The sequence below is a fragment of the Hyperolius riggenbachi genome, chromosome 2, assembly GCF_040937935.1.
Source record: "Hyperolius riggenbachi isolate aHypRig1 chromosome 2, aHypRig1.pri, whole genome shotgun sequence".
Taxonomy (NCBI): domain Eukaryota; kingdom Metazoa; phylum Chordata; class Amphibia; order Anura; family Hyperoliidae; genus Hyperolius; species Hyperolius riggenbachi.
Genome location: NC_090647.1, coordinates 100676422 through 100747533, shown reverse-complemented (window position 1 = coordinate 100747533; position 71112 = coordinate 100676422). Strand labels below are relative to the sequence as shown.

At 43.5% G+C, this 71112-nt stretch overlaps 2 protein-coding genes across 3 annotated transcripts in view; both read left to right on the top strand.

Annotated features, from left to right (window-relative positions):
- VPS36 (vacuolar protein sorting 36 homolog) overlaps positions 1-5719 on the top strand; it is an 83362-nt gene extending 77643 nt beyond the window's left edge. The window contains exons 13-14 of the mRNA XM_068267114.1: positions 386-462; positions 4565-5719. Of these exons, the coding sequence (XP_068123215.1) occupies positions 386-462; positions 4565-4658 (171 nt within the window). The 3' untranslated portion in view covers positions 4659-5719. The remainder of the gene's footprint in view (positions 1-385; positions 463-4564) is intronic.
- An 8908-nt stretch (positions 5720-14627) lies between these two features.
- LOC137543989 (thrombospondin type-1 domain-containing protein 1-like) lies at positions 14628-61800 on the top strand. Of its 2 annotated transcripts, none has more exons than XM_068265045.1 (6): positions 14628-14806; positions 29926-29982; positions 36499-36638; positions 38892-39860; positions 46601-46759; positions 60348-61800. In XM_068265045.1, the coding sequence occupies exons 3-6, from the start codon at positions 36527-36529 to the stop codon at positions 61667-61669; spliced, it is 2562 nt and encodes an 853-aa protein (XP_068121146.1). In that variant the 5' UTR covers positions 14628-14806; positions 29926-29982; positions 36499-36526; the 3' UTR covers positions 61670-61800. The 2 variants fall into 2 exon arrangements, with proteins under 2 accessions (XP_068121146.1, XP_068121147.1); XM_068265046.1 differs by lacking the exon at positions 14628-14806 and adding an exon at positions 27911-27938.
- The last annotated feature ends 9312 nt before the right edge of the window (positions 61801-71112 follow it).

Here is a 71112-nt window from a genome sequence, read left to right as displayed (position 1 = left end):
ACACATTCCGCCTCCTCTCTGTTGCCCGGTGGTGTTAGTGAAGGTGTGAGGAGAAGCACAGCAATTCCTATACAATCTTCCTCACACATTCCGCCTCCTTTGTGCTGCCGGGTGGTGTTAGTGGAGGTGTGAGGAGAAGCAGGCTGAACAAGCCAGCCTACATTCTTTTCCCAGGAGATCCCGGCCTTGTGTGAGATACAAGCCCTGTGTGCTCTGGGACCGCCTCAGGCCTTCTGTGCCTCCAATGTGACATGTCTGGAATAGCTGCACTGAAAGCCTTCTGGGAGGCATCCGTCTAAGATTTCCTTGCCTATATTGTTTGTTAAAATGACTAATTGGTGCACTTTTTCCTCAGATAGTTACTTTGTTTATTTTTTTTAACAAGGTGTCTGAAAAGGGATCATTAACGTCTGAAGAATTTGCCAAGATTGTGGGAATGTCTGTTCTGCTGGCCAAAGAAAGGTACCTGAGTCTGGTTACATTGTAACATAGGTCCTGTTTGCTATTATTATTATTGTTATTATTATTTAGTATTCATATAGTGCCGGCTAGGGATGATAAATGAGATGCAAATCATTTCTCATTGCATTCAAATTTTATGTAAATGAAATGCAGCTTGAACTTGGACCAATAAAATTGACAGGAAGTTATTCTGATTGAGCTGCATATCATTTACATGAAATTTGAATGGAAGAAGAAATTATTTGCATCCCCATTGATTATCCCTAGCGCCGACATCTTCCGCAGTGCTGTACAGAGTATTTAGTTTTCTAATTTAACTGTCCCTCAGAGGGGCGCACAATCTAATGTCTACTATAGTCTTGTGTCCATAATCTAGGGCCAATTAACTTATTTAAATTGTCTTCTATTCAAAATGTTGGAAGTGCTGTGCTGAGATAAATGTAGTATAGCTAGAGGTGCCTGTGGCACTGTAAGAATCCATACACTGATTTACATTTTAAACCCATCTAGAAATGTGTTGACTCTATCTAAAATCTGTTAGATATTCAGGACCACGCAATCTAAAATATATTATCCATTACACATTGACCAGGAAACACCCTAATCTCCAGAGACTTGTATGGGTACCTGCAGGTGTGAGTGGGCAGGACTGGTGCATGACGTACATTACAATATCTTAAAGAGGAACTCCAGTGAAAATAATGTAATAAAAAGTGCTTAATTTTTTACAATAATAATGTATAAATGATTTAGTCTGTGTTTGCTTATTGTAAAATATTTCCTCTCCCTGACTTACATTTAGACATTTATCACATGGTGACATTTTTACTGCTGGCAGGTGATGTCACTGGAAAGAGATGCTGCTTGGTTTTTTTGACAGTTGGAAACAGCGGTTATTTTCCACAATGCAACAAGGCTCCCACAGTGTGATGTCAGGACCTCAGAGCTGTGAGGCGCTAACATCACACTGTGGGAGGGGTTTCACCACAAAATCAGCCATACAGAACCCCCTGATGATCCGTTTGAGAAAAGGAATAGATTTCTGATGGGAAAGGGGGTATAAGCTACTGATTGGGATGAAGTTCAATTCTTGGTTACAGTTTCTCTTTAAGGCTAGGGTCACACTTGAATTGCATGCGTTTTAAAAAAAACATATGCAAAAATGCACATAATGAGTCATGATGATGCACAAAAAATGCATTGGCACGCTCAACAAGTTCATTCTTTCTGTAAACTGCATGCAGAATGCATGCGTTCATGCAATGCTTTCCAATGGTGAAAAAAAGCATGCGTTTTTGACTAAATAAGTAAAAAATTATTTTAACATTTTTTTTTACTATTAATATGAATATTCGTTAAAAAACGGTCATGCATTGGAAACGCATAAAGACACACAAAAAATGCAAATGCAGGAAAAATGCCCATGGCAGAAAACTGATAGGTTTCTGCATGGAAAAGTGTGACCTTAGCCTTCTACTACATGGGGCAGGTGATTCTTCATCTTATATTGGGTGTTGCAAGTTGATATGAAAGTAAGCAATAGATAAGATGAGAGCAGGGTTAGATTGTTTAACATATCTAAATAGTGTATGGCCTGCTTTAGCTCTTAAAGGGAACCAGAAACAAAGCACCCTCATGTATTTTACCATATAGATCAGTGGGAGCATTAGAGAAAACATATACCATGCTTTCTGTTTCATTCTGCACTGCACAGCTTGTTTTTTTAGCAGCCCTGATAAAATTCCCGAATGAGCATTCAGTCTGGCTTTGCTCAGGAATATTTATAGCTCAGTCTGTGTTCTCTCATGTCTTTTCAAGTCCAAGCCTGCCCCCTGCTGGCTCTGCTCAGGAATCATTATAGCTGAGTCATTATAGCAAAGCCAGACTGAATGCTCAGTCGGGGATTTTATCAGGTCTGATAAGAAACAAGCTGTGCAGTGCAGAATGACACAGAAAGCATGGTATGTGTTTTCTCTAATGTTCCCACTTATATATATGGTAAAATACATGAGGGTGCTTCGTCTCTGGTTCACTTTAATCAGAGTTTTGTGCAAGATGCAAAATGCCCTAATCAGCAGATGCCAACTACTGTATCCCAGAATAATCTGTTTATAAGAAAATGTATGGCGAGTATGCCAGTTACAAAGTCTTTTCACTGGTTGAAAAATGTAAATTGGCCTTTAAAAGAGAACCAGTCTTAACCATCTAAAAATAAATCAATGAACAGCATACAAATGCATATGAAACAGCAATCTAATACATTTTAGATAATGCCTTTGTTCCATTTCCCCCTAATATTTGGTGACTGGGATATCCAGTTCTGGGCCTCTAAAGTGTACTTCATTTAGACTCTCTTACATTCCAACCTGTTTAAAGTCCCAGGGGTATTCAGTAATGTCTTGTTTGTTCATAACACATCCATTTGTGCTGAGCACCCCTATAGTTCATGTAAGTTCCTTGTATTTATACAGTCCAGTCTTCAAGGGAAGCAAATAATGCAGAAGCACAAATGTAAGCAGAATGTCCAGACAAAACTCCCCGCCTGTAGATCTGGCAGGTGCACTGAGAATATCTGTTTAATCAGATATTAGCTGTGGGTTTTCTCTGAATCTAGTACCTAAAGTCTTATCTATCTGAGTATCTCCCCATTAGCAGAGCTACCGTAGTACAAGTTATTGAAGTGACTTGTGTGAGAGTACTTTTTTGGATTGAAGCCCTTGTTCAGACTTGTTTTTTGCATCAGAAATAAAATTCACAAGACCTCCCTTTGATATTGGAATAGATTATATTTTGTAAGGCATGTTGTTTTGTGAATTGCACATAAACCATTAATGCAGGTGGTGGGGAACCTAGGCTTAGGAGCCAGATGTGGCTCTTTTGATGGTTACATCTGTCTCACATACAAATCAGTAGGGGTTGATTCACTAAGCTACACTGCTCAAGCAGCGCAGCTTAGTGTGGCAGCGCAAGTAACATTTTCAAAGTAGTGCACGCTACTGGTGTAACAAGCACTACTAACTTACTTGCGCTACCCCAAAACGAACATCTGCTCCAATTGCCTCACTCTGGATCCTGTCAGGTCCGATGACTTCGTAGAGCGAGATCCCCGCACTTTGATTGGCCCAATAAGCTGCCTATCACTTAACAGGTAGCCTATTGGGCCAAAGGGCAGGGATCCCGTCCTACAAAGTGAATCAACCCTCAAGTCAGCTAGCTGATTGCACAAGCTGTTAGTCAGTATTTCTCCTGTCTGGCTCTCTGGGAAATTGCTGATGTTGCTGAAACCCAAGAGAAGCTGAAGACGTGTCTGACACTTCCGCTGCCCGGCGGATGGACTGTATACACATCACCATGGCAACAGGTATGTGAGCCCTACTGTCCCAGTTTGAAACATATTCTATGGCTCTCATGGAATTACATTTTAAAATGTGGCTTGTATGGCTCTCTCAGACAAAAAGGTTCCTGACCCCTGCGTTAATGCTTATTTTGTTTGTTTGTTTTCTTTCTTTTTTTTTCGCCTTTTATTTGGTTGTTGTTTCCGCTGTTGAGTTGACTTCCTGTGTCAGATGCAGCTTGGCTGGCCAGAGCAGTAGTCTATAACCCCACTCATACATCATCATACACAGGTGGCAGTCAAGTAGAGATGGGGAGGCTGTACTAGTTAGCTACCCTTTCACTTTAAATAGATCTTCTCTGTGTTGCTCTTGAGAGAGAGATGATCTTTTTGTGACCAGCACTGCAGCTCAACAGTTTCATTGTCTACTCCTGTCTAGTACACCTTCCCACACGAAAGGTGACAGTAAGCGTTGTGGAACCCTGCAAAATAGTGCAGGTACCTGCTTGCTGTGCTGGGCGCAAAGCAGTAATCACTGAGAAGTAGAGGGAAGAGGTGGGTGGGATCAGATGATGGCTCTGTGTGTTTGTGTACAGTTCACGTGACTTAATGTTTCAAAGAGAATTTTTCTGGAACAGCTGCCTCAAATATGAAAATTGTGTGAGGAGTAGTATAGTTATTTTTTCAACTCTGCTAAAATATAATATCTGGGAGGTGAACTAGGGCTTTATTATACAATTCTAACTGTACTATTGCTGTTGTTTCTAGACTTTTGCTTGCAGAAAATATGGGACATCTGTGCCGGGATGACTCCGTGGAAGGATTGCGCTTTTATCCCAATCGGTTTTTGACTCAGACTTAGAAACTGTTTGGAAATCTGTCGAGAGGAAGCTGAGAACTCATGTCAAATATGTCCTTTGCAGTGGACTTTACAAGGTCATTTCCCTAACTGATCATGAAAAGGACAGTTAATAAAAAACAATATTGGTATTTGTTACTTCCCCTGCTTTCCTGCTGCTGCGGAATATGAAGTGAAGTGGAGAGACTGGCTGAATATGAAGTAAAGCAAAGAGACTGACTCCCTGTGGCTGAACAATTGCTGAAAGAAAGATGATGAAGAAATAAGGACTGATGTAGAACATGCTAGAATTTATAGGACAACTGACACAAGAGGGATATGGAGGCTGCCATATGAATTTCCTTTTAAGCAATACCGGTTGCCTGGCTGTCCTGCTGATCCACTGCCTCTAATACTTTTAGCTATAGACCCTGAACAAGCATGCAGAAGATCAGGTGTTTCTGACATTATGTCAGATCTGACAAGATTAGTTGCATGCTTGTTTCTGGTGTTATTTAGACACCACTGCAGCTAGCAGTGCAGCCAAGCAACTGGTCTTGTTTAAAAGGATATAAACATGGCAGCCTCCATGCCCCTCTCACTTCAGTTGTCCTTCAAAGGAAGTCTGTCATTAAGCAGGGCACCAGAGATACGTCTCTGAAGTAAGCTGCCATTTTCTGAAGGGGCACTACATGCTTGTAACGGGGCCATGATGTTGAGCTTGACATCTTCTGTTATAGATGGACAACTCTAAGAAACTAGGATGTAGTTGCAGAATCGGAGGATGGCAGCTTCTATCTCAGGTTTCCCACGCAGATATTTCTGTCTTTTACAAACTAAATTTTAGTGTAAAGCTTGCATTCCCTGTCCTCGATATGGTGAACACATATACCAGTTTTCATCAAACTGTATTTGGTGAGGGTAGTGATTCATAAACGAGATCTCTGATGTATTCACTCCAAGGGGAAAACTATAATCAAGGGCAAAATGGTGCCCATTGGTGTGGGTGTATTAGAATGATTGTTAGCAAATGTAAGAAATCAGTGTTATAACTGATATCTGCAAATAAACATCTTTGTATCAAACACCAATGAGCTTCAGCAGTTTTTGTTTGAGGAGGTCCTCGAATAAGGGCTTGGATCATCTTGTCCTTGCTAAGCTTATTAGCTGCCTTATTGTTTTTAAAGCAGACCTAAACTGTTGCACAGGACAGAAGGTAAACACAGAGAAATCCACCCTATGTGTATTTAGAGTAAACAGTCTGTTTAATTCTCCCTTATCTGCAAATAATAAGTGTAATTTGAGCTGTCTGAACTGTGCCAATTATGTGCTAATATAGGAACACAGGAGGTTAACTCTTTCTGTGGTCCCATGAAACCAGGAAGTAGACACAGATTTATTAGAAGAGCTCTGTAAGCTGTAACAAAAATCTTTTTCTTTAAAGGTTATGTTGTTGTTTATCTTTTAGCACAGAGCGGAAGTTCAAGGTTTAAGTCCACTTCAAGTTCCACTACAGACTCTGTTTTTGCCAGAACCAGTCGGTGGTGATCAGCTAAGCCAACACTTTGCTGGAACTCAGTGAAAGTTTGAATTGGTTCGGTCAAGCTGCATGTAATGTAGGGAGCGAGGTCCAGATCATGCCTGAAGCTCCATCTATGACTGAATTCAATGAAAGAAAGTCACATGATGGCAGAGGGAGGTACAGAACATAACTGAATCTCTATCTGTTTACATTGTTCACATTGCGTTCGGCTCGTGTGTCCATCTGCATTGGGCTCTTTTTGAGGTGTATTTTTTTTTTCGATTCCCGGCGCTTGGGTGGGGGATTTGTTTTTTTTCTTAGCGGTTTTCTAAGCGTTTTTCCGAGCGGTTTTGTAATTCACTCCCTGATGCAGGTCAGGAAGTGAACTCTTTGACACGGAAAATAATAAATACAATGTATTTATTCTTAAAAACGCGAATGCAATCACTACCTAAAGCGATTTTGTGAGCGTTTTGCGTTGCTCCTATACCTTTCACTGAGGCGGAACCGCCTCAAGAATGGTACACGCTTTACTGAATGGACAGCGCACTACCCGTGCTGATATGAACCTTCTCATAGACATTCATTGTCCACGCGGTCGGGAGGCGTTTTTAAAAGCTGCACGCGGGCGAAAAAATGCTGAAAACGCCTGTAGTGTGAACAGGCCCTCAGTGGATATTAAGGAAAAAAGTCACATGGCGATAGAGGAAGGACAAGACCAGATCATGCCTGAAGGTTCATCAAAGCGTGAAATTAGGAGGAAGTCACAAGGTGACGGAGGGAGGTCCAGATCATGCCTGAAGCACTATTGCCCTGGTGGGGGAACAAGAAATTCAGCTACTGCAAGATAATTAGCAAATATTTATGAAGAATGTTCTCACATTATTCCTTCTGCTTTGAAATGTAAAATATGACTTTGCCTGAGGCAAGGCAATTAAGGTATCAGTTTATGAAAATTATAATTTTTAATCCAACCTAGGAAGCCCTGACCTCTAACTAAGTGGACCTGAACCATTGCACAGAACAGAAGGAAAACAGAGAACTGCACCCTGTGTGTATTTAGAGAGTTTATCCTGTTTCATTTCCCTTCATTTGTGTCTAAACACAAGTTGTAATTTGATCTCTACCCTGTGTCACCTGACTGCCACAGCAGAGATAGCAGGTAAGCTCATTTAAAAGCACAAAATGTTAACAATATGTCTGCTTCCATGAATCAGAAAGTAGAAACAGTGCAGATTAATTGCAGGATTTATATCAAAGAACAAAAAAATGTTTTTTGTTTAAAGGGAACCTGTACTGAGTAAAATTATTTAAAATAAACACATGAGGTAACTGCAAATGAACATTACATTACAACCTTGCCATCAGTTCCTCTCAGAAGCTCACCATTTTCTTCTGACAATGATACCTTCCAGTTCTGACAACATTTTGTCAGAACTGAAATATATCAGTTGCTGTCAGTTATTTATCAGTTGCTGTCAGTTACAGCTGAGAGGACAACTGATGTGCCAAGTAATGTCCATGTTTCCCTATGGCTTAAGTGGGCGATGTTACTGTTTAACAGTGTGCTGACCAGGAAGCTGTTATGGGGTAATGGCCATTTTTAAAATGGAGGACGGAGAAATCCCTTGTTCACAGTGGACAAACAGGACGCGGGAAAGGAGAAAGAGATTGAGGAGTAGATTACACGGGAGGTAAGTAAAACTTGTGTATGTTTATTTTGACTTTTAATTTTCAGTTCAGGTTTTCTTTAACCACTTGAGGACCTAGGGCTTTCTACCCCTTAAGGACCGGCCACTTTTTTTCCATTCAGACCACTGCAGCTTTCACGGTTTATTGCTCGCTCATACAACCTACCACCTAAATGAATTTTGGCTCCTTTTCTTGTCACTAATAAAGCTTTCTTTTGGGGCTATTTGATTGCTCCTGCGATTTTTACTTTTTATTATATTCATCAAAAAAGACATGAATTTTGGCAAAAAAATGATTTTTTTAACTTTCTGTGCTGACAGTTTTCAAATAAAGTAAAATTTATGTATACATGCAGCGGGAAAAATGTGGACAAACATGTTTTTGATAAAAAAAAAAACCCATTCAGTGTATATTTATTGGTTTGGGTAAAAGTTATAGCGTTTACAAACTATGGTGCAAAAAAGTGAATTTTCGCATTTTCAAGCATCTATGACTTTTCTGACCCCCTGTCATGTTTCATGAGGGGCTAGAATTCCAGGATAGTATAAATACCCCCCAAATGACCCCATTTTGGAAAGAAGACATCCCAAAGTATTGACTGAGAGGCATAGTGAGTTCATAGAAGATATTATTTTTTGTCACAAGTAAGCGGAAAATGACACTTTGTGAAAAAAAAAAAAAAGTTTCCATTTCTTCTAACTTGCGACAAAAAAAAAATGAAATCTGCCACGGACTCACCATGCCCCTCTCTGAATACCTTGAAGGGTCTACTTTCCAAAATGGGGTCATTTGTGGGGTGTGTTTACTGTCCTGACATTTTGGGGGGTGCTAAATTGTAAGCACCCCTGTAAAGCCTAAAGGTGCTCATTGGACTTTGGACCCCTTAGCGCAGTTAGGCTGCAAAAAAGTGCCACATGTGGTATTGCCGTACTCAGGAGAAGTAGTATAATGTGTTTTGGGGTGTATTTTTACACATACCCATGCTGGGTGGGAGAAATATCTCTGTAAATGACAATTTGTTAATTTTTTTTACACACAATTGTCCATTTACAGAGATCTTTCTCCCACTCAGCATGGGTATGTGTAAAAATACACCCCAAAACACATTATACTACTTCTCCTAAATACGGCGGTACCACGTGTGGCACTTTTTTGCACCCTAACTGTGCTAAAGGGCCCAAAGTCCAATGAGTACCTTTAGGATTTCACAGGTCATTTTGAGAAATTTCGTTTCAAGACTACTCCTCACGGTTTAGGGCCCCTAAAATGCCAGGGCAGTATAGGAACCCCACTAATGACCCCATTTTAGAAAGAAGACACCCCAAGGTATTCCGTTAGGAGTATGGTGAGTTCATAGAAAATTTTATTTTTTGTCACAAGTTAGCGGAAAATGACACTTTGTGAAAAAACACAATTAAAATCAATTTCCGCTAACTTGTGACAAAAAATAAAATCTTCTATGAACTCGCCATACTACTAACGGAATACCTTGGGGTGTCTTCTTTCTAAAATGGGGTCATTTGTGGGGTTCCTATACTGCCCTGGCATTTTAGGGGCCCTAAACCGTGAGGAGTAGTCTTGAAACGAAATTTCTCAAAATGACCTGTGAAATCCTAAAGGTACTCATTGGACTTTGGGCCCTTTAGCGCATTTAGGGTGCAAAAAAGTGCCACACATGTGGTATCACCGTACTTGGGAGAAGTAGTACAATGTGTTTTGGGGTGTATTTTTACACATACCCATGCTGGGTGGAAAAAACACCTCTGTAAATGACAATCTTTTGATTTTTTTACACACAATTGTCCATTTACAGCGGTATTTCTCCCACCCAGCATGGGTATGTGTAAAAATACACCCCAAAACACATTGTACTACTTCTCCCGAGTACGGCGATACCACATGTGTGGCACTTTTTTGCACCCTAACTGCGCTAAAGGGCCCAAAGTCCAATGAGTACCTTTAGGATTTCACAGGTCATTTTTGTTTCAAGACTACTCCTCACGGTTTAGGGCCCCTAAAATGCCAGGGCAGTATAGGAACCCCACTAATGACCCCATTTTAGAAAGAAGACACCCCAAGGTATTCCGTTAGGAGTATGGTGAGTTCATAGAAGTTTTTATTTTTTTGTCACAAGTTAGCGGAAATTGATTTTCATTGTTTTTTTTCACAAAGTGTCATTTTCCGCTAACTTGTGACAAAAAATAAAATCTTCTATGAACTCACCATACTCCTAACGGAATACGTTTGGGTGTCTTCTTTCTAGAATGGGGTCATTTGTGGGGTTCCTATACTGCCCTGGCATTTTAGGGGCCCTAAACCGTGAGGAGTAGTCTTGAAACAAAAATGACCTGTGAAATCCTAAAGGTACTCATTGGACTTTGGGCCCCTTAGCGCAGTTAGGCTGCAAAAAAGTGCCAATCATGTGGTATCGCCGTACTCGGGAGATGTAGTATAATGTGTTTTGGGGTGTATTTTTACACATACCCATGCTGGGTGGGAGAAATACCTCTGTAAATGACAATTGTTTGATTTTTTTTTTACACACAATTGTCCATTTACAGAGAGATTTCTCCCACCCAGCATGGGTATGTGTAAAAATACACCCCAAAACACATTATACTACTTCTCCTGAGTACGGCGATACCACATGTGTGACACTTTTTTGCAGCCTAGGTGCGCTAAGGGGCCCAACGTCCTAATCACAGGTCATTTTGAGGCATTTGTTTTCTAGACTACTCCTCACGGTTTAGGGCCCCTAAAATGCCAGGGCAGTATAGGAACCCCACAAGTGACCCCATTTTAGAAAGAAGACACCCCAAGGTATTCCGTTAGGTGTATGGCGAGTTCATAGAAGATTTTATTTTTTTGTCACAAGTTAGTGAAAAATGACACTTTGTGAAAAAAAAACAAAAATCAATTTCCGCTAACTTTTGACAAAAAATAAAATCTTCTATGAACTCGTCATACACCTAACAGAATACATTGGGGTGTCTTTTTTCTAAAATGGGGTCCGTTTCTGGGGTTCCTATACCGCCCTGGCATTTTACGGGCCCAAAACCGTGAGTAGTCTGGAAACCAAATGTCTCAAAATGACTGTTCAGGGGTATAAGCATCTGCAAATTTTGATGACAGGTGGTCTATGAGGGGGCCAATTTTGTGGAACCGGTCATATGCAGGGTGGCCTTTTAGATGACAGGTTGTATTGGGCCTGATCTGATGGATAGGAGTGCTAGGGGGGTGACAGGAGGTGATTGATGGGTGTCTCAGGGGGTGGTTAGAGGGGAAAATAGATGCAATCAATGCACTGGGGAGGTGATCGGAAGGGGGTCTGAGGGGGATCCGAGGGTTTGGCCGAGTGATCAGGAGCCCACACGGGGCAAATTAGGGCCTGATCTGATGGGTAGGTGTGCTAGGGGGTGACAGGAGGTGATTGATGGGTGTCTCAAGGTGTGATTAGAGGGGGGAATAGATGCAAGCAATACACTGGCGAGATGATCAGGGCTGGGGCCTGAGGGCATTCTGAGGGTGTGGGCGGGTGATTGAGTGCCCTAGGGGCAGATAGGGGTCTAATCTGATAGGTAGCAGTGACAGGGGGTGATTGATGGGTAATTAGTGGGTGTTTAGGGTAGAGAACAGATATAAACACTGCCCTTGGGAGGTGATCTGACGTCGGATCTGCGAGCGAACTATTGGTGTGGGTAGGTGATCAGATTGGCCGCAAGGGGCAGGTTAGGGGCTGATTGATGAGTGGCAGTGACAGGGGGTGATTGATGGGTGGCAGTGCCAGGGGGTGATTGATGGGTGGCAGTGACAGGGGGTGATTGATGGGTGATTGACAGGTGATCAGTGGGTTATTACAGGGAAGAACAGATGTAACTAATGCACTGGCGAATTGATAAGGGGGGGGTCTGAGGGCAATCTGAGCGTGTAGGCGGGTGATTGGGTGCCCGCAAGGGGCAGATTAGGGTCTGATCTGATGGGTAACAGTGACAGGTGGTAATAGGGGGTGATTGATGGGTAATTAGTGGGTGTTTAGAGGAGAGAATAGATGTAAACACTGCGCTTGGGTGGTGATCTGATGTCGGATCTGCGGGCGATCTATTGGTGTGGGTGGGTGATCAGATTGCCCGCAAGGGGCAGGTTAGGGGCTGATTGATGGGTGGCAGTGACAGGGGGTGATTGATGGGTGATTGACAGGTGATCAGTGGGTTATTACAGGGAAGGACAGATGTAAATAATGCCCTGGCGAATTGATAAGGGGGGGGTCTGAGGGCAATCTGAGCGTGTAGGCGGGTGATTGGGTGCCCGCAAGGGGCAGATTAGGGTCTGATCTGATGGGTAACAGTGACAGGTGGTGATAGGGGGTGATTGATGGGTAATTAGTGGGTTTTAGAGGAGAGAATAGATGTAAACACTGCGTTTGGGTGGTGATCTGATGTCGGATGTGCGGGCGATCTATTGGTGTGGGTGGGTGATCAGATTGCCCGCAAGGGGCAGGTTAGGGGCTGATTGATGGGTGGCAGTGACAGGGGGTGATTGATGGGTGGCAGTGACTGGGGGTGATTGATGGGTGATTGACAGGTGATCAGTGGGTTATTACAGGGAAGCACAGATGTAAATATTGCACTGGCGAATTGATAAGGGGGGGTCTGAGGGCAATCTGAGCGTGTAGGCGGGTGATTGGGTGCCCGCAAGGGGCAGATTAGGGTCTGATCTGATGGGTAACAGTGACAGGTGGTGATAGGGGGTGATTGATGGGTAATTAGTGGGTGTTTAGAGGAGAGAATAGATGTAAACACTGCGTTTGGGTGGTGATCTGATGTCGGATCTGCGGGCGATCTATTGGTGTGGGTGGGTGATCAGATTGAACGCAAGGGGCAGGTTAGGGGCTGATTGATGGGTGGCAGTGACAGGGGGTGATTGACAGGTGATCAGGGGGGATAGATGCATACAGTACACAGGTGGGAGTCTGGGGGGGGGGGGTCTGGGGAGAATCTGAGGGGTGGGGGGTGATCAGGAGGGGGCAGTGGGCAGGGGGGGAGATAAAAAAAAAAATAGCGTTGACAGATAGTGACAGGGAGTGATTGATGGGTGATTAGGGGGTGATTGGGTGCAAACAGGGGTCTGGGGGGTGGGCAGGGGGGGGTCTGATGGGTGCTGTGGGCGATCTGGGGCAGGGGGGGAGAAATCAGTGTGCTTGGGTGCAGACTAGGGTGGCTGCAGCCTGCCCTGGTGGTCCCTCGGACACTGGGACCACCAGGGCAGGAGGCAGCCTGTATAATACACTTTGTAAACATTACAAAGTGTATTATACACTTTGTATGCGGTGATCGCGGGGTTAACATCCCGCCGGCGCTTCCGTATAGCCGGCGGGATGTTGCGGCGGGCGAACGGTGACAGGCGCCGGCGGAGGATCGCGTCACGGATGACGCGATCGCTCCGCCCATGCCCTTAGAAGGACCGCCGCCTCTGTGGGTGAGCCGGTCCTTCAGGGCTCCACTTCCCGGCCGCCTCTGTGCGTTAGGCGGTCGGGAAGTGGTTAAAGGTTATTATGCTGCTGTGTATCTTTTAGAGCAGAGAGGAGTTCTGAGTTCAGGTCTACTTTAAGCTCATATAGTCCTGATTTATTGTGTGATTAGACTGACCTTTCCAGATCTGATTCAATGTAGATTCAATCCATTGTTCCCTTTCGATTTGAAATTTTAAAATGTTTGTATCAAATTGCACAAAGGTTGTCTCATTAACCATTGTTCAGGCCATGGCAATGGGCGTAAAGCCATAACTAGGAAAAATAAATACCTAGTAAAGATGCAACAATACACCATTTGATTGATCACATATTTCAAAACAAGATAAATAACATTTACAGTATATTGCGCTTTTCTCCTGGCGGACTCTGTAGGCAGTAGCAGTGTTAGGGAGTTTAGCCCAATGTAACTTATGAATTAAGAATTAATGTGCAGACACATACTGGGCCTGCGCAGTACGCTTCTGGTGATGTCAGCGGGAGTGAGGACACGGCAACGCAGGCGCAGTGGTTTTCATACTTTAAAGTCTGAAATTCCAGCAATGAACCAGAGGCGGGGCCGGAGCATTGGGGAGTGGCTGCGCAGGCACAGGATGTCTGCGGGGGACCATTAGAAGCCCCGAGTAACTTCAACTCATTTTCCTCTGACCCCCCTACAGTGTCCCTTTAAGGAGGAAGTCGGGGTCTTGCAGAGCGCGGGGGACCTGGCAGCGCTGGGGGGCAATGACCCCCCCTTGCCCTTATGGAAAGGCTAGCCTTATGTGCAAAAGTGGTACAGATGCCTAGATTAAGGATTCTGGGAGGTTGTTCTAAGCAATTTGACTTCAGATTTGCTACTTTTTTTTCCCTACACTGGATTTGATAAATCTGCCCCATAAATGAGAAACTTCTGCTTTTATATGACCCGGTATGAATGGATTTTCATATTTGAAGCCAAAGTTCAGTTTTTGTTTTTAAAAAAGAGAAAAAACACTGCTGCTAGCAGCCAGTAGAGATGCGTGTTTTTACGTGAGTTTCCTGCCTAAACTTCCTGGTGGGATTGCAGTGTATGGACGAGACAATATACCACCACACAATGGGAGCATGGCCCGGTCTATGCTGCTCTGTTTCCCCTTTGCCTTAGTTTGTGATAGAGGCAGAGAGGGGAGTAGTCCATCCTTTTCCCTCTCCACCCTTCCTTCAGGGAGGGGATAGTATTAGCTGCAGCTTGTCTGGGGAGACTGCTGAATCAAACCTTTCCTATCCACTCTAGCAGAGCTGCAGCCAGAGCAGTGCTAATGAGATGCGTGCGCTTGTGCTGTGTGTGGGAGCAGCAGGGCAGCAGGTGAATGAGGGGAGAGCGTGGATCCAGTGCACAGTGTCACAGCTGACAGCACAGGCAATGGGATGCAGCAAGGACCTCCTCATTGGCTGATACAGTGTAGTGCACAGGTAAGAATCTTTTCATTATACAGGTCTGACAAGTGAAGACTTGCTTGTGATTTTCTTCTAGTATTGAAGTACTCTGCTGATTTGTGCAATAGGAAGTATAAAGGACAACTGCATTTAAACATTGGGGGTTTTGTTTATTTTTTATAATCTGTTTTCTGAAAAGTACCAATGCAGTAGGTTCTAATTACGGTAAGTTAAACTGTAAAAAAAAATTGCTAAAAGCATAATGTCCTTTTAGGCCTGGTGCACACCAAAACCCGCTAGCAGATCCGCAAAATGCTAGCAGATTTTGAAACGCTTTTTCTTATTTTTCTGTAGCGTTTCAGCTAGCATTTTGCGGTTTTGTGTAGCGGTTTTGGTGTAGTAGATTTCATGTATTGTTACAGTAAAGCTGTTACTGAACAGTTTCTGTAACAAAAACGCCGGCAAAACCGCTCTGAACAGGCGTTTTTCAAAGCGTTTGCGTTTTTCCTATACTTAACATTGAGGCAGAAACGCATCCGCAATCCAAAAAATGCCTCACCCCGGGAGTATGCGTTTCTGCAAAACGCCTCCCGCTCTGGTGTGAACCACCCCATTGAGATACATTGACCAAGCGTATCCGCAGCCGCCAGCGGCTGCAGAAACGCTGAAAAAGCCGCTCGGTGTGCACCAGCCCTAATACATGAATACAATTAAATATGCTTTTTCCATCCAACCAGCTATAAACATTCTAGCCTATATTCTACTTTACGTCGTCTCCGTAGTTATGTCACTGAACTGCACTTTGCCACTGGCTACATTCTGTTTTTTGAAAGGCTTGCGATTTTCCAAACGCAAGTAAAGTAAAGTTACGGCAGTAAGAAGGTTCATGACGCTCTACCCCTAACCATCATACCAGTCGGTGCAGGATCAGGCAAGCCAGGCCATAGTAGTAGAGAAGTACAAAAAAGGATCCGCAAGCCAGAACAGGATGAGGTAAAAAAAGGGCTGAAATGTTTATTAGAAAAATCCACAGACAAGGCAATAAAATCACAGGATCAACTAACGCGTATCGGGCCTACCATCTGCCCTTAGTCGTAGTCGTACTACGACTAAGGGCAGATGGTAGGCCCGATACGCGTTAGTTGATCCTGTGATTTTATTGCCTTGTCTGTGGATTTTTCTAATAAACATTTCAGCCCTTTTTTTACCTCATCCTGTTCTGGCTTGCGGATCCTTTTTTGTACTAAAGTAAAGTTACACTTGGAATCGGGGAAAGCTGCGTATTCTGATTTTCAAAAAAGGCAATCATAATTCTGCATTTTTTTATTTTTTTTTATTGAGGTTAACTTGGTGACAATCACAAAATTCAAAACGGGTTTGCATTTGCATTTTGTGATTGAGTTTTGTGATTTTTGGCGTTAAAGAGCCTAATTGTCCCTAGGGGCCCACCATCTAATTCCTACCATAGTCATATGTCTATCGTAATTCCTTTTTGTATAATTCCTTTTTTTGTATAGCTCTTTTCTCCTGTTGGACTTAAAACGCTTGCGAGGCAGTACTAGAGCACGCTCAGTAGGCAGTAGCAGTGTTAAGGGGCCCGTACACTGGTCGATTTCAGCCATCGATCGATCGATTCTATAGAATCGATCGATCAGAAATCAATTCTTTCAAATCGGCAAATTGATTGTTTTGCTATCGATTTCGATCAATTTGATCTATCGGACAACATGGTCTAGGTCAATCTGTTGCTGGCAGCAGATTGATGGCCCATACAGTTGCATTGGATCTAAAGGTGGTCATACACTCGTTTGATTAGCAGCAGATAGATCTTCAGATAGATTTCTGATCTATCTGATGTGTTTAGGAACATTTTTTTACTAGGAACAGATTTCCAATAGATTTCAATATGAAATCTATTGAAAATCGATCTGATGGCATTTTTTTGCCATCAAATTTCCATTAGGTCCAAGGCAAAATGATAAGCAATCTCAACAGATCAACCTAGATTTTCCAGCATGTCAGATCGATTGAAATCGATCGAAATTGGCCATAAATCGATCGATTTGCGATCGATCGATTTCCATCGATCGTTCGGCCGCTAATCGGCTCAGTGTATGGGGGACTTTAATAGTGCAATAATGCATTTAGATCATTTTTGAATAGATTTTATTCTGAAATCTATTGGAAATCTGTTCCTAGAGTGTGGCACACATCGGATAGATTCCTGTCAGATTCAATTTGACAGGCATCTGCCAGAAATCTGTCTGATGGTCGAATCTGCTGCAAATCTATAAGTGTATGGCCACCATTATTAGGGAGACTTGCCCAAAGAACTCCTTACTGAGCAGGAAGAGCCGAGATTTGAACCCAGGTCTACGTCAGAGACAGAGCCCCTAACCATTACACTATCCAGCCACTGCCATCATAGTCTAAAGGGGCCCATACACTCAGCCGATTTTCTGGCCGACCGATCGATCCCGATCGATCGATTGATCGTTTGCAAATCGGTTGGCCAATCGACCGATCGATGGTCGATTTCGATGGATTTCCATCGAACTGGCAGGGTGGAAAATTTAGGTCGATCTGATGAGATTGCTTATCAGTTTGCATTGGCCTTAATGGAAATCTGATGGCAAAAATGCCATCAGATCGAATTTCAATAGATTTCAAACTGAAATCTATTGGAATTCTATCCTGGTAAAAAAATGTTCTAAAAACGCATCAGATAGATCATCAGATGCATTTCTTATCTATCTGCTGCCAATCTGACGAGTGTATGGGCACCTTTAAGGTGGCCAAACACCATACAATTTTTTTCTGAAAGCAAACCTGTAAGTTAAAAAGGAGAGAAGATCTGACACCTTGTGAATCCCTGGCTGCGCGTGGCTGCACTGCATAGGTGCCTGGTCAGTAACATGGAGCCACTCGGGCTCTGTCTTTCCTGCCAAGCACCTCCGTGTCACTGTGCTGCACGAGGCATCCTGTGTGGCGCGGTCATTCACAGATGGGAGGTGGCCACACACACCTCTTGCCAAGCCCTTGTTTAGACGTTTCAGGGGGTGTCAGCGCTGGAGAAGGGGAGGGGAATGGGGGAAGCCTCTGGATTATCCCAAGGCTTCTGTCTACCGAAGTTAGTATCTATTTACAGCACTTTTTTTTCCTTTAAAAGACAACTGAAGTGAGAAGAATATGGAGGCTGCCATATGTACTTCCTTTTAAACCATACCAGTTGCCTGGCAGCCCTGCTGATCTCCTTAGCTGCAGCAGTGTCTGAATTACACCAGAAACAAGCATGCAGCTAACCTTGTCAGATCTGACAATAATGTCAGAAACACCTGATCTACTGCATTCTTGTTCAGGGTCTATGGCTGAAAGTATTAGAGGCAAAGGATCAGCAGGGCAGCCAGGCAACTGGTATTGCTTAAAAGGAAATAAATATGGCAGCCTCCATATCCTCACTTCAGGTGTCCTTTAAGGCTGCTTACACACTAAGACGTTACAGGCGCACGTTAGTGCAGCCTGTAACGCTCCCCCAACACACAGCAATGTAACACAAGTGGGCTGTTCACACTGCCCACGTTGCGTTACAGGTAACGCTGCACGTTCTTCCGAAAGTGCAGCAAGCTACGGCGTTACAGCGGCTTAAGCCGCGTTAGACTGTTTGCACATGCTCAGTCAGGTTGGGGAGGAGCAGAGATCGGCCAGGCACATGGCTAATTAATATTCACTGCACGTTGTGACGTGCAGTGTTTACTTCCTGGAGCGGCCGCTCCGTGCGGCGATTGGCCGGCGGGACCACGTGATGCCGCATGCGTCCAAGAGTACGCATCACGGCATCACTGACGCCAGAGTGAGCTGCACAACGCGGCTCACTCTGATGTCCACATCGAAGAGCACCAGGCCTTGCGTTAGGTGCACATTATGCGACCTTAACGTAGCACCTAACGCAACGTCTTGGTGTGCAAGTAGCCTAAGAGTGGCTAGGCAAGAGTGCATTCACTCTGCCCCGTGCCATACACTGCTCAATCTTTTTAATAGATTGGATGATAGATTTCATATAAACATCAAATCTAATTAAAATTTATCAAGACTTTAAAATTTACAAAAATATTGAATTTTCAATCAAATATGGATGGATTTGCCCATTCTTTTATGCAATCAATTCCAGCTGGGGGAGGGGAGCACGAGTAGCTGGCTGGATAGTGTAATGGCTAAAGGCTCTGCCTGGACACGGGAGACCAGGGTTCGAATCTCGGGTCTAACTGTTCAGTAAGCCAGCACTTATTCAGTAAGGAGTTTCTTGGGTAAGACTCCCTAAAACTACTACTACCACCTACTGAGCGTACCCTGGTTGCTGCAGCTCTGGTGCATTGAGTCCGCCAGGAGAAAAGCGATATACAGGATCTTCTCAAAAAAATTAGCATATTGTGATAAAGTTCATTATTTTCTGTAATGTACTGATAAACATTAGACTTTCATATATTTTACATTCAAATACACACAACTGAAGTAGTTCAAGCCTTTTATTGTTTTAATATTGATGATTTGGGCATACAGCTCATGAAAACCCAAATTTCCTATCTCAAAAAATTAGCATATTTCATCCGACCAATAAAAGAAAAGTGTTTTTAAAACAAAAAAAAGTCAACCTTTAAAGGGACTCCGAGCTCAGAAAAAAAAGGAAAGTTGTACTCACCCGGGGCTTTTTCCAGCCCAGTGCTGGTCGGGAGGTCCCACGCCGGCGTCCTGGCTCCTCTCCTTCTCCCCGCTCCGGAATGGCTGGCAGGCCGCAGCCCGGGCGACACTCTCCCGAGTGTCGGGCTGCTTCTTCCGCATATGACGCGGATTACGTCACACGCCGGCCGCCTCGCGTCATCACGGCGGCCGGCGTGAAAGTACTGCGCATGCGCGAACAAAGCGCGCATGCGCAGTACTTTCACGCCGGCCGCCGTGATGACGCGAGGCGGCCGGCGTGTGACGTAATCCGCGTCATATGCGGAAGAAGCAGCCCGACACTCGGGAGAGTGTCGCCCGGGCTGCGGCCTGCCAGCCATTCCGGAGCGGGGAGAAGGAGAGGAGCCAGGACGCCGGCGTGGGACCTCCCGACCAGCGCTGGGCTGGAAAAAGCCCCTGGTGAGTACAACTTTCCTTTTTTTTCTGAGCTCGGAGTCCCTTTAAATAATTATGTTCAGTTATGCACTCAATACTTGGTCGGGAATCCTTTTGCAGAAATGACTGCTTCAATGCGGCGTGGCATGGAGGCAATCAGCCTGTGGCACTGCTCAGGTGTAATGGAGGCCCAGGATGCTTCGATAGCGGCCTTAAGCTCATCCAGAGTGTTGGGTCTTGCGTCTCTCAACTTTCTCTTTACAATATCCCACAGATTCTCTATGGGGTTCAGGTCAGGAGAGTTGGCAGGCCAATTGAGAACAGTAATACCATGGTCAGTAAACCATTTACCAGTGGTTTTGGCACTGTGAGCAGGTGCCAGGTCATGCTGAAAAATGAAATCTTCATCTCCACAAAGCTTTTCAGCAGATGGAAGCATGAAGTGCTCCAAAATCTCCTGATAGCTAGCTGCATTGACCCTGCCCTTGATAAAACACAGTGGACCAACACCAGCAGCTGACATGGCACCCCAGACCATCACTGACTGTGGGTACTTGACACTGGACTTCAGGCATTTTGGCATTTCCCTCTCCCCAGTCTTCCTCCAGACTCTGGCACCTTGATTTCCGAATGATATGTAAAAGTTGCTTTCATCCTAAAAAAAAGTACTTTAGACCACTGAGCAACAGTCCAGTGCTGCTTCTCTGTAGCCCAGGTCAGGCGCTTCTGCCGATGTTTCTGGTTCAAAAGTGGGTTCATGCTTCCATCTGCTGAAAAGCTTTATGGAGATGAAGATTTCATTTTTCAGCATGACCTGGCACCTGCTCTCAGTGCCAAAACCACTGGTAAATGGTTTACTGACCATGGTTTTACTGTGCTCAATTGGCCTGCCGACCTGAACCCCATAGATAATCTGTGGGATATTGAGAAGAGAAAGTTGAGAGACGCAAGACCCAACACTCTGGATGAGCTTAAGGCCGCTATCGAAGCATCCTGGGCCTCCATTACACATGAGCAGTGCCACAGGCTGATTGCCTCCATGCCACGCCGCATTCATTTCTGCAAAAGGATTCCCGACCAAGTATTGAGTGCATAACTGAACAGAATTATTTGAAGGATGACTTTTTTTGTTTTAAAAACACTTTTCTTTTATTGGTCGGATGAAATATGCTAATTTTTTGAGATAGGAAATTTGGGTTTTCATGAGCTGTATGCTAAAATCATCAATATTTAAACAATAAAAGGCTTGAACTACTTCAGTTGTGTGTATTTGAATGTAAAATATAAGAAAGTCTAATGTTTATCCGTACATTACAGAAAATAATGAACTTTATCACAATATGCTAATTTTTTTAGAAGATCCTGTATAAATGTTCTGTGTCTTGTTTTTGTGCTACTGCATAGGGCAATACAAAGCCAGCTGCTGTGGGGATGAGATGGATATCAGACAAGATTTCTGCTGTGAATATCTATAGGTTTAAAGTGGTAGGGGAGGTAAAAGAGCAAAATCTTTTGAATTGCAATATTTTACCTGATCTACCACAAATTGTTTAGTACAGTGCTGTCCAACCGGTGGCTCGTGGGCCGCACTCACTTGATTCTCCACCGCCTCAATTTGGTGCTAGCCACGCCCCCTGTCCATGAAGTTGGACAGCACTGGTATAGTATATGGCTAGCTTTACATGAACAGTAAGCTAAGGTTGCTCTTTACAACTATGGCAACAGTACTATGCTCGGAGTACAAACTATCTCTATTTCTACATTAGTAACTAGTTGTACAGAGCAGGAGCCCTTGTTATGCTGTATCTATGATGTGCTGCAGGAGAGTGAAACACTCCTAAGCAGAGCCTCATATTCCTCCACACCCATAGGATGTAAATGACAGGTGCAGGAGAAAAACATACTAAAATTATTAAATATAGGGGCTGTACATTTTACAAGTTTATAGGGTTATATTTAGTTATTTCTAATAAAACCGAGTTCTAATAGAGCAGTTCATATTTAAATACCTGTTATAACTTCACAATAAATTTGCTTATAAACCTTTCACTTGACACATTTTACTGCTATGGTGAACTGCATACATTTTATTTTTGCTGACTGTTCAGTAGAAAGAGAGCACATTTGAGCTTAAGGGACAACTGACGTGAGAAGACTATGGAGGCTGCCATATATATTTCCTTTTAACTTTTTCCCAACTGCTGTATAGTGTATCTATGCCCCTGGAAACTTCACTTCAGCACAAGGGGCGTAAATACACGTACTTGTTTGTTCCCAATCGCTGCGCCGCTGCCGTTCGTTTTCATCGGAATCCCGCCACTCAGTGATCAGTGAATGGGAACAGCTTGTTCCCAAACCCAATCACAGTGCCTGTAATGAATAAGAGCCGGCGTCAGCGAGATGCTGGCATTTCATAAACAAAACCAAAAGTAAACAGATACACTTACTACTTCCTAGTTCTCTGCAATTAAGTGTAGCACCATCTTGTGGCCAAAAAGTAAAAATGCACCCCATACCCCTTTATATATAGAAATACATATATATTTATTAATTATAACCCCTTACACTCCTGCCCTATAGTTACCAAAATAAAACACTTGTTAAAAAAGAAAATGACACCATTAAAAAAAAAAAAAAAACATAATTTGTTACCTTATGGACTTTTTAATATGTATGTCGTGAGGGTACATTACTGGTAATTTTGCAAATAAAGGCTTGAAATTAGTGTATATAGTATTAAAAATCACTGAACAAAAAATGCACCATTATTTCCAGATAAAGTATTATTGCCATACATTGTTTAACAGGACAAATGGGCAAATAAAATGTGTGGGTTGCATCCAAAGCAGAATGTTTTATTTTAAACCTATAAAGGCTGAAAACTGAGAAATAATGAATTTGTTCATTTTTGTCTTATTATTCCCTTTAAAATGCATATAAAATAAAATAATTCTTAGCAAAAAGTACCACCCAAAGAAAGCTTAATTTGTGTCAAAAATGTATTAGCGAATGAATGGGAGGAGCGTGATGTGAAAATTGCTCTGAAAAAAAAAAAACTGTGGTTGGAAAGTAGATAAACAATACCAGTTGACTGGCCACTATGCTGATCTATTTAGCTGCAGTAGTGTCTGAATCACACCAGAAACGAGCATGCAGCTAATCTTGTCAGATCTGACAATAATGTCAGAGTAACAGATCTGCTGCGTGCTTGTTCAGGGTCTATAGCAAAAAGTATTTTAGGCAGAGGATCAGCAGCCTTGCCAGGCAACTGGTATTGCTTAAAAGGAAATAAATATGGCAGCTTCCATATCCCTCTCGGTTTAGTTGTCCTTTAAAGGAGAACACTTTTTAAGACTTAAGGAAATTTCTTTTTCTACTTGTTTCTGGTGACACTGCAGGAAATGAACAGTTCTTTCCATTGTTATCTATTAAAATTGCCTAGAACCCGTTCATTCCTCATACCAGACCTTATACAGTGTGCAGTATGAACTGGAAAGTGACTGAGACAAGCCTCCCTCTCTCTTTAGTGTGTGCACATTTGTGTCGTAATACAACACAGGTGGCCATGTGCTTTACAAAGACGCCTGGCACCTGTGCTGTTCTCTGTTGCAGAACTGACTCCATTCAACTATGCTAAAGTGGGCAAAGCTCAGCAATGCATGCAACAGTGCATTGTCAGATTACACTGCAGCACACAAGTGTGCCCATCAGAAAGTGCTGTCTGCTATCTCTGCATATCACACATCGAGTTGATCTAAACTCTGAATTTCCTCTCTGCTCTAAAAGATTAGCCACAGCATAATAAAAAATCTTCATTTCAACTTATGGAAATCCTAAAAAAAAAACCTGAAGTTTTGCTAGGTTTCACTTTTTCAGGGAGCACTGAAAGGTTTAAGCCTCAGTGTTTACTGTATGCCAGAGCTGCCTAGGCAGAGCTCTCCTGCAGTCTATTCACATTTGTTAAGAGCTAATTAGACTCTTCAATCTAATTTTTGAAATGCAGAGAAGTGAACTCTTCATCAGCTATATGTGGAATAAAGCCTTTTCATTGTGTGCTGTGCAAGAGTTGGGGTCCGCTTTACGGCTAGTTTCACACTGAGGCATTGCGTTATAATGCACATATAATGCACTCAAAAACAACATTTGCAATGGCATGGGATGTAACACACACGAAGAAGCAACTGACCAATGGGCAACTTCATTAACTAACATTGTGCACATCAACATGGGCACATCTTCTGCTTTGTAACAATGGACCCATTGCATCACATCACCACTGATGAGGTGTGAACTGTTAATAGTAGCAAAAGTATTGATGCAGCTCCCTCTGAGGTATAGCATTCTGGTATCCAAATATTCCAAGTAGAGGAGACACTCAACACTACATATTGTAGAGTCCTCCTGCTTTGCATCTCCTGTACTGTACACCTGATAAAGGAGGAGGACACCAAATTCTGGAGCGTAGTCTATATCTATAAAATAAAAGTTTAAGCCTGCCAAGTGCCTTCAATATGTGAAAATAGTGCTGAAGTCAGCTCAGCAAAGTGATATTGTCCAGTCCTGCCTGTTTCAGCCTCATATGAATTGGTGTAGACCAGTGTATTCTATCATTATTACAGCATGTGCCCCTTTTTTAATGATTAGCGAAGTATCCTGTTTTGAATAATCATCTCACATACCCCCTGATGCATACAGATGCTTAGGAGTACATCATAATTGTGTATAAATGCTTTTCCAACTTTCCTTGATGCTTTTAATGAACAATAAATACTTATTCAGGTTAATATACAGTATATTCTTTATACTTATTTTTTGAATCTCTAAACCTAATAAATGGTATCATCCTGATTTAAAACTTCTTGCTTAAACCTAATATAATAGATCAACTATGACAAGTTCCAGAACCCCGTGAGCCCAACTTAAAGTACTCTGGGTAGGAGGTTGAAACAAATGAAATGCTATTAAACAGATGATTTGGGTTTGGATCAGGTCATCTCCACGTTAGATCCGCGCCGCGCTATGCCTGACTTGGGCACTGCCATAGACCGTAATGTTAATACAGTTGTGGCGGCGAAGGGGGATTTCTCAAGGAATCCCTGTAATTCTGGTGTCGGCAATAGCTGGCACACAAATTCCATGTCTCCTCAAAGTTCCTACAACTCGGAGGGGGAATTGTTTTTCACGAGTTTCACCTGTAGCAAGGTGAGCCATCTTTCGGCTTACCCTGCGCCCAATTGAACAATGAAGGGATAACACGTATGAATTTGGGTGTGCTGTCATACTATTTAGATCTGGTAAAATTGCCCAAGATCGGTTCACCAGATTGCTACGTGAGGCTCACATAACCTTTTTGAGTTCTGTCTAAAATAAAGTTCTGCCTTGAAGTTGCAGTCCAGAAGAGCAACTAAATTCACACATAAAATTCAGGATATATCAAACATACCATCAGCCAGAACATTTGTAATTTGTTCAAGCCTGTTCTGCTGTTCACATGACTCTACAGAAGTTAGAATGGTTGGCTGGCACAACTCCAAAGAAGAATGGTGCCAATTTTTTTGTATATTAGAATTCAGAAAACTATAGACAACCCAGCCAAACAGCATAGCCAACAGCACCATCTGCCCTTTTCCATTGGGCACTGATATACACAAACCTGTAAGGACTTAGTGATTAGGGCCTGTTTCCACTACACGCAGATTCTGCATGCAGAAAACTGACTCTAATGAATGTCTATGGGCCTGTTTCCACTGAACGTGATTTTTCTGATGCAGATTTCCCGTAGGCATTCATTGGAGTCAGTTTTCTGCATGCAGAATCTGCATGTAGTGGAAACAGGCCCTTAGACTGTGCAGACCAGCAGCAAACTGATGAGTAATCACTATGGTCTCTTCTCCTGTGAGGAAGCCTTTGGTGTTTGGTGAAAAAAGGGCATGGGGTGGAAGCCGCAATTTCAAAACATTGTTTATAACAATTGTTTTCATGAATATCTCTGTTAGACTAATACATATTGTAAAATAACAGTAATAAAAGGATGCGGGGTGAAGCTGAAATAAGTGTAAACGATAAATACCGTTGTATATTGCACACCAAATGAACACGGAAAAATTGACAGTAGTAATGACGATAGTAAAACACTGGTAATTACCACCAATATTGTACTACAACTACACCTAACCCTAATCTCACACAGAACCCTACCCCTCGGATGCCTAACCCTAAGAATCCCCCCCACCCTTCCTTTCACCTAACCTTAAAACCCCCCTTCCTGATGCCTAACCCTAAAACACAATACAATACAATACAATAACATTTCTATAGTGCTTTTTCTCCCATAGGACTCAAAGCGCTTAGGCTCTCTCAGATTCAGTAATTGGTAGTAGGATGAAGTATTCACACAACAAAAGTTATATTTCTGCAAATGCCAAACTGAACAGGTGGGTTTTCAGTCTGGATTTAAACACGTCCAGGGATGGAGCTGTCCTGATCTGTTGAGGTAAGGAGTTCCAAAACGTAGGGGCAGCATGACAGAAGGCTCTGGGACCAAAAGATTCCAAGTGTACTCTGGGTATGACTAGATTATTAGAACCTGTGGATCTGAGAATGCGAGGATTGCTACATAGCTGCAACATATCTTTCATGTATCCAGGGCCTAGATTATTCAGGAATTTAAATGTCAGTAGGCCGATCTTGAATAGGACCCTCCATTCTATAGGTAGCCAGTTAAGGGAGTGCAGGACTGGTGTTATGTGGCAGTGACGGGGTTGGTTAGCAGTCTGGCAGCAGTATTCTGTATCAGCTGTAGGCGGTGCAAGACCTTTTTTGGAAGGCCAGTGTAGAGAGCATTACAGTAGTCTAGTCGGGATGTGATGAAGGCATGGACTAAGGTTGGCAGATCTTCTGGGGGAATGAGGTGCTTGATTTTTGCAATGTTCTTAAGGTGAAAATAGGATGATTTCACCACAGCGGAGATTTGAGTTCTGAAGTTTAACTCTCCATAAATTAGAACTCCCAGGCTACGCACATGGTCAGAGCTGCGTAAATCCGTGCCTCCTATTCCCAGTGGTGAAGAATGCAAGTTAAGTTGTTTTGTTATCATGCCCTGCCCTCCAATCAGAAGGACTTCAGTTTTGTCTGCATTTAGTTTCAGCCAGTTGTCATTCATCCATTGTTGTAGTTCACGTAAGCAGGCGTTTATAGTTAGAATTGGGTCTGTCACACCAGGCTTGAAGGAAAGATATAGTTGGGTGTCGTCTGCATAGCAGTGGTATGTCAGGCCATGTTTTTGGATTAGTTTTCCAAGCAGTAACATGTAAATCGTGAAAAGCAGGGGAGAGAGGATTGAGCCCTGGGGCACCCCATACTTAAAGAAAACCTGAACTGAAAATTAAAAGTCAAAATAAGCATACACAAGTCATACTTACCTTCCATGTAGTCTACTCCCCAGTGTCTTTCTCCTCTCCCGCGTCCTGTTTGTTCACTGTGATCAAGGGAATTTTCCGTCCTCCATTTTGAAAATGGCCATTACCCATAACAGCTTTCTGGTCAGCACACAGTTAGGCCGCGTTCACATCACAAACGCGGATGGGCACGCACGCGGAACGCAATGCGTACGAACGCACGCCTTCCGCGTTTGTGTGCGTTGCGTGGCTGATCCCAACACTGAAAAGTGAATGGGACAGCCACGCGTTTTTACAAAAAATGCGTGCAGCATGCGTTCCCGGACCGCACAGGTCCGGAACGCATGCAGTGTGAACATCAGACATTGCACTCTATGCAATGTCTGATGTCGTGCGTGTCGGCCACCTGCACGCGTTTCCAGAACGCGGCTGGAAACGCGTGCAGTGTGAACGGGGCCTTAAACTGTAACATCGCCCACTTGAGCCATAGGGAAACATGGACATTTACCTGGTACATCAGTTTTCCTCTTAGCTATAACTGACAGCAACTGATATTTTACTGACAGCAACTGATATATTTCAGATCTGACAAAATATTGTCAGAACTGGAAGGGATTATTGTCAGAAGAAAATGGTGAGCTCTGAGAGGAACTGATGGCAAGGTAACTATGTAATGTTCATTTGAAGTTACCTCATGTGTTTATTATAAATATTTTTACTCAGTACAGGTTCTCTTTAAGTGATACAGGGGTGGACAGGAAGGGCCCCATAGACACTTTGTGGGTTCTGCCATTTAAGAAGGATTGGAACCACTGAAGAACTATGCCATCAATGCCGCAGTATTGCAGTATTCCTGTAGCCTGTTTATCAAGATGTCATGGTCAACTGTATCAAAGGCTGCAGAAAGGTCTAGCAGTATCAGGATGGAGCACTCTCCTCTGTCTCTTGCCATGAGCAGGTGGTTGCATATTTGGATGAGGGCAGTTTCAGTGCTGTGGTGTTTCCTGAAGCCAGACTGGAATGGGTCATAACTGTTGTTTTGTAGGATTTTGGCTTCTAGCTGGAGGTAGACAGCTTTTTCAATTAGCTTGTCCAGAAAGGGGAGGTTAGAGACAGGTCTGTAGCATCAGAAACACCCTTTCTGATGCCTAACCTTAAATCACCCTTCCACTGCCACAAATAACGTAATTTAAAAAAAGGATACCTTTCTAAAACAATACATTTCTAAATGATAATTTACAAAATAATTCTCAAAATTAAATTCAAAACGATAATTTTCAAACTGATAATTCTCAAAGTGAAAAATTTCAATTGGACAGGCCCTATTTATCAGGCGCCCAAATTTCCTGCTTCTCCCCATTGAGTCATATGTGAATGCCACTTTTTCTGCCACTTGTTATCTCTACAGTGTGTCAAATGTTGATACGAGAGGGTTTAAAAACTGTCTAATTTGGTTGCATTATTTTGCAACAGAAATTATTTTGCAACAGGTTCTTACTCCAGGCAACTGGTTGACCTAACAGCACATTAAAGTACTCCTGAATTGGAAGGGGAAAATAAATTGAATCAAGCCCATGGAGGGCTAGATTACATTATGCAGAGATCCTGGATGCTGCTTGTTGTCTTAGGGGTTCCTCCTGTTTCCAATCCCAGATCCTCTTCTTCTTCGACTAGCTCTGTCAGTCAAAGAGCCTCTCTGAAGTTTCCTCCCAGTGGCAGCAAGCGGTCTTAAAGGTAACCTAAAGCCAGGCCATGCGCACGTTCACACCGCTGCTGCGTCCTGCACATGCGCAGTACGAGCTTTCTTAGTATTGTGCTTCTCAGCATAAGGTAAACTATCCCTCCATGTGCTTAAGCAGTTTAACTTACCTGGGTCTTCTTCCGGCCCCGTGCATCCGCGCCGAAACTAACCGATCCTCCAGTGCATGTGCAGTGCGAGAAAATCTAATTGTAGTTGATAAAGAAATGTAATTTTTTTTTATCAGCTACAATTAATAAAAAATAGCAGCAGTGCTAAAACTGAGCTGCACGCATAGAAGTAGAAAGAGCTGAGAAGGGATCACTAGATGGATTCTAATATATCAAAACAGCAGCTATGCAAAAAAAATGCAATGGCAGCTTTCAGAGCAGATAAATTGTACTTTGGGAACTTGTAAAAGACAATATTACTTGTGCACAACAGCAAATATGGTAACTGTATGGGTAATAAAAAGTAGGAAAACACATTTTTATTGACTGTTATGTCAGAGTTTAATCCTAATCGTACTCAATGTTTATTTGCATAGCCCACCAGAGGTGTAACTACTGGGGATGCAGCTGCAGGGGGCCCAGAGCAAATGGGTGACCCCATTTCATTACTCCTATACAGGTCCTCAACCTTCAGAGCCGGAGTAGTTGCAGTGCAGCCACACTCATTATGGGTGGGCGGAGTCATCGTGGCTGCACTGTTATAAGTGGAGGAATGGTGATCACACTTGTTATGTCTCCTAGCAGAGGGGGTCTCTGGCTGTGTGGGAAACTCAACAAGGGAAAGGGTAAGGAAGTCTGAACATGGGAGGGGGAGGGGGGGCACAATTTATAGTTACACCACTGTATCCCACCTTGGAAAGCTAATACTGTACATATGAACTGTTCTCGTGGTCTTTGCAGGTCCATGTGGGTTCTCAGATGGCGGTTGAGACAGGAAGTGAGTGACAGCATGTACAGGTGAGCCAACCTATCATTTTAATTGCAAATACAGGACTTTGTCAGGTATTAAATGTATTAATACACTGTCCTGGTTTAAGTGAAAGTTGTTTCTCTTAAAAAACATTTATGTATATTATAGTAGAGCATGTTTTACATGATATGCCGCCTTATGAGGAGCACTAGAAAAGTTTCACATGATGCAGCCAAAGGTATTATTTACATTGCTATGACTCTGCTGTAACCAGGCACAGATGTCATTTAGTGAAAGTTTGGTACCTGCTGAGATCTGCCCAAGACCTGAATAAGCAAATGAGTTCCTTTGGCAGCCGTCATAACCTCAGAAATTAGCAGTTGTTTGTGACTCACATAAGAAGTCAGTTATGTAAGAATGTAAGGTGTTAATCATCGACTTCCTGTGACAAGGAGGGTAACCTGCTTCTTACATGATGCAATGTCCTTTTCTGCCACTTTCTCTTCTACCATAATTATAAAATCATTTATGGGGGTCATAAAAAAAGTTGAAACAGAATCACTTTTTCTACACTCTGAAAGTGCTGAATAGCTGTAATGTTTAGGTGTATGCACATAGCAGTTACACAATTATAAGCAGTTAAAGGAACACTATCAATAACCAAGTGTTCTAAAATGACAATGTACAAATAATGTCTAAGTAGCTCTAGTAAGCATTTTACTACTTTTCATGTTAAATATCAGAGGCAAAAGCTGTAATTCGTTGTGTGAAGGTTGTTGCTGCATTGGAACACATCATTACCAAAGGGGAGTCTGTGCTTCATGAGAAATGTGACAAGACAGCCAGTGCTGGTCGCTACATATCTCAGAAGACTACAGAGTATTTTTCTTTGAAAGCAAAAAAAAAAAAAAACACTTTAGTATGAAAGTCGTGCCTTGGAATCATGTTTCTCACACAATTACAAATGTTTATTTTATGCTGCACATAACAATTCCTCTGCTCTCAGTGTATTATTCTCCTCAGACAGCTCATTCAGAGGGACAAGCAGCTGCAGTTTAAGCTAGTGAGACCTGTCATCTGCAAAAGATATTAAATACACACAGGGTTAACAGACGTAGAAAGATAGATTCCCTACCTCCCCTCATGATTCACTGATCCGTCACCCTCTGTCAGTGAATTGTGAAAGGAATTTGATACACATACCAATGTGAAAGGAAGAGATACACAGGTGGAGATACAGAGCAGTGCTTAGGAACACTTAGACAAATTATTCCCATCCCAGTTTAAAAACATGTTAAATCGATAGTGTTCCTTTAAACACAGTAAATTGATTTGTTCTCCTCACCAAGAGATTGGACAAGCTCTGGGGCTGTCTTCCTTATTTTTCTTTTGTTACTTCTTGCATCTCATGCACACTATCATTTTCATTGTTGTCTTTGGGTACTATTGATGATCTTATCCGTGATCCATCAGGTGCAATCTGTAACGGCTGACCTCAGTGTACAATGTTCATTCTCAGAATATTTCAAGACTTTCCTTTGCAACAATTGTTGAAAGTGTCTGTGTACTGTAAATGAACTATTGGGGACAATTTATATAGAAGTGGTAATGTGGCAATTTATATAGAAGTGGTAATGGGGCAGCACGGTGGCGTAGTGGTTAGCTCTCTCGCCTTGCAGCGCTGGGTCCCTGGTTCGAATCCCAGCCAGGGCACTATCTGCAAAGAGTTTGTATGTTCTCTCCGTGTCTGCGTGGGTTTCCTCCGGGCACTCCGGTTTCCTCCCACATTCCAAAAACATACGGATAAGTTAATTGGCTCCCCCTAAAAAATTGGCCCTAGACTACAATACTTACACTACATAATATAGACATATGGCAATGGTAGGGATTAGATTGTGAGCTCCTTTGAGGGACAGTTAGTGACAAGACAATATATATATATATATATATATATATATATATATACACTGTACAGCGCTGCGTAATATGTTGGCGCTATATAAATACTAAATAATAAATAATAATAATGTGCTAGAGGGCCCGTTCTCACTACGGCGATTAGCGGGGGATTCCCGATAATCCCCAAAGCGCTAGTGCTATTTAAAGCGCTAGCGCAATTAAAACTGAATGGCAGTGATCTCACATTATTATTATTATTATTATTATTATTATTATTTATTTATTTATTTATATAGCGCCAACATATTCCGCAGCGCTTTACAAAACACAATAAGACGACAAGGGGAACATAGATACCACTAACAAATGTACAGCAGAGTTCCAAGCAGCACAAATATTGTTACAAGAACAGTAAACATTAGGAGGATGACCCTGCCCTTGCGAGCTTACAATCTGATGGGTTGTGGGGGACACACTAGGTAAGGGGGTGGAGGATGGATGAGGCAGTGATTCTTTGCCTCTGATTACATTGTGACAGAGAAGTAAATAAGGGCTATAGAATGTTATAAGCTTGTCTGAAAAGGTGTGTTTTAAGAGTGCGTTTGAGGATGTCCAGGTTTGGAGCATGACGTACAGGCTGTGGAAGAGAGTTCCAGATAAGGGATGATGCTCGTGTAAAGTCCTGGATGCGAGCATGAGAGAAGGTGATCAGCTTAGAGGCCAGGAGAATTTCTTGGGAGGAGCGAAGGTTGCGGGAGGGACAATATCTTGAGATTAGTGAGGAGATGTATGGAGGAGACAACTCGTGGAGGGCTTTGTATGTTAGAGTCAGGAGTTTGAACTGGATCCTCTGGGTAATGGGTAACCAGTGGAGAGAATGGCACAGTGGGGCTGCATCGGAAGAGCGTGTGGAAAGGTGAATGAGGCGGGCTGCTGAATTTAGAAGGGATTGGAGAGGTGCTAGCCTGTTTTTTGGTAGGCCACAGAGCAGGGTGTTGCAGTAGTCTAGGCGGGAGATGATTAAGGCATGAACAAGCATTTTGGTGGCTTCTTGTGTGAGGAAGGGACGGATACGGAATATATTTTTGAGCTGGAAATAGCAGGTGGTGGTTAATGAGGCAATGTGAGGTTTAAAGGAGAGCTCTGAGTCAAGTATAACCCCCAAGCAGCGGGCCTTAGTGGTTGAGGTTATTGGGGTGTTGTCTACCGGTATGGTTGCAATTGGTGGGGGTGAAGATAGCGATGGTGGAAAAATCACAATTTCCGTTTTAGTCATGTTGAGTTTGAGGAAGCGGGAGGACATGAATGCAGAAACGGCACGTAGACAGTCGGGGACTCTGGATAGTAGTGATTACAGGTCAGGAGCTGAGAGATAGATTTGGGTGTCATCCGCATAGAGGTGATACTGGAAGCCAAAAGAGTTAATTAGTTGTCCCAGGCCACGGGTGTAGATTGAGAAAAGAAGTGGCCCAAGAACAGAGCCTTGAGGTACACCAACAGACAGTGGGTGTGGAGAGGAATTGGTGTTAGAGAAGGAGACAGTGTAAGAGCGTCCAGAGAGATAAGAGGAGATCCAGGAATGTGCTTGTCCCTTGATTCCTAAAGATGTCAGTGTCTGCAGAAGCAGAGCACGATCAACCGTGTCAAAGGCAGAGGAAAGGTCAAGGAGTATTAGAATGGAGAACTGGCCTTTGGATTTAGCTACCAGTAGGTCATTAGCAACTTTCGTGAGGACAGTTTCAGTGGAATGCTGTGTGCGGAATCCAGATTGAAAGGGGTCAAGTAAGGAGTTGCTAGAGAGAAAGGCAGACAATTCTGAGTGGATGTGACGTTCCAGCAGTTTAGAAGCAAAGGGGAGGAGAGAGACAGGACAGTAGTTGGATAGAGAAGTTGGATCGAGAGAGGGTTTTTTGATTAGTGGTGTGATTATAGCTTGTTTGAATAAGGAAGGAAAAGTGCCAGTGGAGATAGAAAGGTTGAATAGAGTTGTTAGAGCGGGATTAAAGGAGGAGGAAAGCTGGGGGATTAGATGAGAGGGAATAGGGTCCAGGGCACAGGTAGTGAGATGCGCTTTGGAGATTAGTGAGGAAAGACACTGTTCAGTTAGTGTGGTGAAAGATGTCAGAGTGGGAGAGTGGTCTTGTGGAGCGGGGGGAAGGCAGTTAGTGGTGGGCGAGGGTGCAGGCGGACAGAAGGAATTTATAGGTGACGGTTGAGCTGGTAAAAGTGGTTGCGTGTTGAAGCTATTACGTATTGCATCAATCTTGCTTGTAAAGTATGATGCGAAGTCGTCGGCTGACAGACATGTGGTAGGGGGAGGAGGTGGGGGACGAAGTAGGGAGTTAAAGGTGTTGAACAATTGTTTTGGGTTGTGGGACTGTGAGGAAATGAGCGAGGAGAAATAAGACTGCTTAGCAGAGGTGAGGGCATCCCTGAGCTCCTGCATAGTTTGTTTATAGTGATTGAAGTCCTCTACAGCAGTGCTTTTTCTCCAGCACCTTTCTGCCACCCTGGAGTGCCTTTTCAGCTGTTTGATTTGTTCAGTGAGCCAGGGCTGCCGGTTAGTTTGGCGGGGGCAGGTGGTGGTGAGTGGAACGGCTGAATTCATGGCAGAGGAGACTACGCTAAATAAGTAACTGGATGCTGCCTCTGGGTCAGTGTAGGAAGACAGAGTACTTAGAGGTTGCAAGGCCTCAGTCAGGGAATTCACATTCAGGTTGCGGTAATTCCTGCGCGTGACTGTATGGTGTAGTGTTGGAGGAGGTGACGGTAGAGAAGAATTGATTGAGAAGGTAAGAAGGCTGTGGTCTGAGAGGGGAAGCGGAGTGTTATGAAAGCTTGAAATAGAACAGAGGCGGGTAAAGACAAGGTCAAGAGTGTGACCGTCTTTGTGGGTGGAAGTGGAGGACCATTGTGCGAGGTCAAACGAGGAGGTGAGAGAGAGCAGTTTGGTGGCAGTAGGGCAGTTAGTATCGATGGGTATATTAAAATCTCCAATGATGATAGAGGGTATATCAGTGGAGAGGAACTGGAGAAGCCATGCTGAAAAGTGATCAATGAAAGTAGAGGCTGGACCAGGCGGGCGGTAGATAGCAGCAATCTGGATGTGGTATGGAGAATAGAGACGGACAGCATGAACTTCAAAGGATGAGAGTGAGAGTGCGGGCAGTGGTGTGAGTGGCTTAAAGGAGCAGTGTTCAGAGACGAGAATCCCCACTCCACCTCCCTGTTTGTGGCCAGGTCTAGGGGCTTGACTAAATTTTAGACTACCATATGATAGAGCAGCTGGAGACACTGTGTCTGATGGAGTTATCCATGTTTCGGTGAGCCCCAGGAACGGCAATCGCAAAACGTGTTGCCTGCATTTTACTGCGATTCTCGAGCGATCACGGTGCAGTGCTTGTACACGGAAGTGTACAATGATTTTACCGTGCTAATCGCTGTGAAATCACCCGCGCTAAGCGCTACCGTTTTGCGCTTTTAAGTGTGAACGGGCCCAAAAGGTTGCCACATTTTTAATGCCATATTTAAAAAATTGCAGTCTGATTGTGGTGATTATTAGTTATTTGATACGCTACAGTAATTACCCTTATGTAGAGATTAGGGATGGTCAATGAGATGCAAAAATTCCAACTTGATACAGAATGATGCAAATTTTTATGCAAATGTATACAGCTTTACATTAGAATAAATCAATGAGACTGAGGTAAGATTTGATTGCTCCATTTTCAAGCTGTTTGAATGTCTATGAAAACATTTGCATAAACCGTATCGACTTGGAATTATTGGCACCCAATTGACAATCTCTAGTGGTGATCCAAGGCTTTATTCACTGGAATACGTGTAAAGAACACTAAGCTTCAACATTAACAATGGATTCAGGTTAAAAAAAACCTAGAGTTCCTATCTCGTTCATTAACCAGGGGCTACCTGTGTTACTATTCACGGTATCTAAAAAGATATCAGGGCTGGAACCCACTAAAGCAATTTTTAGAGCGTTTATGGAGCAATTCGAAACGTTAGCGAATTTCCTAAACGCTCAGCTAAGGTTAATGGATGGGCCAAATTCCACTGGAGCGAATTTGCAGGACATGCACCATTTTTGAGCGTTAGCGTCTTGCGCTAGCGTTTCTGCAATGTAAAGTATATAAACTCTGGCATAATCGCTCATGAATTGCTATACAGAGCGATTTTGCTAGTGTTTTTTTAAAGTACTGCACGCTGTAAAACAATTTTTAAATAAATTGAAAGGACCAATCAGAATTAAAAACGCTAATCACAAATCGTTACACAAATGCTGGCAAAATGCTTACATTTTTTAAAATTGCTACCAAAACCGCCAGAAAACGCTCATGAAATCACTTACAAAACTCTAATTAAAAACGCTAGCGCTTGCGATTAGCAATAGCGCTTTGTAGTGGGTTCCAGGCCTCACACTATATTTGGCTCTTGGTCTCTATCTATGTTTCTCCCGTTATATCTTTTCTCCTAGCAGGTTCTCTTTAAAAAATCTCTACATGGAAATGATTAAAAACATAGATGTCAGGTTGTACCTAAGAGGAAATGCTGTCCGTTGAGTATTGCCCATGACTCTGACCATTGTTTGCAAACACAGTGTATGACATGCCTGGAATAGCTCACTCCTATGCATTCTGTTTATGTAGGTAACAGGTCTATGGACGTAGCAGTCAGATGGTTGCGGTGATTCATGCTGATCATGGAGTGATCCACAGCGTTGGTACCAGAATGAGACATTCACTGAGGTTCTTTGCCTACATATCACTGCTTTTTTTGTTGGGTTTTGGTAAGTGTTCTTCGAAAATGTCAATTCATTTCCCCAAGATAACCGCTATGTATTTTGTCTGCTAATCATAGAATTCAAATCGGCAGTTGATTCTGATATATGGTGAATTATGTAACTATTACTGAGTTATACTTTTAGGCTCCTTGCAAAAGAGGTGCAGTGTGGAGATTTACACCTGTAGCAAACCTAGACCTTGCATTAGAGTTCAACCTTAGCAAACTTTATTTGTTAATGATGGCAGAACACATAACTGCAGGCTGTGCCTGGCTTTAGTTTCGTATTCTGCCATTATTATTATTATTATTATTATTTATTGTATTTATAAAGCGCCAACATATTACGCAGCGCTGATTATTAATCGATTAAATATTGCTAAGGCTGAACTCCGGTGCTTTGTCCACGTATGCTGGGTTGGTGGTTACCCAATTATGCTGTGAGTGCTCTACAGAATTGGAGGGTGGTCTGCAGATTTTTTGTTGTCTTTTGAAGATTTAAACCTGTTCTACGTGGATTATTTCCATGCTAGAGAGGCAGTGGTTAGTACAAAATCACACTAATCCGAAGGTCATCCAGAAAGTAACAGCCGTTTACATTTATCTGCCACGCAAGGTATTCTTTCTATCTAATGTAACTTCCATCTGTCAAGTTAAACTCTTCTCTTCCTGCACCACTTGTCAAGTGACTACAGAATGCTGGCAACTGTTTGTTCAGTAGCATTAACATGCAGCCCCCCATCAAACCATCCTACCCATAGGTGAGGAGTGTGATGCTACTACAGGGATTAAAAGTGACTGTAAGGGAGGAGATTATGTAGAGAAATAATCAGAGGATAGTGTGTCTAAAATAAAATAAAAAAGTTTCTCTTGATTAATTGAAAATAGCGGTTACTTTCCAGATGACACTCGTATATTGTAGATTTAGAATGTTAGTGTCCTGGAAATCATTAGTAATTCAGTATCAAGCAAGCACCCACGGAGTGGAAATTGTTGATGTGCTCTGACTTGCAGTGTCTCTGCACAGGTAGACACTTAAACAGCTTCTCCTCCAATCAAGTCAGCACCATCACTGGTATAAATAGCTATTTATACCAGTGATAGTGCTGACTTGATTGGAGGAGATCCTGGAAATCATTATGCATTTTGTTCATCATGTTACTTTTATCACTGTCATTACCAATTCTGTACATTGTATTCTGTCTTTTGTATCGTTTGTATCGTTTTCGTATTTTGTCACCAATTATGTATATTAGTGTACACCAATGTCTGTATTATTATGTCCCCCGTGTTTGTTTCTTACTTTATACAGCGCCACGGAATATGTTGGCGCTTTATAAATCAATAATAATATATTAAAGGAAATATACGGAGATTGGAACATGGAGGCTACCACCTTTATTTATAGTTGCAGCGATATATTTTTGGCTTCAGTAGTGTCTAAGTCACACATCTGACTGGTTGTCTTAAAGAGGAACTGTTGTAAAAATAATGTAACAAGCAAAATTGCTTTTTTTTTTTTTTCAATCTTCATTTATAAATGACTTAATCAATGTTCGCCTATCGTAAAATCTTTCCTCATCCTCAATTACATTCTTGAAGTTTTCACAGTAAGCAACATTTTTAGTCCTGTCCTCTGCAGAATGTTTGGTTACTGAGAGTTACGAAGCCAGTACAAAATACACCTAGTCTCCCATTATTCTCTGGGAGGAGAATTCCACATTGCTCATCAGCCTAGGCTAAGCATCGCTGGAGGGTACGAGAAGTATCGGCGCGGAAGACTTGGGCGCAGGATTCAGCCGGTATATGGCTGATCTCGCTTCTGCACAAGTACCGGCCGTATTAAATACTATTCCCCCTCCAGGCAGCCATGGTTGGTGGTAATGAAATCATTCTGCTACCAGCAATTGCTGGAAGCCAAATTATTATGTTTTAAAAGTGGTTCTGACGGCGCTGAAGTTACTCCCTGTGCCTGCTATAGCCGTAATACCTATTACGGTCTATGGTGGCGCAGACTGCGCCCAAATCTCCTGCGCTGGTTTCAGCGTGTTCGTCCCTGAGAGGGTGGGGTTACACACTATGTACAGCAATATATAGATATAGGAAGTGTTTCTGATGCTGAAACCAGGAAAATTATCGTAAAAAGTGGGTATCTTGAATAATTTACTCTTATTCTACTACAGTATATGTCGTTACAGTGGATGAATATGGACGAAACCTGTTGTGTATTTTAACCATGTCGTGTTTGTTTGTTTTTCAGCTTTTAGTAATCCTGGATATCTCATTCTGAAGCAAAACCATCATATTGCTCTCAGCAGAGCTTCAGTCTATGTGGAATTTTACATCTTAGATAATTCCAGTCCATCATCCAACGCTTCAGTAACGCTGGTGAATGTTCAGGACAACAATATCATTACAAGTAAGGAGGTTCCTGCAAACAAGTCACAAGGCATTCTGGAATTTGAGTGTCTCTATTTAATGTCAGCTGGCCTGTATCAATTTCAGATGAGCCTGGAGGGAAAGAATGACAGCACTATTCACGTTATGAGCAACGTCTTGAATGTCACCTGGCCAGTGTTTCACATTGACTTGAACAGAACGTCTAAGGATACTCAGCGATCCTTCCAAGTCGGGGTCTTCACCAATGAGCAGCTCTGCTCAGGTTTTCTGGGACAGCAGTCCAAGGTTCTGCTAGAGGTGGAGCACACTCAGAGCTTTCAGGGGCTGATGGAACCCAGCACTGATCAGTTTATGCTGTACAAAACCTACAAGGAGATCTCATTGTCCACATCTCAGTGGGTGGAGTTTGATTGTGCATCTGTCCAACCAGAAGCCTTCGTCACTGTGTCTCTGAAGCCCATGGACTCTGAGTCGGTGATCGCCCATATTGGGCCTGTCGACCTTGTAAAGACCTTTAAATATAAACTGCTAACAGTAACTGAGAAAAAATGTGATGCCTCGATGTCTGTCTTTGTCATCGCACCTCCGTGTAATTATGCGGAGGGTAAAATGATTGTTTACAAGGAGTTTCCTAGAAGCCCAGGAGAAGGTGTCACAACCTTAGCTGAGAACTCTCTTCACAGAGGGGAGAGGGGCTCACAGTTCAACTGCTCATTGTTTGAGATTGGCAGGAATAAGTATTGTTTTGAGTTCTTAATGACTTCAACCAGCAGTCCCAACTATTCAGTACCGAGAGCCAAACAGTGTGTGGAGATTCGGAGGGAAATAGGTCTGTATGTCATCATTTCCATGTTTAGCTTTATAGTAGTACATGCAAATATATGATAACCTCTTTTTGTCCTTGAGAAATGGGTATACTATTCCACATTTCCAGCATACTGTATATGTAAATACAAAAACCAAGAACAACGTACTTTACAGAGATGCTGACTCAAGACTGCGCTAGTTAGAATATCAGTACAATAGAGTCTGATTGATGTATCTGGAACAGGCGGGGATTGCCTGATGCCGGATATGTGTACTTGCTGGTTACTTGAGAAGTCTAGCAACTGGTGTTAAATGCGACACTAACCTCCCCCATGGGTGACAGGCAGTGGAGTGGGTGCACAGCAAATCACTAACAAATCATCCTGGTGCCAGTCTTCTTTTCTCCTACAGCTCCTAGCAGCTTTGTGGCATCCTCTGTGCATGGCTCAGATGTGTCACGTGACCCGATGCAGGTCAGGTGACGCACCAGGGAGCTGTAGGAGAGAAGAATTACGGTGTTATGTCTGATCGTGCTGCCCGAAAATTGCCTTCCTCACTGACTACCGCGCATGCTCAGTGGGAACTTAAATATTATTCCCCCAAAATATCTCTTCTTCCACACCTCCCACACTCCCCAAATCTTCAGAGTAGGTAGCCTCCCTCCCCCCCCCCCCCCCCCCAACTACCTCTGTGCCAAATTGCAGCTCCCGAGCTCCATTGGTTCCAGAGACATATTACATAAACATATCTTGTGAACCAATGGGACTCGGGGATGCAATTTGGCACAGACGTAGTTCCCTCCTTACCCTGAAAGTTTGGGGAATGTAGGAGGTGTGGAAGTGGAGATATTTGGGGTGTTTAGCGCAGCAGCACAATTCCTATTGCGCAGGCGTGGCAGCGCAGATTTACAGGCAGCACGATCAGACACAACACCAGCATCTGGACAATTCATAAGTTAGTTCTGTTGTGCACCACTCTGCAAACAGTTATACGCCCCCATTCTCCCCCACCAGGTATGACAGTTAGTTGAGACTGCTGGAAGCCTGAGTTTTGGTTAAAGGATACCAGATGTCCCAAAAAAACTAATATGCAGTGGGTGGGGGAGAAAGAGGGAATACTTACTGCTCCTTCCGTTCCGCTCAGTCAGCTGCCTTCTCTAATCCTCCCCGGTCTTCTCCACAAGTCACTGCAAGTCAGGCGACTCTCCTAACTTGTCTAATGGACATACTGTGTTGCCCTTGCGCAGTATGTCCTTTCTGCTTCCCCGTGGCCGCGCATAATGATGTAGCAAGTTGATACGTCATTATGCGTAGTAAAAGTATTATTAGTTACATAGTTACATAGTTATTTTGGTTGAAAAAAGACATACGTCCATCGAGTTCAACCAGTACAAAGTACAACTCCAGCCTGCTCCCTCACATATCCCTGTTGATCCAGAGGAAGGCGAAAAAACCCTTACAAGGCATGGTTTAATTAGCCCCAAAAGGGAAAAATTCCTTCCCGACTCCAGATGGCAATCAGATAAAATCCCTGGATCAACATCATTAGGCATAACCTAGTAATTGTAGCCATGGATGTCTTTCAACGCAAGGAAAGCATCTAAGCCCCCTTTAAATGCAGGTATAGAGTTTGCCATAACGACTTCCTGTGGCAATGCATTCCACATCTTAATCACTCTTACTGTAAAGAACCCTTTCCTAAATAAATGGCTAAAACGTTTTTCCTCCATGCGCAGATCATGTCCTCTAGTCCTTTGAGAAGGCCTAGGGACAAAAAGCTCATCTGCCAAGCTATTATATTGTCCTCTGATGTATTTATACATGTTAATTAGATCTCCTCTAAGGCGTCTTTTCTCTAGACTAAATAAACCCAGTTTATATAACCTTTCTTGGTAAGCGAGACCTTCCATCCCACGTATCAATTTTGTTGCTCGTCTCTGCACCTGCTCTAAAACTGCAATATCTTTTTTGCAATGTGGTGCCCAGAACTGAATTCCATATTCCAGATGTGGCCTTACTAGAGAGTTAAACAGGGGCAATATTATGCTAGCATCTCGAGTTTTATTTCCCTTTTAATGCATCTCAAAATTTTGTTAGCTTTAGCTGCAGCGGCTTGGCATTGAGTACGATTATTTAACTTGCTGTTGATGAGTACTCCTAAGCCCTTCTCCAAGTTTGATGTCCCCAACTGTATCCCATTTATTTTGTATGGTGCTAGACCATTGGTACGACCAAAATGCATGACTTTACATTTGTCAACATTGAATCTCATCTGCCATGTATGTGCCCATATAGCCATCCTATCCAGATCCTGTTGCAATATGACACTATCTTCCTGAGAGTTGATGATTCTGCACAGTTTTGTATCATCTGCAAAAATAGCAACATTGCTCACTACTGCATCTACTAGGTCATTAATAAATAAATTGAAGAGTACTGGACCCAGTACAGACCCCTGTGGGACCCCACTGCTAACAGTCTCCCATTTTGAGTACGATCCATTGACCACAACTCTTTGTTTTCTGTCCATTAGCCAGTTCCCTATCCATGCACATAAACTCTTCCCCAGTCCTTGCTTCCTCAACTTTTGCACCAGACTTCTGTGGGGAACAGTGTCGAAGGCCTTTGCAAAGTCCAAGTATATCACATCTACAGCATTCCTAATATCCATATTAGCATTCACTACCTCATAAAAGCTGAGCATGTTAGTCAAACAGGACCTGTCTTTAGTAAACCCATGTTGATGCTGAGAAATAAGATTATTTTCTACTATGAAGTCATGTATAGTATCTCTTAGTAACCCCTCAAATAGTTTGCATACAACTGATGTTAAGCTTACAGGTCTATAATTTCCTGGATCTGATTTTTTGCCCTTCTTAAATAATGGGAAAACGTCGGCTGTACGCCAATCCACTGGGGCTCTGCCAGTTGCAAGAGAGTCACAAAAGATAAGATAAAGGGGTTTATCTATAACTGAACTTAATTCCCTTAGGACCCGAGGATGCATGCCATCCGGGCCAGGTGCCTTGTCTATTTTTAATTTATTTAGTCTTGCCTTCACTTCTTCCTGCGTTAAGTATTTAATATTACAGTTAGAAGATTGAGACTCTTCTGCCTCTGTAATTTGCAACAGTGCTGTTTCCTTTGTGAAGACAGAAGCAAAGAAAGCATTTAATAACTCTGCCTTACCTTGGTCATCCACCATTGAGTTCCCACCCTCATCCTTTAGGAGTCCTATACAGTCAACCTTTCTTTTTTTAGAGTTGATGTACTTGTAAAACTTTTTGGGGTTATATTTGATATCCCTATTGTAAAGATAGGATGCTGCAACTCAGACGTCTGATTATTTGTGATCTGCAAAATCACCAATAATACAGACGCTATCACCAATGTGATCTGCAGAATCACCAATAATACCAGTATAGCTAGCAGTAAGTAAGGTGTGGTGTTTGGTGCAACAGTATAGACTTCTCCAGGAGCTGGAGGGTCTAGCAACACAAGTAACAATAGGCCTTTACCAGAGGAGCTGGCAAAGTACTAACAATGAGAGAATAAAGAAGTTTGGCTAAACCTTACCAGAGGAGCTGGTAAGGTACTAACAGCACAAATGACTAAATAGTTTAACTAGACCTTGCCAGAGGGGCTGGCAAGATACTATCAGTCACTGGAGCTATATAAATAGGTCGGAACCTCACCAGAGGGGCTGGTAGGTTCTAATAGCTAAGAGCACCTCACTAGTGGCTAGGGCCCACTGGTGAGTAGAGTAGTCAGACAGGCTAGGTTCGATAACAGGCAGGCAGAGATAGTACCAAATCGGCAGGCAAGAGAGTAGTTAATATCAGGCAGAGGTACAGCAACTAAGTCAGAAAGGCAGAGATACAGAATCGTATAGAAATAGCAAGGTCAGAGAGTAGCCAGAATCATACACAGGTTATCAGAATACAATGTAAAAATAACTAACTATAGATAGATGTATATTGCAAACACTGCATATACATCTATCATCAACAGGAACCTCACTAGGTCTGAGCGCTAACACGAGTGTATTCGCAACAGCAGACGAGTTGCCAATGATCTGTGAAGGCTTAAGAAGCCGAGAAGAGCCCAGCGCCACGCCCCCTAGCAATCAGCCAATCTGAGCGGCGCGAGTCACTCCTGATGTCAGCCGACCGGCAGGTCAGCCGACGCGCCTTCTTCCAGCATAAAGGTCCTGTCTCCGTGTGCACCCGCGCGGTACAGAGACCCTATGAGCAAGAGACAATGCCATTCCCGGCGTGCTAGACGCCGCTGGGACGGATAAGGCCTGTGAACAGGGAACCAGCCGCCATAGCTTCAGGTGTTACAATTATATTTATAATTGAATAAATAGCCTTACAATTATGTACGCATTCCAAATCTTAAAATAACGGTCATATTAAAAGCGATATATTAGTAAGATAATACATTTGAAAACTATAATTTACGCATTTTAATTCTGAAAACAAAGTTAATACCAAAAGCGATATATTTGTAATACAATAAGCTTGAAAACTATATTTAAGCATTATACATATGAAAATGTACTCAGTACACTCCTGAAAGCGAAATCTAAACGATAAAAAAAAGTTAAACCGAAAGTCAAAACGAATTTGTAAACGATATTTGTCACAAACCTTATTCTGTGAACGAAAGATTTTCTTATCACGATCCCTGCAACCGCTATTTATCGGATGCCCTAATTTCCTCTCTGGCACCCAATAGATGATATTTTGTATTGCAGCCTATGGTCCGCCCTTTTTGTTCATTAGCCATATGTGCCCTCTTTTCCTTCTTCCCCCTGGAAGAAAGCTCTAGCGACAATAAGAGGCTAAAGTATGGCAACTTGTGTTTAACTGGAATCGATGATCTCACAGGCAGGACCATGGCTCCATCACTGGGCCAGGGCCAATCACTGCACTCGCTGCTACTTTAATTTAGCTTTATCTAGTTCTGGGCGCCTCTTACCCCCTTTGTATTGTGTAGACTAAGATTTGTAACTTACCTTAATCTTTTTAAACAGTTTCATACTTTCATTGTAACTAGCTGAAAAATTGCAGAGGAAGAGGGAAGAGAAGGCAAAAAGGGAGCTTGTTCAGTTGCAAGAAGTTCTTATTATAGACATAAGAGAATGTGAAAGGTGCTTCTCAAAGGTTTGTGTTGCAAAAACTATAGGGAACCACTAAATGTGCATGGGGGAGATTCAATCAAGGGATACACCCCTACGGTCCATGATCTCTCTTGTAGGACAGTTGCAGAGACTCTTGGTATCTCCCTCAAGAGTACAAGAGGGGTGCATAGATATAAAAAGCACCTAGTAAAAAGTAAAATAAATGAAATATTCAAAGAAAATGAACACTGCTCTACTTTTAACAGGGTTAATAAAAGTAATTTATCCTGCCAAGGGATTGGTGTCCTTTTTTTCTGCAAATGCTCAGATTAAACCAGTTGGAGAGCCCAATAAAAAATAGGCTTCATTACAATGTTCTTAGTGTTGGGCCTACTAACACATTCTAGTTTGAAAAAATATTTACAGTATTTAAGTAGAACAAGCTAAATAGGAGTGAGAAGGAAGGGAAGCAAGCTAGGGGTAAAATAAAAAAAGAACAGAATGTAGGTAGAGCATGAAAAAAGAGTAAACATCAGTTCATTGAAAGATGAAAAAAAGAGAGAAAAACAAAGAAAAAATTGATAACAGACCAAATAGCTTGTTGCCCAATGCAGAGATCTGATTTCTGTTGTGTCTTTCCCAGTACAGTGGCATAGTAAGAGGGGTTGCAGATGTTGTGACCGCACCAGTGCCCTTGGGCAAGACGTGCCCCTCCTCAACTACAGAATTAGCTCTCTAATGATCCTTTGCTTGTAAATTATAATCATTTCTATAGATGTTTTGAATAGTAGTAATCATTAACAAACTGTTCTTCCTCCCCTTCTTGCATCTCTGACACTGTGGTTGACCTTGGCAAGTTTTTTTGGTGTGCCCCGTATCAATTATTATGTACAGAGTTCTGGGGGGTGGGGAAGGGGCATAGTTAGCTACGCCACTATTCCAATATGAACATGAGATATAGAGGAAGAGGGCAAGAGGGTATTTCAGGTTCTAGAAGATCAGAGAACTTTTGGTGCAATATGGACAACTTGGGTACCGTCTGATTGCCCCAGTTTTGGGTGATTTTGACCACAATGCAAGCAAAATACAGCAGGTCTGAGTTAAGATCAGACTTAGCAGGACAAAGGAGCACTAAAGTCTCTGATAGACTAATGTACGATTTGGACGTTTTTTAAGAAGGATTTAACCTCAGACCAAAGAATGGTTACCAGCAAACCGGACCGTAGGGCGTAGAGTACAACTGCTTGATAATTTTACAGTATTTTGGTTTAACTGGGTATAATTTTTAAGGAAGCAGATATAGTGTAAGAGGTTTTTAATTCTTTGCTGGATGCCTTTAGATTTACCTCTAGAAAGGGCACCAATGCATTGCCAGGTTCAAGATTCACCAATTCAAAGATTTTTATTAAAACTTTTATAAACACCAGCATTAATAAAACATACATTGGTGTCTGTTGTGAAGGTCAGTCCACCTCCTTCACAATTTTTTACATTTTATATTTTTCATATGCATAAACCATATTTTGGATTTACCATAGGAGATTACAGTTGCTGAAGTTATTGTTCTTGTACAGTTGAACTTGGTTGATCTAGTAAAAGTCTTTATGGCTGGTTCTCTTTGTTTTCTGTCAATGTTAGAGACTTGGAGCCTCTGGCAGCCGTGGAGTTCTTGTAGCACCACATGTGGGGATGGCCACCGGGAACGCTACAGAACCTGCCTATCATCCTCATCCTTCAGGCCTCTTTGCAATGGGGCAGCAAAGGAGACCTCACCATGCTCTTTGGAAGACTGTTCAAGTGAGTCTTAAGGAGGAACTTAATAATGAATAAAATGTATTTATTTTTTACTATATGACTTTAGAAATGATTAAGCCAGTGTTTGACCATTGTAAAATCTTTCCTCACCCTGATTTACATTCTGAAATTTATTACAGGTTTATTTGATTGTTGTATGTTCCAAGTTGAGCAGAAACCACACCTTGTCTCCCAGAATGCTCTGGAGCAGAAGGCTGCATAACTAAATAGCCTAGGTTAAACATCACTGGGAGGGTGGGGTTACATACCAGCATACAGCAATATATAGATATAGGAAGTGTTTCTAATGCTAAAATCAGGATAATTAACATAAAATTGAAAATCCTATAATTTAGTACATTTTTCTATATGGTTTTGCAGTGCCTCTTGAATATTAATTATTGCGATGAGCTTCTGAATTTTGTGGAATTTTGATTTCTCAGTTTCCGATTGGAAATCGTCTTTCTGCGGCGGAAATTGGTACACAGAAATTGGAATTTTTGTGAAATATCACATTACAGCACGTGGCGTAGTGGTTAGCGCTCTCGCCTTGCAACGCCGGGTCCTCAGGTTCGTAACCCAGCCAGAGTACTATGTGCACAGAGTTTGTATGTTCTCCCTGTGTCTGCGTAGGTTTCCCCCAGGCACTGCGGTTTCCTCCCATATCCCAAAGACATACAGATAAGTTAACTGGCTTCCCCCTAAATTGGTTCTAGACTACGATACATACACTACACAATCCATACGTGGACATATGACTATGGTAGGGATTCGATTGTGAGCTCCTCTGAAGGACAGTGAAGTGACAAGACAATATACTCTGTGCAGCGCTTCGGAAGATGTCGGCGCTATATAAATACTAAATAATAATAATAATTACAGAAACTCGGAAATTTTAGGTCAATGGAAAATGAAATACCACGGAAATTTTAGGCCAATCGGAGAATTTGGAAGTGCACGCAAAACATAGCGGATTCTGCAAAAAAACAACTTTTTTTTCTCTAATTAGCTTTTTTAACAAAAATTGCAAAAAAAAATAAATTAATCCCAAAACACAACGGAAGTCTGAATTTCTGCGGAAATCGGAAAGCCGCTTGTCAGAAGGTAGAATCGGAAATTTGTGTTTCCAACCATCCCTGTTCATAAATGACAAGCTGTTCCTGTTCAGTCTTTATAAGTGGGCATTTGTGAGCAAAGACAGCTTTGTGGCGGAAACATTTGCTCCTGTCAGAACAGTCAGCTCTATGAAGGTTATATGGTAAGTAATGGAACCATTACTGTGAGGCTGGATTTGTCCTGCAGTCAGGGCTCTTTCATACTAGGAGCTGTTCTGTCCATTTTGACAGGACTGACCTAGGATGCGGTAAGAAAGGTAACATGAAAGTCTGTTGGCTTTCATGTTACCATTCACATTAGACAAAGCGTTCCAGAGCATTACATTGTAACGCATCTGGGAGCTTTTAATCGTATGGAGCAAGCGGTTTCCCATCAGGTGAATTAGAACTAGTGCCCAGGCCCGGATTTACATCACAGGAGGAGCCTATAGGCACAGATCTCCTGGCACCCTAGTCTCCGCCCTCCATGAACCTACCCCACCAAACTGCACCGCAAGTGTGCTGGCTGTCCCAGCTGTCACTTCTCCCTTACTTCCCTTTCCTGGCATAGGTAGCTACAGGTGCCATTTAGTATTAGGTAGCCAGAGGTTCTCTCAGTATTAAGTAGCTAGAAGTAACCCAAAGTATTAGGTAGCTAGAGATTCCCCCGGTTGAAGATAGATCTCATCAGTGGAATGCTGAGAGTCAGGTGAGTAGCCTCTCATTTAAACTTGACTTGGGCCTCTGCACAGGGACAGAAGAGAGGGAGGCACTCAGGGATGGGAGCGAGCCGCCTTTCCATTATCAGGCGCACGTAGGAATGTGCCTACACGGCCTTATGGTGAATCCGGCCCTGCTAGCGTCGCTGATACATGTCGCACCGCAACTTCCTGACGTCATGCCGTAGGTCATAACACATGCATGAAATCGGGTTTGTGCATGTGTTAGCTAGTGTGAAAGAGCCCTTACTGCCTTTTACAATTGTATCTTTTTGTTATGGATCACCTAGTCCTACTAATTGTTTTGTATTTTTGCTGTATAGCACTGACTCATTTCCCACAGCACTTCACAATCCATATCACTAAAGGTGCCCATACTTTTAGCAGATGGGGCAGCAGATGCGATGCGATCATCCAATAGATCCCTCTCTGATCGAATCTGATCAGAGAATACCAATAGAGGCGTGAGCACTATTAGAAACCTACAGGCTGGGAAGACACCAGGCAGTGCAGGAAACTTAGCATTTTGCTGCATATGTGTTTGTGCGTTTTTAGTGCGATTGCGTTTTTCCCGCACATGCGTTTTTCTTGAGTTTTGTGTGCTTTTTAATGCATTTGCTGTTCACATATATAAATCGCATATGCGTTTTGCATGCGTTTTTAATTCATTTTTTGCATCACTAGGAAGTCAACAGGAAGCGGAAATACATGATCAAAAATATAAAAACACATACAAAACACACTAGAACACAATACCTCTGTGTCACCATTGAATTTCATTATGTGCGATTTTGAAAAATATGCAGCAAAAGCAGCTTTTTAAAAACGCACATTGCAGAACACAAGCAAATGCGTTTTTTAATGCGGCCCATTGACTTGCACTATGTGCGTTTTCCGCAAGGTTAGCGTTTTTGCCTAGTGTGTTCCCTGCCACAAGGGCGAGCAGATGAAATAGAACGTAAAGGTGGTTATGAGTCCTATAGGCCATGGACAGGCAATGCAGTGAGTAACATTGCCTAGTGTGTTCCCTGCCACAAGGGCAAGCAGATTAAATAGAACGTAAAGGTGGTTATGAGTCCTATAGGCCATGAACTGGCAATGCAGTGAGTAACATGGACATAAATCTGCTGGCAGCAGACACTGTATATGAACATTCCTCACATATCACAACTCGGTATCCCTTTCCATCCCAGTGACTCGTCTCCTCTCATATTAACCAGCACTGACTTTTACAATGTCCCGGGGGTGAAAACCTGACATATAGAAATCTTCAGGGATTATTAAATATAAGATTGGTCCTTGAGCATTCAGCTGGATCTACACCTGTGACACCTCTGATGCCTGGAGAGATGGGATTGTGTTACCAATCTGGGAGGCCCATTTATGAAATGAGATGACTTTCCTCTATAAATCACATGCTTGCTTATTACTAGAGAATTATCACAATAATCCAGCATACAGACTGTTTCGGATTTTCAGATGAGGATCAATGAATCCGAAACAGACTGTATGTATGTTGGATCATTGTGGCTCTGTAATATAAACAAGTTGACACATCCATGCATTCCAGCAGATCTGGAGGTGTGGCTAGCTTACAGGCACAACAATGGATAATTTGCATATTTCAGCAGTGATGCACTGGGTGACATTAATGTCAGACCTGACAAGATTAGCTGCATGCTTGTTTCTGGTGTACTTCTGACACTACTGCAGCCACATAGACCAGCATTCCAGCGGATCTGGAGGTGTGGCTAGCTTGCAGGGACAACAATGGATGGTCAGAAACACCTGATCTGCTGCATGCTTGTTCAGGGTCTATGGATAAAAGTATTAGAGGCTTTGGAAGATATTCATTGTATTATTGTTATTACTTAAAATGTTTGGTGTGTGCAATTTTACCAGGAAGTGTTTTTTTTTAAAGTTGGTTTATGCGTGATAAATTCACATCACGCGCAAAGTCCTACGCACAAAACTTTGCGTGCGCACAACGTTAAAGTCGCACCCAGTCATAGCACAGCGATGCAACGCTTCGCGCGCACCGCGCCGTGCGCGTGCAAAGTTTTGCGTGCGGGACTTTGCGCGATGTGAATTTAGTAAACGGTGTTAACCCAGTTAGCACCCTAGTTATCACGCCCAAAGTCTTTAGGCGTGCTAACTGGGTTAGCACCGTTCACTGAATCAAGCCGTATGTATGTTGTGTCTTTATGAATGGACATGGCCCTTCATCAGGGTCATGTCCATTCACCAGGGGCGTCGCTAGCGCTATATATCCGTGGCCCGTGCCCCGTATATGACTTTGAGGTGCCACGAATCTCAACCCTGGGGTGCCCAACATGGGGTGCCCCGAACATTAGGTAAGTGCGTCCGCCGATCGCTGAACATGGCGGCCGCCATGTTGTGGGAGGCGCTCGCTGCACATTGCCAGCGCAGCAGCGCTAATAGGCTTCCCGGCTTCCAAGTATCCGCCCCCTGTCCAATCAGGAGCGGAGCAGCCGGAGCACCTGACAGGGTCATTGGATTTAATTGAAAGGCAGGGGGCTGGAGAGAGTAGCTCCGCCCCTTGCACACGCGACTGTAAAGACAAATTAGCCAGCTGCTGACTCCCCGCATGGCGCCATCCTGATTTCAAACTTGCCCGGCTCGGCTGCCATCCGCCAGATGGACACCACCGTCCTCAGGTGCCAGTGCCACTCCACATCTCCACCTCCCCCTCCTTTGCCTGCCTCTGCCAGATTCGGTCCCCCAGACTCCCCACACAGACCGCCCGAGGACAAGGAGGTGCAGGCAACCAGATGTGCCACAGAGACCACCAGGAAAGCAGCCAGCAGCAAAAGATTACAAACAGTAAGTAAGTGGTGGCAACTGAAAGGGGTGGGGGTTGGGGGCGAACACAGACAGTAGAGGAGCAGCAGCTGCAGACCAACAACAGGAGTGCAGCCACAGCCAGCCCAGTAGTTCCCCCTTGTTCTCAGCTCTCCTCTCTCTCTCTCTCTCTCTCTCTCTCTCTCTCTCTCTCTCTCTCTCTCTCTCTCTCTCTCTCTCTCTCTCTCTTTTCTCCCCCCTCCTCTGCCCCCTCTCCTCCCTCTCTGCCCCCTCTCTCTGTCCCCTATCTCTCTTCCCTCTCTCTCTTCTCTCTGCCCCGGGTGCCCCCCCTCTCTGTCCCCTTCTTTCTCTCTTCTCTGCCCCCCTCTCTCCTCCTGGTCCCCTCATCTCTCTCTCTCCTCTCAGTCCCCTCATCTCTCTCTCTCTCTCTCTCTCCCCTCTCTGTCCCCCCACTCTCCTCTCTGTCCCCCCACTCTCTCTTCTCTTCCCCCACTCTCTCTCTTCTCTCTGTCTTCCTCTCTCTTCTCTCTGTCCCCCTCTCTCTCTCTTCTCTCTGTCCACCTCTCTTTCTTCTCTCTGTTTCCTTCGCTCTCTCTTTGCCCCCCCCCCCCCTCTTATTTCTGCCCCCTCTCTCTCTCCTCTGTCTTTTCTCCCCTCCCTCTTTTCTTTCTCTCTCTCTCTCACTCTCTCTCTCCTCTCTCTCACTCTCTCTCTCCTCTCTCTCTCTCCCTCTCTCTTTCTCTCCCTCTCTCTCCCTCTCTCTCTTCTTTCTTCTCTCTCTCCCTCTCTCTCCTCTCTCTCTCTCTCACCCCACCCTCTCTTTCCTCCCTCTCCGCCCTCTCTTTCCTCCTTCCCCTCTTGGCTCTCTCTTCCCTCCTCTCTATCCCCCTGATTATATCTGCTACTTCCATTATGTACAGACTAAGCTGTTACTCTGTGCCTGTACTGATAGTAAACTATCTGCAGTGTGTGCTGATCTCAGCTACATCCCTGACGTACAGTATAAGTTGTTACTCTGTACCTGTACTGATAGTAAACTAGCTGCAGTGTGTGCTGACCTCTGCTACCTCCAGTATGTGCAGTATAAGCTGTTACTATGTGTCTGTACTTTCAGTAAACTAACTGCAGTGTATGCTGATCTCTGCTGCCTCCAGTATGTACAGTATAAGCTGTTATTCTGTGCCTGGACTGATAGTAAACTAGCTGCAGTGTATGCTGATCTCTGCTGCCTCCAGTATGTACAGTATAAGCTGTTATTCTGTGCCTGGACTGATAGTAAACTAGCTGCAGTGTGTGCTGATCTCTGCTGCATCCAGTATGTACAGTATAAGCTGTTACTGTGTCCCTGTATTGATAGTAAACTAGCTGCAGAGTCTGCTGATCTCTGCCAGCTCCAGTATGTACAGTATAAGCTGTTACTCTGTGTGCCTGTACTGATAGTAAACTAGCCGCAGTGTGTGCTGATCTTTGCTACCTCCAGTATGTACTGGATAAGCTGACTCTGTGCCTGTACTGATAGTAAACTAGCTGCAGTGTGTGCTCATCCCTGCTACTTTCAGTATGTAGCTGTAAAGCCTGGTACACACATACAATTTTGATTAGCCAATTTTAGCTCTGTTCATCAAATTCATTGTCTGTTGCAGGGGCGTCTGTGTCATTAGGCAACTATAGATTTTTGCCTATGGCGCCGTTGGTGGTAGTGGGCGCTCTCTCGCCGCTCTGTGCGTGTTTTTTTTTTTTTCTCTTTCAGCCAGGTCGGCGCCGGCTGTGACAGGCAGCTCAGCCTGTGCCCGGCGCCGCCTACTGGTCCGCCCCCTTCCTCTCCTCCTCAGAGCGAGCAGCACGCACGTTAGGTATTATGTGCGATGCCGCCGCCTACTGGTCCGCCCCCTCTACCCGCCCCCTCTCTGTACAGAGCGTGCGATCGTCGCACGCTAGTTTGACACGTCGGCGCCGCCCCTACCTCCGCCCCCCGCCTGTCACACGTGGTCGCCGCCGCTGCAGATAGATCGTCGGTCGGAGAGAGGAGTCTTCTGCAGGTGAGTAAATACTTATTTAGTGAAACACTGCCCGCATTAGGATAATTTTCTGGGGAACGCTGGCCACATTACGATTATTTCCTGGGGAACGCTGGCCACATACGATTATTTCCTGGGGAACGCTGGCCACATGACGATTATTTCCTGGGGAACGCTGGCCACATACGATTATTTTCTGGGGAACGCTGCCACATTAAGATTATTTCCTGGGTAACGCTGGCAACATTACGATTATTTCCTGGGGAACGCTGGCCACATTACGATTATTTCGTGGGGAACGCTGGCAACATTACGATTATTTCCTGGGGAACGCTGGCCACATACGATTATTTTCTGGGGAACGCTACCACATTAAGATTATTTCCTGGGGAACGCTGGCAACATTACGATTATTAAGTGGGGAACGCTGGCAACATTACTATTATTTCCTGGGGAACGCTGGCCACATACGATTATTTTCTGGGGAACACTGGCCACATTAAGATTATTTCCTGGGGAACGCTGGCAACATTACGATTATTTCCTGGGGAACGTTGGCCACATACGATTATTTCCTGGGGAACGCTGGCCACATTACGATTATTTCCTGGGGAACGCTGCCGCATTACGATTATTTCCTGGGGAACGATGGCCACTTTATGATTTATTATCTGGTGAACGCTGGCCACATTACGATTATTTTCTGGTGAACGCTGGCCACATTACGATTATTTCTTGGTGAACGCTGGCCACATTACGATAATTTTCTGGAAACGCTGCCACATTACGATTATTTTATGGTGAATGCTGGCCACATTACGATTATTTTATGGCGAATCATTGCTGCGTTATGATTATTTTCTGGTGAAAGATTGCTGCATTACTTTTATCTCATGAAGAAACATTGCTGCGTTACGATTCTTTTCATCAGGGGGGCAACCCAGGGGGGGGGGGGGGGCGCCACAGGTTTTCTCGCCTGGAGTGACAAAATGGCTAGAGACGCCCCTGGTCTGTTGGCCCACTTACATGCAGGGGGTGGTAAAATTTGTCAGTGATTGACCATTCAAAATTGTATGTGCGTATACATCTTTGATCTATGCCTATACTGATTGTCAATTATTTAAATAAAGGACATGGGGCTCCATCCAATATTTTGATGGGCAGGCCCGTTATCTGTAGCTTACACCGCTGCTAAGTTCATGTAAATTTGGCCCCACCCATGGCCACGCCCACTCACTGTATGACCACGCCCATTTTTTTGCTACATACCCCCCTCGCCTTGTGCCCACAGGTGCCCCAGATCTCCTAGGACCCTAGGAACGCCCCTGCCATTCACTCCAGGCACTGCAATTGGTTTGGGGAACCCTCGGTTCCCTTCCCCAATCGCCGCTATGTAAAAGCCGCCAGATAATTGTGCGCAACTGCCGCTATAATACTGGACATGTTTACGCGTCCAGATAGCCCACAGCGTTGTCTGTCTGGATGGCTATCGTCCAGATAGACTTAAGTGGTTAAAATAGGTATGGCACAAAGTATTTTCAATGTTCGGGATTCGTTTTTTTTGTGAAGCGGAATCACTTTTTGGAGTGATTTTAAGTGCAATTGTGCTGCAATGTTTAACCACTTAACGACCGCCTAACGCCGATAGGCGGCGGCGGGACGTTAGTGGTATTACATGGACGAGCGGCCTTTCCATGTCAGTTCACGGAGGGTGTCTCCGTGAACAGAGTGCAAGCCGCAGATCGCGGCTTGCACGCGTAATGTAAACACGCGGGGATGAAATCCCCGCTGTTTACATCATACGCCGCTGCCGTAAGGCAGATCGGCGATCCCCGGCCTCTGATTGGCCAGGGATCGCCGGCATCTGATAGGCAGAAGCCTATCGGATATCCGTCCTGCGCCGCTCAGGTAGAGGAGGGGAGGGAAAGCAGGGGAGGCCGGAAAACGCTGTGGAAGGGGGCTTTGAGGAGCCCCCCCCCCGCAACACAAATATAGCCGGTGGCAATCAGACCCCCCACAGCAGGACATCCCCCTAGTGGGGAAAAAAGGGGGGAAGACTGGTCGCCCTGGCTGCCACATGATCTGTGCTGTGGGCTTAACCTGCTGAGCGGTCTGGACGAGCTCAGCTCGTCCAACACCGCCAGAGGCTGCCGCTCAGGCCCTGCTGGGCCGATTTTAATGAAATAAAAAGCAGCACACGCAGCCGGCACTTTGCCAGCCGCGTGTGCTGCCTGATCGCCGCTGCAGCGGCGAAAGAGGGTCCCCCCAGCCGCCCGAGCCCAGCGTAGCCGGAACAAACAGTTCCGGCCAGCGCTAAGGGCTGGATCGGAGGCGGCTGACGTCAGGACGTCGGCTGACGTCCATGACGTCACTCCGCTCGTCGCCATGGCGACGAGGTAAGCGAAACACGGAAGGCCGCTTATTGCGGCCTTCCGTGTTACTTCTGGCCGCCGGAGGCGATCGGAAGAACGCCTCCGGAGCGCCCTCTAGTGGGCTTTCATGCAGCCAACTTTCAGTTGGCTGCATGAAATAGTTTTTTTTTTATTTAAAAAAAACCCTCCCGCAGCCACCCTGGCGATTTAATCAGAACGCCAGGGTGGTTAAAGAGACTCCGTAACAAAAATTGCATCCTATTTTTTATCATCCTACAAGTTCAAAAAGCTATTCTAATGTGTTCTGGCTTACTGCAGCACTTTATACTATCACTGTCTCTGTAATAAATCAATGTATCTTTCCCCTGTCAGACTTGTCGGCCTGTGTCTGGAAGGCTGCCAAGTTCTTCAGTGTTGTGGTTCTGCTATGTACTTCCCCTTCCAGGCCCCTCTCTGCACACTGCCTGTGTGTTATTTAGGATTAGAGCAGCTTCTCTCTTCTCTCTTATCTTTTACAAGCTGGATAAATCATCCTCTGAGCTGGCTGGGCTTTCACATACTGAAGAATTTCAGACAAGGGCAAAGCTGTTTGCAGGAAGAAACGAGCAGCCTGAAACTTCAGTGCATGAGAACAGGGGGAAAGAAACACACAAATGATCTCTTGAGATTCAAAAGGAAGGCTGTATACAGCCTGCTTGTGTATGGATGTATTTTCTATGTGTGGACATACTGTACATCAACCTACTTCCTGTTTTGGTGGCCATTTTGTTTGTTTATAAACAAACTTTTTAAAACTGTTTTTAACCACTTTTAATGCGGCGAGGAGCGGCGAAATTGTGTCAGAGGGTAATAGGAGATGTCCCCTAACGCACTCGTATGTTTACTTTTGTGCGATTTTAACAATACAGATTCTCTTTAATAGCCCACGCTCCACAGATCTGATGAAACACCCCTGGTCCTTAAGTGGTTAAAGATAAATGCATAATTGCAATCGCAATAAATGAAAAATAGCAATCGCTTGCGTTTGAATTTGGCGATTTGCTAGTGGAAAAGAGCTCTGAGGGAAATCTCTAAGCTAGAAAAGGTTCTGGATTTTTAACAAGGATACACTGACACCTAGTGGATTTAATGTGGAACTAGATTTAAACTGTTTTATCTCTTAATTCTTAGAATGTTTTAATTCTAATTTTAGTTATTTATGTTTTGTTTGTAATTTGCTATTGGATTCATGTTAATTGTACCTTTTAACAATTTCTTGGTTTAATATAAAGAAATGTAAATAAAGCACTTTAAAGAAGGGATATCCTGTTCACCCTGGAGGACTCCACCTCATTGTATCTAGTGGGCTTTAGATTTTACATTTACACTATCGAGCAGTGGCTGGATATTGTACTGGTTGGTTACTGCCTCTCACACAAGAGACCAGGGTGTGAATCTCGGCTCTTCCTGTTCGGTAAGCCAGCACCTATTCAGTAAGGAGTCCTTGGGCAAGAGACACCCTTACTGCCTATGGAGAGCACCCTAGTGGCTGCATTTTTGGCATGAGTCCTCTAGGAGAAAAGCACAATATTCGATATAAATGTTCTGTGTCTTGTCTTTCTTTACATGAAGACAATATTGATCCCTCTTTATAGGGTTGTAAATATTTGAAAGTGTTCATACTATTTTGAGCATTTTAAATATACATTTCACAGTGACATGATGAGTCATGTGGTCATGCGTTCTGGGTGATTGAGAGCTGTCGGTTCACCTATCTGGGAACATGATCATATGGTGGGGATTTGGTGATATTTAGAAGAACTTGATTGCCAGTTCCCACTGTAGACTTTACTATTTACCACTTCCAATCAAGTGATGTGGTCATACGATCACAAAATCTGATATTTTATATCAAGTTTGTTTTACCTGTTATGGCCAGGTGACTAGTCTTCCCTTTTACCACTGCGGGACTTGGCCAGTAAACCCTCACAGTTATGAGGCAGGATCATGGCCATCTGAACTCCTCCCATTATAGTGATGGGGATCTGTATGGAAAACCCTCCCACTGCTGTAGTGATCTGTACAGATAACCCCTCCCACTGTTATAGAGGGCATCGGCCAACCTCCTGCTCCATAGAGGGGGTGGCTTTAAAGGGATACTGTAGGGGGGTCGGGGGAAAATGAGTTGAACTTACCCGGGGCTTCTAATGGTCCCCCGCAGACATCCTGTGTTGGCACAGCCACTCACCGATGCTCTGGCCCCGCCTCCAGTTCACTTCTGGAATTTCTGACTTTAAAGTCAGAAAACCACTGCGCTTGCGTTGCCGTGTCCTCGATCCCGCTGATGTCACCAAGAGCGCACAGCGCAGGCCCAGTATGGTCTGTGTCTGCGCAGTACACTCCTGGTGACATCAGCGGGAGCGAGGACACGGCAACGCAGGCGCAGTGGTTTTCTGACTTTAAAGTCAGAAATTCCAGAAGTGAACTGGAGGCGGGGCCGGAGCATCGGTGAGTGGCTGCGCCGACACAGGATGTCTGCGGGGAACCATTAGAAGCCCTGGGTAAGTTCAACTCATTTTCCCCCGACCCCCCTACAGTATCCCTTTAAGGTAAGAGTTTATTTAAAAGGTGTGAACCATTTGCTCTCTGACACCCCCGACGCCGCTAATAAACAAAACTGGTCGAGTAGGAGACCGATGGCACCAGTTCTAAAACATTAGAGCGTGTTCTATGGATTGGGGTGCCTTGTGATAAGGGACCTCTTATGTGAGCGACTTACCTAATCTGTTTTTTAATATGTGCGAATGCTTTTATGTTTAGAGATGGCCTGAACCGTTTGCTGGCGAACGGTTCCTGGCAAACTTCCGGGGTTCGCGATCGCGGAGAACCACAAACTTTTCTGGAAGTTCGGTTCGCCCCCATAGTGCATCATGAGGGTCAACTTTGACCCTCTACATCACAGTCAGCAGGCATATTGTAGCTAATCAGGCTACACTCCCTCCTGGAGCCCGCCCCCCCCCCCCTTATAAAAGGCAGGCAGCGTCAGGCATCGGACTCACTCGTGTGCCTGCATTAATTAGAGAAGGGAAAGCTGCTGCAGACTCTCATAGGGAAAGCTTAGTTAGGTTCTTGTTGTAGGTTTGTTAGCTTGCTCCTTCCTGATTCTTATTGCTAAAAAAGCACCCCTCAACAGCTCTTTTGAGAGCTAATCTTTTTTCTTGTGATCTATTTTGTGTGTGTGTGTGTGTGTGTGTGTGTGTGTGTGTGTGTGTGTGTGTGTGTCCCACTTGCATTATATACAGCCCTGTCAGTTAGTTGCTGCTGGCCTACGGCCCCTTCGTGGTATAATTACGGCTGTGCCAGTGCCAGGTGCACATTATAATACCCATCACTGCATATAACTACTACCTGTTGTTCACTTCAGTGCACCCACCTACCTACGTGAGCACACGCAGTGTCACTGTGCCTGTCCGCTACCTGTCTGTGTGTGACAGGTGCACATTGTAATACCCATCACTGCATATACCTACTACCTGTTGTTCATTTCAGTGCACCCATCTACCTACGTGAGTGCACGCAGTGTCACTGTGCCTGTCCGGTACCTGTCTGTGTGTGACAGGTGCACATTGTAATACCCATCACTGCATATACCTACCTGTTGTTCACAGTGCACCCACCTATCTACGTGAGCACACGCAGTTTCACTGTGCCTGTCCGGTACCTGTCTGTGTGTGACAGGTGCACATTGTAATACCCATCACTGCATATGCCTACCTGTTGTGTTCAGTGCACCCACTCACGTAGGTGAGTGCACGCAGTGTGATATACCACTCCGTGCATACATGTTAACTGCACCTGTGTGACTGCACATTGTATTAGTCAAGTCAGTGCATACCTTTCACTTCATACCCCCGATATGGAGAAAACGGACAAAACAGGTAGAGGCAGAGGTAGAGGCAGACCCAGAGGAAGGCCACCTGGCAGGTCTGTGCGAGGTTGTGCTGATGTGATTTTGGACCAAAGTACAGTGCTCAGAAGAAGGCACGTCCCATCAACTCCCAAGATTGTCAGAACGTGGTTGACTATTTAACACAGAACACCTCATCTTCCGCAGCCACCAGTGCTACTCCAAGTACCACATCTACTACATTTGACAGTTCGCTCGAGTTATTTGGTGGGTAAATCACTGATGCACAGCCATTATTGTTACAATCAGATGAAGGCGCTAAGCAAGTTACACTACCTCATATGTCTGAGTTCTCATAATCCATAAGCCATAATCATCAAAATTATAACAAATAAAGGCTTGAAATATCTCACATTGCATGTTGGCTAAGGTATTCAGGGTTATTACAATGTACAAGGCTTGTCGCCTGGCGGGCATCTAGACCCGATCCCTCGGGTGGCATTGCAGGGCTGTTACTGTACACTGTGCCTATTTTCAATACTTTTGTGCTGCCCTACAAAATAAGCACATATTTTATGTTATCTTTGGGGTCTTAGACTTGATCTGTTTCTTTTAATATATAACACACTTTTGCCACATCCGTTAATCTAACATATTTGTGTGTTTTCTTTTGCTTTAGCCATAAAACCTTCAAGCAAAGTTACCACTGATACAAAGAATGACCATAAGACAAGCAACACTGTGACCATCACAGGGATTTCCCTCTGTCTGTTCATCATCTTCGTTACGGTGGTGATCACCGTTTGGAGGAAGTTTGGGAAAGCTGGAAAGTGCAGTCCATCAGCCAGGCACAGCTCTTCCCATTCGGTAAGCTGTCGGAAGAACTCAGATGAGGAGAACATCTACCAAATGCGGGGGAGCTTCTCTGAGATTGGGGATTGTCTTCCAGAAACCATGGAAGATGGAGTCCACATACCTTTAAACCATAGACCAACTCCTCATGGTGCTGATGATGATGCAGCTGTTACTGAAAATGACGGTCTTCAAGCAAACAGTCAGAAGATAATCCCACCTATTTTCAGTTACCGACTTGCCCAGCAGCAGCTAAAAGAGATGAAACAGAAGGGCCTTAAGGAGGCCACAAAATTATATCATGTCTCCCAGAGCCCGATGGCCGACACGGCTGTGGATACCGCTATGACCCCACCAGTGGTCTCTAACAACTCGGAGGAGATGGCAGCAAATAAGTTCAGGATACAGTCACCATTTCTGGAGCAAAAACACAGCCATAGTAGGAATGTTATTGAAAGTCCTTATGCCAAAGTTCTACCTGCAGCAGGATTAAACTCAAACCAAACCTTGCCCAAAACAACCCACCTTAAGAACACTGATACTAAACCAAAACATGACCGAGCTTATCAGAAAAATAACTTCCGCAGAACGTCTAGTTTTCATGAAACTAAGCATGCTAAACCTTACAGGGAAAGAAGTCTAACCTCCCTTTCTCCAAGACAGACAATGATGTACAACTCAAGGACCCGGATGTGGGAAAATTCCACAGCAGAAAGGCCAAAGCAAAATCTAGTCAAAATGGAGAGAAGTCCACAAAACCTCACAAGGGGCGTCTCCCTTCCCACTGAAGCAAGTGGACATTTATTGAAGGTTCCCTACGTACAATCAGGGGAGGGAAGACATGATCTCCTCTCTAGCAGACATACTACTGGCAGACCAACAAGAACTGAGCGACCAGAGCATAACAGACTGAAGAAAGGCTCGTCACCTCAGAATGTCTCGCTTTCTCCTAAGGATAATTACCACAGGAGCAGTCCCCGACGGGAAAAGTGCCAAAGCTTCCCTTGGGCCGCAGATTATTCTTTCTATGACAATTCTACATTTGGGCTCACAGAGGCTGAGCAGCAGATGCTTGACTTACCAGGATATTTTGCTTCGAATGAAGAAGATGACACAAGTACATTAAGCATTGAGAGACTGGTGATTTGATCGGACAGTTTCACTTGAGTGTATTTTGTTTTTTATTTTTGTATACTTTGCACATTGTCGACCTGTTAGCTAGTGTTGGTATTTGCATTCGGGTGGATTCAAATACGAATAATGGAATTTGCTGTGTGGAAGTTCTGAAGTGCCAAATGTGAGTTTGTCTTTTATGTTCGCACCCCGTTAATCAAATATGTGACTATTAATTATGTGTATTCCAGTATTTATTGGGAGTGAGTCATGAGAAAAAAATACCCTCACCAAGAAGTAGGTATTAGGAAGATACACACTTGAGCAAGCCACCACACTCAAGGCAACACCAGGTTTTTATATAGGAGGATCTGTTTGAGTGATGAAACCACAATGCAATTTTTGAGTTCAAAAATGCAAAATCACACTTTATTGTATCAAAAGGATTATCAAAAGGTAAAAACTTTTTCTGTTTCTAAATAAAAATTCTTTATAACATGAATGTAGAAGATTATTCCGTTTTGACAGATAGTAGACACAATATGCTTTGCTTGATGAAACCGTACATTTCAGGCAACTACACTAGTCCATTTTGGGTTGCTAACCCTTCATCAGGCCTTTACAAAGTGACAAATATATATAGTCTATAAGTCTAGAAAAATGTTGGGGCATCCGTTCCCACCAGATACAATCTGGCACCCTACTGATGCCTGGCAAGTAGATCCTCAGCTGCAAACAGAGTGTGCACATCCCGAAACAGACTAGTGTCCGGACAACGAACAAACAATTTTACCTTTTGATAATCCTTTTGATACAATAAAGTATGATTTTGAATTTTTGAACTCAAGAATTGCATTGTGGATTCATCACTTAAACAGATCCTCCTATATAAAAACCTATTAATTATGTGAACACGTATTATTTATCTATTAATCGGGATGCATAAATGAAATAATTCTGATCAGGATTCTAAAGTTCTACATAGGAAACGTCATTATTTTTGCGTCAATCCAACCGAGCAGTAAGCACAAGCTTGAACTTCAACACTGCTGTTAGCTCTTCTTGTATGTATATCGGCACCTATAAACTTAACAGTACATTGGTTCTAGAAATGCAAAGAGAAAAATACAACAGAGATAATGAGTGTTCCTGGTTCGTGAACAGATAGTTATGATGTGGACAGTGTTGAAGTATCATAATAGTTCTCACCCAAATGCAAAATATGAAGCATTAGGCCTGATTTACTAAGGCATCTCCTCTCATCTCACATGGAGATACCATAAATCACGGGTGTCGAGCCCTAGTCCTCCAGGGCCACATCCATGTCAGTGTTTAGGAGGGACTGAGAAATGGAGAAATGTGTTCTACTGCATAAACCACACCTTTGCTGATTCAGTTCCATCAATTAATTTGAGCTGCGACAAAAAAGATGTGAAGACCTTGGCCCTAGTGATGATCATAATCAGCTAATTACCGGTACGCAGAATTTTATGTAAATTTTTGCAATTGCGTAGTTACTACTGTATGTGTAAATTCAAATTATTTTGTGAAATCATTTGTAATTTCGCGTAATTTTCACCAAATTTTTGAGTCGTTTTGGGACAAATTTAGCGGTTCATAGCAAAGCCCCCATACAAGATATTGTCACCACAATTGCTACATATGTTAAGGAGAATATTGGGTACAAGTCGCAAAAAGGACCATGTACTTTTATGTACTTTTTGAGAAAACCGCTTTTAAAAATGTAAAGGAAAAATGTTTTTTAAACTCAGAAAAATTAGTTTAAAAAACATTTTTCTTTTGCTTTTTTCAAAAGCGATTTTCTCAAAAAGTACAAGGTCTTTTTGCAAAATACTTTTTGTGATTTATAACCACTCTTCTTAACATTCCCTTAACATATGTAGCAACGTTGGTGATAGTAGAACATATGGGGGCTGTGCTATTAACTAATAAAGTTGGTACAAAATTATGCGAAAATCTTTCAAAAAATCACGTGAAGTCATGTTTCCTGATTACAACAGACAAAATTAATTATGATTTTTCACAAAATTTCGCATTACTATTTCACATTGTAATTGTGAATTTCGATGTGAAATTACGACTTTGCGAAATTTCTGCTCATCGCTACTTGGCCCTTCAGGATTGGAGTTTGACATCCCTGCCAGGAGTGATCCAGCAAACTTGGATTAATTTAAACCTCCTTGCCTGCTACTGAGTGACTAGTGTTTGTCACCTGTACTTTGTCGTATTACATCAGAACCAGAGATTCTCAGAGGTTTGTGAATGACTGTGTGACTGCAGTTGCATGCAGGACCAAAAGCAAGAGGTTTTTTAGTTCCTAATAAAAAAAAAAAAAAACACAGTTCACACTGTGGGTGCCAGAATGGGAATTGCAATCGCTAATTTACTAACCTTTCACGATTTCACAGTATGTTGAGTGGTTGGTTCTTTGTTAAAACAGACCATTAAAAAAAATAGTCAGTGTTTTGTTTACCCATTGTAGGATCTTTCCTCACTCTGATTTGCATTCTGAAATGTATCACTGGCAGAGACATCGTTGGTCCTGCAGCTCTGTGGAATGTTTGGTTACTGAAGGCCCTGAAGCTAGTATGAAATATGCCTAGTATACCAGAATGATCTGCGTAGGAGAATTCCATATAGCTAATCACCCTACGCCAGTGATCTGCAAACTTGGCTCTCCAGCTGTTACGGAACTACGCGTCCAACAATGTATTTGCCTTTATGAATCATGAATGTGGCTGTCAGACTCCTGCAATGCATTGTGGGACTTGTAGTTTCTTAAAGGGGAACTGAAGTGAGAGGAATATGGAAACTGCCATATGTATTTCCTTTTAACCTATACCAGTTGCCTGGCAGCCCTATTGGTCTATTTGGCTACAGTGGTTTCTGAATCACACCAGAAACAAGCATGCAGCTGGTCTTGTGAGATCTGACAATACTGTCAGAAACACCTGATCTGCTGCATGCGTCTTCAGGGGCTATGGCTAAAAGTATTAGAGGCAGAGAATCAGCAGGGCTGCCAGGCAAATGGTATTGCTTAAAGTGAACCAGAGACGAAGCACCCTTGTGTATTTTACCATAGAAATCAGTGGGAACATTAGAGAAAACATTTACCATGCTCTCTGTTCCATCCTCACTGCTAAAAGTGTCTGTTATCTAGCTGAGATAAGAATCCCGGACTGAGCATTGAGTCTGGCTTTGCTATAATGACTCAGCTATAATGATTCCTGAGCAAAGCCAGCAGGGGGCAGGCTTGGACTTGAAGACAGCAAAGAACACAGTCTCAGCTATAATTATTCTGTAGCAAAGCCAGACGGATTCTTATCTTAGAGGTGATAACAGGCAAATTAAACAGAGAACAATGTAACAAAGAGCAGATTAGGTGTTTACTGTCATGTTCCCACTGATTTATAAGGTAAAATACATGAGGTTGCTTCATCTCTGGTTCTCTTTAAAGAGCAAGCGACACCCATGCTAACCTAGAAATAAAAAAAAAAAACATATATAAGTAGATAAATACCACTTCTACTTGCATAACAGGTGTATTGTGCTATCCACGTACTGATTCTTGTGAATTTTATAAAGGAAAAGCAGAAAATCCTATTCAAGGCAGTGGCCATCTTGCCAAGCTAATGCTGACATCATATCCTCCCTGACTCTTGATTTCCCCCCTCCCTTCTCTTGCTTATTGTGTATTCATTAGCTGCCCTCCTCCCAGAGTCTTCAGACACTCCCACTGAGGTGTATACTAGGAACTACACTGTCTTATCCTCCAATCGCTGAGTCACCTCAGCCTTGCTTGTAAATAGAGTTGGGCCGAACCTCCGATTTTAGGTTCGCGAACCGGGTTCGCGAACTTTCGCGGAAGGTTCGGTTCGCGTTAAAGTTCGCGAACCGCAATAGACTTCAATGGGGATGCGAACTTTGAAAAAAAAAAAAAATTATGCTGGCCACAAAAGTGATGGAAAAGATGTTTCAAGGGGTCTAACACCTGGAGGGGGGCATGGCGGAGTGGGATACACGCCAAAAGTCACCGGGAAAAATCTGGATTTGACGCAAAGCAGCGTTTTAAGGGCAGAAATCACATTGAATGCTAAATGACAGGCCTAAAGTGCTTTAAAACATCTTGCATGTGTATACATCAATCAGGGAGTGTAATTAAGGTACTGCTTCACACTGACACACCAAACTCCACTGAACAGAACAGGTATGCAGTGGCGGGTTCACTGAACAGAACAGGTATGCAGTGGCGGGTCCACTGAACAGGTATACAGTGGCGGGTCCACTGAACAGAACAGGTATGCAGTGGCGGGTTCACTAAACAGGTATACAGTGGCGGGTCCACTGAACAGAACAGGTATGCAGTGGTGGGTTCACAGAACAGGTATGCAGTGGCAGGATCAATGAACAGGTATGCAGTGGCAGGATCACTGAACAGGTATGCAGTGGCAGGATCAATGAACAGGTATGCAGTGGCAGGATCAATGAACAGGTATGCAGTGGCAGGATCAATGAACAGGTATGCAGTGGCAGGATCAATGAACAGGTATGCAGTGGCAGGATCAATGAACAGGTATGCAGTGGCAGGATCAATGAACAGGTATGCAGTGGCAGGATCAATGAACAGGTATGCAGTGGCAGGATCACTGAACAGGTATGCAGTGGCAGGATCAATGAACAGGTATGCAGTGGCAGGATCAATGAACAGGTATGCAGTGGCAGGATCAATGAACAGGTATGCAGTGGCAGGATCAATGAACAGGTATGCAGTGGCAGGATCAATGAACAGGTATGCAGTGGCAGGATCAATGAACAGGTATGCAGTGGCAGGATCAATGAACAGGTATGCAGCCAGGGACAAGCTAAGGCTAACTAATCTTTCCCTATGAGAGACTGCAGTAGCTCGCCCTACTCTAACTAATGCAGGCACACGAGTGGCCACGGCCGCCGCTGCCTGCCTATATAAGGGGGGGTGGGGCTCCAGGGGCTAGTGTAGCCTAATTGGCTACACTGGGCCTGCTGACTGTGATGTAGAGGGTCAAAGTTGACCCTCAGTGCATTATGGGGCGAACCGCAATGGGGCGAACTTTTCCGCAATAAAGTTCGCGTGCGGTACCCGCACGCGAACCACCTAGGTTCGCGCGAACCAGGTTCGCCGGCGAACCGTTCGGCCCAACTCTACTTGTAAATACAAGTGAGCAGAGGTGTTTCAGATAAGAAAGCTAGGCAGGGAAATAAATGGAAGAGGAGGAATATATTATAGATAAAAAGAACTCCCAGCATTCAACTCTTTGGCACTGTTTGGCACTAGGGCCAGTACTCCTAAAGTATGTGATAACTCCAAACCATAACAGCATAAAAAGTTTTGAATGCAGGATTAGCATCTTTATCACTTAATACACTCAGGCCAGTTGCTGTTGAAATTTGATTTTTATGGTGACAATAATATGGCAGCCTCCATATCTCTCTCACTTCAGTTGTCCTTTAACAGCTGAAGAGCCAAGTTTGCAGATCACTGGCCTAGGCTGTGACTTCACTGGGAGGGTGGGGCTACATTCCAATGTACAGCAATTGGTATAGGAAGTGTTTTGGGTGTCCTAAATAATTTACTGCATTGTACTATATCACTACAGTGACTCTTTAATGCATTCCACCTGGAGATGCTTGGAGATCTCCGGAAATGCCTTAGTATATCAGACCTATCTGTCTGGAGTTGTATGTTCAACAGCATTGTCTATACACAGAGATACCTCACACAGTATAAATAATATGGAGGTTTTTTTTTACATCTTTAAAGTGTACCAGAGACGATTGATGCTGCAGATTTAATACTTACCCGCTGCTTCCACCTGCCCCATAAACACATACGAGTCCCTCGCCGTCTTCCCGCTGTCTGGCATTCAGCTGTAATCAGGTTCGGTAACTGGTTCCGTCGCATCAGTCCAGTCGGGGTCTTCTGTGCATGAAGACCCCAATTGACGTGGCTTAACCAGTTACCGGGCTGATTGCGGCTTGACGACAGACCGCGGGAGGCTGGAGGAAGTCCCGGGTAAGTATCAAATCTGCATTATGAATCGTCTCTGGTTTCCTTTAAAACTGAAACTACAGGACCCAGAGTACAAATTCTGTATTTACTGCAATTGGCCATTTTATTAGTGCTGGCTTCTGTGGATCAGACCCCATTCCACTGGCTCTCCAGGTGTTAATGAAGTCCTCTGTCAAATGCTAGTAGTATAGCCCCTCCTTCAGAGCCAGGATGAAGCTGAAAAAGCATTGGTCATATAACCACATTTTTATTAAATTGACCATGAAGACAACAAGAGCCCAGGGCATGATGAACAGTCTCGGCTTAGATTAGCCAAGAGTTCAGCTTCAAACACACTGTGGTAATTTTACAACTGTAGCTTTTTGTGAGAGAGCAGCCATTTAAAGTGGACATCTATCCATTGTTGGATAGAGTGAGGTAGGGTTGAAACTGTAGAGTTTTTATTTCTGTTTGACTCCCACTGATTGAACTTATTGTCAATTTATGTCCCTGAAAACAAACAAACAAAAAAAAAATTGGTAGTGCATCTACCCCTTCTGCAAAGCTTTGGCACTTTTATATGCCAGTTTCTGTTAAAAATGCCGTGGGATGACAATGTTTTTATAGGCACAAAACAAAGTAATTAAGCTGAAAACATTTTTGTCATTAATCCTTACAATATATCGGGCCTTATGCAATTCCCTTTTTTTCCTCTAAGTTCTCCTACCGTAGGTAATATTTTCACACCTCATCAAAAAAATGCCTTGAAGGCCACCAGCAAGCAGGATAATACTTAGAATATTTTGACAGTACTTTTCACCTATTTTTAGCCTTTTTCAATTGCAGAGTGCTAAAAAGTTATTTTAAACAGAAAATGAAAAGTTATCTCCTAGGAGAAAACAGGAGAAAAAAAAATGAATTGATAATAAGAGCCATTGCCCATATGCAATTCACTTTTTCTCCTGAGTTTTCTCCTAGGTGATATTTTCACCACTTTCCATAAAATGCCATTTAAGCCACCAGCAAGCAAGAAAACAATCAAAATAAATTTGATTGTGCTTTTTCACCAACTTTTATGTACTTTTTCAATTGTAAAATGCTGAAAAGTTAGTTTATGGAGAAGGTGAAAGTTATCTCCAATTAACTTTTTCTCCTGCGTTATCTCGTGGGGGATCATATTCTCTTTAAAATAACTTTTCAGCATTTTACAATTGAAAAGTATCTAAAACTTGGTGAAAAAAGTACTATCAACATTATTTTGAATATTTTCTTGCTTGCTGGTGGCTTAAAAGGCATTTTAAGACAAGTTGTAAAAATATCAACCTGGAGAAAACTAAGGAGAAAAGTTATTTGCATATGACCCATAGGCCCATATGCAATTCACTTTTTTCACCTGAGTTTACTCCTAGGTGATATTTTCTCAACTTGTAAATAAAATGCCTTTAAACCACCGGCAAGCAAACAAATACTCAAAATAATTTTGACAGTACTTTTTCACCTGCTTTTTAGTACTTTTTCCATTGCATTGCAAAGGGCTAAAAAGTTATTTTAAAGCGAAGATGAAAAATGATCTCCTAGGAGAACACTCAGGAGAAAAAGTGAATTGCATATGGGCCATAGAGTCAAACTAAAAGGACTGAGTTTTTCTTCAAGAAAAGTGAAAAGTAAACTTATTTTTACCTTGTCCCTAAAGATACTGTATTATGATACAAGAGAACCGGCACCATCCATTGTATATAGCTCTTTTATTCGCTTGTCAAAAGCATAACAGCAGTCAATGCGACGTTTCAGGGCAGCCGCCCCTTTGTCAAGCTATGCTGTGCAGAAAAACAGTCTACAAATGCATCACAGCAAACATATATACCCCAGCAGCATCCCAAAGCAACCTATCACATACTCCCACATCTATCTAACCAATCATAGGGTCTCACTATGTGCGGACCTGATGGGAGACCTGTGCTCCGGTTATGCAATTGGAGGATTCAAACGGAGCTCTACACCTCCCCTCCTACCTCTCCAACGGATGCCCACGTTCCGGCGCACCCCTTGCGCTGAAGCCACTCCCTCCAGGCCGCCGATCCGGCGGACCTGATGGGAAACTGGACAAACGTGACGCGCAGTGCGGATAAACTCCGCCCATCTCGTCACCCAGCGACGACAGACGCAGGCGGCGTTGCTAACGCCGCTCAGCGCTGTTGATGTAACTAAGGGGGGCGTCGGCCAAGGCAGCCAATGGGAGGAAATCACCACATTCCTTAACTCTCTGTGCGCCTGACTTTGCATATACTACATATACTACATAGCCACACATAATCTAAAACTCACTGCGGGGGGCGGCCAGAGGTTGAGTGACAGACAATCTAACCTATATCATAAATACAATAGACATAGGAAATAACGAACAGTTCAAAAATCCCAGATCCAGCAATATCCCCATTGAAGGCTGGTACCGCCCACATAAATCATGTAGGCAGTAGCAGCCCTCACTCAGCTCAGACCAGCTCAGATACACATAAGTCTTATTGATAGATTAGGCAGCACAAAATATAACAAAACAGAACAAAAACAAACAAAAGCATATCTCATACGCAGAAGCCAAAAATCAAAAGTCAGAAGCTGGCCACGATGGAACACGAGACCCATTTACTAAAAGTCTTAAATAAATGGCAATAAATCAAATTCTCTATTTAGGCCCCTTGGTTCCATCGTGTCCAGCTTCTTAATCCAATACGCCTCTCTATACAACAGTTTTTTAACTCTGTCCCCTCCTCTCCTTATGGGGCCAACCTGTTCAATGATCATAAACCTCAGTTGACTTACATGATGTTTGGCCTGATAGAAATGATAGGCCACTGCCTGATCAGTTAAGGATTCCCTGATCGCATGTTTATGCGATGACAGTCGTTTTTTTATTTTTTGTGTGGTCTGTCCCACATATAACAGGCCACATGGACATTTCAGTGCATAGACTACGAAACTGGAATCACATGAAAAACATCCATTAACTTTAAATTTAGTACCCCTGTGGGGGTGTACTATATGATCACCCCTAATCACAGAGTTGCAATGGACGCAGTTCATGCACGGAAATGTCCCTCTACGAGTGGATCTAATACAATCCGTAGAACTAGTGTCTGCATGAACTAAACGATCACGCAGATTAGGGGCCCTCTTATAGGAAATAAGTGGAGGATTTTTGAAAAATCGTATGTCAGGGAAGCTGTCCGAGAGCAAATACCAGTGTCTTTTAATTATTTTTGCTATATTATCACTTTGAATATTATATCTAGTGACAAAAGGTATTCGCTCTCGGACATCCCCCCTCTGTCTCTTGTCTGTCAAACTACCATCTACTACCTTGGATCTGGCTGTCTGTATTACATCCCCTGGATAACCTCTGCTAATAAACTTCCGCTGCATCTGGTCCATCCTC

Bases quoted from the DNA above. Each gene is read 5' to 3' on its own strand.
- LOC137543989 (XM_068265045.1), top strand. From the start codon at position 36,527: ATGGTTGCGGTGATTCATGCTGATCATGGAGTGATCCACAGCGTTGGT. The intron at 39,861-46,600 runs GTCTGTATGTCA...TGTCAATGTTAG, and splicing joins GGAGATTCGGAGGGAAATAG to AGACTTGGAGCCTCTGGCAG. The intron at 46,760-60,347 runs GTGAGTCTTAAG...CTTTTGCTTTAG, and splicing joins CTCTTTGGAAGACTGTTCAA to CCATAAAACCTTCAAGCAAA.